The sequence below is a fragment of the Natator depressus genome, chromosome 28, assembly GCF_965152275.1.
Source record: "Natator depressus isolate rNatDep1 chromosome 28, rNatDep2.hap1, whole genome shotgun sequence".
NCBI lineage: Eukaryota > Metazoa > Chordata > Testudines > Cheloniidae > Natator > Natator depressus.
Genome location: NC_134261.1, coordinates 13333841 through 13401955, shown reverse-complemented (window position 1 = coordinate 13401955; position 68115 = coordinate 13333841). Strand labels below are relative to the sequence as shown.

Sequence of the window (68115 nt, the reverse complement as noted above, 5' to 3'; positions counted from 1 at the left end):
AGAAGTAGTTACTTGGTCTGCCGCCCTGCCCCAAGGGGAGTGACCCCCTCAGCCTGCCCCATCGGGGGGGAAAGGAAAGGGTCCAGCCAGCTGTCCGGTTAGCAGCTGGGAGACACTGATCCCCCAAATATGGTGAGGCCTCTGGTTTTGAGGTCTACTAAATATAGGACAAGTCACTCTAATCAGCCACCTTTTAAATGGAGATAAAAGGGGACATAAACGAGAGGGCAAAGCCGATCACTGGGGAATCCAGCCCCCTGCCACCTCCCCTGTGGAGAATGACTCAGGGGGGCAGATTTCCTCCCGAAAGGGGAAAGTGTGGTCATTAAAGGACAGGGGGGGGGGAACAACTCCAAACCTGGGCGGATTTTATCTGACCTTTGATCATTACACCGAAAATAGCAAAACCTGCGGTTTGGGATCAGTGGTTACTAACGAAAGGAAAAGGTGGAAACTAAGGAATTTTGCATCAATTTTCACTAATGAGAGAGGAAACTGGGACAGTGTCAGGGATTTTATATCAATAATTGACAATCAGTGGAGGTAAAATGTGAGCTAATGGATTATCAATCTTTTACCAAGAGAAAGAGAGGGGAACGTTACCAAGGACTCTGTGTGAATATTCAATAATCTGAGGAAAGGGGCCAAATGCAAAAGGTTTCATATTAACGTTTTATAATTAGAAAGAAAACGGGGCGGGGGGGGAGATCCATGTGTATTTTATAGCCCTATGCGACAGAGAGAAATGGGGGAAGACGTGGGGAGAATTTTATCAATATTGGAGAGAGAAACAGCAAAACCATTCCCCTCCTTGTCAAATTCAGAGGTGATTTCATCACCACCCCCCTTCCTGCTGCTTTGGGAACCCTTCTCTTCTCCTCTCCTTGCAATTTCCTGACTCCGTGGAGACGGTTTCACTCTGTCTCTTCCCTCCCTTTCTCCTTGCACCCCCCCTTCCCTCCCGGACACCGTCAGACCCCCCAGAGGGGAAACCCCAGCAGGGACGGGTCTGCCCACCAGCCCCCCACACACACACGCCCCTATGTTGCCTCTGGAGCAGATCCGGGCACCAGCATGAAACCCAGCTCCCATTCCCCCTGCAGACGCAGGCAGGCGCCGGGAGCAGATTCCCAGGGGCTGTCAGCTCTGCGGCCCCCGAGTAACACTTCTGGCTGGGATGATTTAGCTGGGGATCGGTCCTGCTTTGAGCAGGGGTCTTGGACTAGATGCCTCCCGTCCAACCCTGATCTTCTAGGCGTCGATGAGAGCCACCAATTCCCGCACTTTCCCCGAGGTCTCTCCATCAGCTGGGGGGCTCGTCCTAGCCAGAGAAATTCCCCTCCCCGGCTGGGCCCAGGGGAAGTCTCTCCCCAGCTCGGACGGGGTGGGGAAGCAGCAGGGGCTTGGACATTACTCCAGGACGTGCCCAGGGTCCGATCTCTGGTCTCCGGATCCCTGCCTCCCCCTCCCCGCAGCCCCCCGCTCTCAGCTGCGCCAGCCCCCCACCCCATCTTGTGGGCCCCCCCCTCCCCAATACCTACGCCGAGGGCAGGGGCTTTCTCCGCTGGGTCTCAGCAGCCAGGCCCAGGCCGGTCTGCGAAGGGTGAGCTCCCGGGGGGGGAAATGAGTCACTTCCTCGCACAAGCGCATGTCCTGGTTGCTGACTCCCCCCTTGCCCAGAGAGCACAAGATCCCCTCTCCCCCCAGCCCCCCATAGTCACACACCCCGTCTCAGGCCCCTGCCCCCCCCCCCATCAGATTTCAGATTTGGGAGGGGGCTAACTTTAATTGTGATTCCAGGGGCTCCTTAAGCTTAAACACTTCGTTTTTTCTTCCAGATAATAGGGGAGGGGGTCAACCAAAAATTATAACTCAAAGGAGGGGGCTCAGCTCAAAAACATGCAAAACCACTCGGGGGCAGGGAGGGGGGTAGCTGGGGGCTGGGTGCGGGTTGGGGGGGCGGCTCAGGGGGCAGGGAGGGGGGTAGCTGGGGGCTGGGTGCGGGTGGGGGGTTAGCTCAGGGGGCAGGGAGGGGGTAGCTCAGGGGGCTGGGTGCGGGTGGGGGGCTGGCTCAGGGGGCAGGGAGGGGGGTAGCTGGGGGCTGGGTGTGGGTGGGGGTGGCTCAGGGGGCAGGGAGGGGGCTGGGTGCAGGGGGGTGGCAGCTCAGGGGGCAGGGTGCGGGTGGGGGGCTGGCTCAGGGGGCAGGGAGGGGTAGCTCAGGGGGCAGGGTGGGGTGGGGGGCTGGCTCAGGGGGCAGGGAGGGGGTAGCTCAGGGGGCTGGGTGCGGGGGGGGGTGGCTCAGGGGGCAGGGAGGGGGTAGCTCAGGGGGCTGGTGCGGGTGGGGGGCTGGCTCAGGGGGCAGGGAGGGGGGTAGCTCAGGGGGCTGGGTGCGGGGGGGGTGGCTCAGGGGGCAGGGAGGGGGTAGCTCAGGGGGCTGGGTGCGGGGGGGCTGGCTCAGGGGGCAGGGAGGGGGGTAGCTCAGGGGGCGGGGTGCGGGTGGGGGGGGTGGCTCAGGGGGCAGGGAGGGGGTAGCTCAGGGGGCTGGGTGCGGGGGGGGGGCTGGCTCAGGGTGCGGGTGGGGAGGTAGCTCAGGGGGCTGGGTGCGGGGGGGGGTGGCTCAGGGGGTAGGGAGGGGGTAGCTCAGGGGGCTGGGTGCGGGGGGGCTGGCTCAGGGGGCAGGGAGGGGGGTAGCTCAGGGGGCTGGGTGCGGGGGGGGTGGCTCAGGGGGCAGGGAGGGGGTAGCTCAGGGGGCTGGGTGCGGGGGGGCTGGCTCAGGGGGCAGGGAGGGGGTAGCTCAGGGGGCTGGGTGCGGGGGGGGGGTGGCTCAGGGGGCAGGGAGGGGGGTAGCTCAGGGGGCTGGGTGCGGGGGGGGTGGCTCAGGGGGCAGGGAGGGGGTAGCTCAGGGGGCTGGGTGCGGGGGGGGGTGGCTCAGGGGGCAGGGAGGGGGGTAGCTGGGGGCTGGGTGCGGGGGGGTGGCTCAGGGGGCAGGGAGGGGGTAGCTCAGGGGCTGGGTGCGGGGGGGCTGGCTCAGGGTGCAGGGAGGGGGTAGCTCAGGGGGCTGGGTGCAGGTGGGGGGTGGCTCAGGGGGCAGGGGAGGGGGCTGGGTGCGGGTGGGTAGCTCAGGGGGCTGGGTGCGGGGGGGTGGCTCAGGGGGCAGGGAGGGGGTAGCTCAGGGGGCAGGGAGGGGGTAGCTCAGGGGGCTGGGTGCGGGGGGTGGCTCAGGGGGTAGGGAGGGGGTAGCTCAGGGGCGGGTGGCGTGCGGGGGGGTGGCTCAGGGTGCAGGGAGGGGGGTAGCTCAGGGGGCTGGGTGCGGGGGGGGGTGGCTCAGGGGGCAGGGAGGGGGTAGCTCAGGGGGCTGGTGCAGGGGGGGTGGCTCAGGGGGCAGGGAGGGGGTAGCTCAGGGGGCTGGGTGCGGGGGGGGGTGGCTCAGGGGGCAGGGAGGGGGTAGCTCAGGGGGCAGGGAGGGGGTAGCTCAGGGGGCAGGGTGCGGGTGGGGGGCTGGCTCAGGGGGCAGGGAGGGGGGTAGCTCAGGGGGCTGGGTGCGGGGGGGGTGGCTCAGGGGGCAGGAGGGGGGTAGCTCAGGGGGCTGGGTGCGGGGGGGTGGCTCAGGGGGCAGGGAGGGGGTAGCCTCAGGGGGCTGGGTGCGGGGGGGGGGGTGGCTCAGGGGGCAGGGAGGGGGTAGCTCAGGGGGCTGGGTGCGGGGGGGGTGGCTCAGGGGGCAGGGAGGGGGTAGCTCAGGGGGCTGGGTGCGGGGGGGGCTGGCTCAGGGGGCAGGGAGGGGGTAGCTCAGGGGGCTGGGTGCGGGGGGGCTGGCTCAGGGGGCAGGGAGGGGGTAGCTCAGGGGGCTGGGTGCGGGGGGGGCTGGCTCAGGGGGCAGGGAGGGGGTAGCTCAGGGGGCTGGGTGCGGGGGGGTGGCTCAGGGGGCAGGGAGGGGGTAGCTCAGGGGGCTGGGTGCGGGGGGGGGGTGGCTCAGGGGGCAGGGAGGGGGTAGCTCAGGGGGCTGGGTGCGGGGGGGTGGCTCAGGGGGCAGGGAGGGGGTAGCTCAGGGGGCTGGGTGCGGGGGGGGTGGCTCAGGGGGCAGGGAGGGGGGTAGCTCAGGGGGCTGGGTGCGGGGGGGGCTGGCTCAGGGTGCAGGGAGGGGGGTAGCTGGGGGCTGGGTGCAGGTGGGGGGGTGGCTCAGGGGGCAGGGAGGGGGTAGCTCAGGGGGCTGGGTGCGGGGGGGGGCTGGCTCAGGGTGCGGGGGGGTAGCTCAGGGGGCTGGGTGCGGGGGGGGGTGGCTCAGGGGGCAGGGAGGGGGCTGGGTGCGGGTGGGGAGGTAGCTCAGGGGGCTGGGTGCGGGGGGGGTGGCTCAGGGGGCAGGGAGGGGGTAGCTCAGGGGGCTGGGTGCGGGGGGGGTGGCTCAGGGGGCAGGAGGGGGTAGCTCAGGGGGCAGGGAGGGGGTAGCTCAGGGGGCTGGGTGCGGGGGGGGTGGCTCAGGGGGCAGGGAGGGGGTAGCTCAGGGGGCTGGGTGCGGGGGGGGGGTGGCTCAGGGGGCAGGGAGGGGGTAGCTCAGGGGGCTGGGTGCGGGGGGGGGTGGCTCAGGGGGCAGGGAGGGGGTAGCTCAGGGGGCTGGGTGCGGGGGGGGGTGGCTCAGGGGGCAGGGAGGGGGTAGCTCAGGGGCTGGGGTGCGGGGGGGGCTGGCTCAGGGGGCAGGGAGGGGGTAGCTCAGGGGGCTGGGTGCGGGGGGGGTGGCTCAGGGGGCAGGGAGGGGGGGTAGCTCAGGGGCTGGGTGCGGGGGGGGGTGGCTCAGGGGGCAGGGAGGGGGTAGCTCAGGGGGCTGGGTGCGGGGGGGGGGCTGGCTCAGGGTGCGGGGGGGTAGCTCAGGGGCTGGGTGCGGGTGGGGAGGTAGCTCAGGGGGCTGGGTGCGGGGGGGGGTGGCTCAGGGGGCAGGGAGGGGGTAGCTCAGGGGGCTGGGTGCGGGGGGGTGGCTCAGGGGGCAGGGAGGGGGTAGCTCAGGGGCTGGGTGCGGGGGGGGTGGCTCAGGGGGCAGGGAGGGGGGTAGCTCAGGGGGCTGGGTGCGGGGGGGGGTGGCTCAGGGGGCAGGGAGGGGGGTAGCTCAGGGGGCAGGGAGGGGGGTAGCTCAGGGGGCTGGGTGCGGGGGGGGGGGCTGGCTCAGGGTGCGGGGGGGTAGCTCAGGGGGCTGGGTGCGGGGGGGGTGGCTCAGGGGGCAGGGAGGGGGTAGCTCAGGGGGCTGGGTGCGGGGGGGGGTGGCTCAGGGGGCAGGGAGGGGGTAGCCTCAGGGGGCTGGGTGCGGGGGGGGGGGTGGCTCAGGGGGCTGGGTGGCGGGGGGGCTGGCTCAGGGTGCGGGGGGGTAGCTCAGGGGCTGGGTGCGGGGGGGGTGGCTCAGGGGGCAGGGAGGGGGTAGCTCAGGGGGCTGGGTGCGGGGGGGCTGGCTCAGGGTGCGGGGGGGGTAGCTCAGGGGGCTGGGTGCGGGGGGGGGGTGGCTCAGGGGGCAGGGAGGGGGGTAGCTCAGGGGGCAGGGAGGGGGTAGCTCAGGGGGCTGGGTGCGGGGGGGGGTGGCTCAGGGGGCAGGGAGGGGGTAGCTCAGGGGGCTGGGTGCGGGGGGGCTGGCTCAGGGGGCTGGGTGCGGGGGGGGGGGTGGCTCAGGGGGCAGGGAGGGGGTAGCTCAGGGGCTGGGTGCGGGGGGGGTGGCTCAGGGGGCAGGGAGGGGGTAGCTCAGGGGGCTGGGTGCGGGGGGGTAGCTCAGGGTGCGGGGGGGTAGCTCAGGGGGCTGGGTGCGGGGGGGGTGGCTCAGGGTGCAGGGAGGGGGTAGCTCAGGGGGCTGGGTGCGGGGGGGGGGTGGCTCAGGGGGCAGGGAGGGGGTAGCTCAGGGGGCTGGGTGCGGGGGGGCTGGCTCAGGGTGCGGGGGGGTAGCTCAGGGGGCTGGGTGCGGGGGGGTGGCTCAGGGGGCAGGGAGGGGGTAGCTCAGGGGGCTGGGTGCGGGGGGGGTGGCTCAGGGGGCAGGGAGGGGGTAGCTCAGGGGGCTGGGTGCGGGGGGGGTGGCTCAGGGGGCAGGGTGCGGGGGGGGGTGGCTCAGGGGGCTGGGTGCGGGGGGGGGTGGCTCAGGGGGCAGGGAGGGGGTAGCTCAGGGGGCTGGGTGCGGGGGGGGGGTGGCTCAGGTGCAGGGAGGGGGTAGCTCAGGGGGCTGGGTGCGGGGGGGCTGGCTCAGGGGGCTGGGTGCGGGGGGGGGTGGCTCAGGGGGCAGGGAGGGGGGTGGCTCAGGGGGCTGGGTGCGGGGGGGGTAGCTCAGGGTGCGGGGGGGTAGCTCAGGGGGCTGGGTGCGGGGGGGGGGGGTGGCTCAGGGTGCGGGGGGGTAGCTCAGGGGGCTGGGTGCGGGGGGGGTGGCTCAGGGGGCAGGGAGGGGGGTAGCTCAGGGGGCTGGGTGCGGGGGGGGGGCTGGCTCAGGGTGCGGGGGGGGTAGCTCAGGGGGCTGGGTGCGGGGGGGGGGGTGGCTCAGGGGGTGTGACGATGTGACGCAGCAGGGAGGGGGGAGTGTTGACCTGGGAATGTGCCCTGGGGACGGGAGACCTGAGAGCCTGTCACCTGAGCCAGGAGGGGGAGGGGGAGGTGACACCTCTGCCCGGGGAATGTGGACGGAGGCTGCAGCAGGGAACCTGCTGGGGGGGTTTAGTTTCAGGTGGGGGCTGGGTGGAGGAACACAGGGAACCCCAGGGCTGGGGTCTAAGCTCCCTGCTCCCCCAGAAGGACTTCACTGAGGGGTCCTGGGTGTACCCACAAGCTCTGTTTTGGACTGTGTTCCTGTTGTCCAATAAACCTTCTGTTTTACTGGCTGGCTGAGAGTCTCAGTGAATCCCAGGAAGAGGGGTGCAGGCCTGGACTCCCCCACACTCCGTGACAACTGGTGGCAGCGGTGGGATCTACTGCACCCCGTGAACGGCGCTTCCTGCAGTAAGTGACTGGGGAACAGTAAAACGAAGGGGGATTGACGGGACCAGGCGTGCTGAAGATTCAGAGAGAGAGACGGTTTCAGGGGGCGGTTGTGTGTGACCAGAGAGAAGGACTTTTGCAGTAACAGGGTCCCCCGGGGGATTGCAGCGAGCGGTCCCAGGGGCGGAGGAGTCTGCAACTCGACCCTGGCAAAGAGGTGGTGACCTCAAGAAGGACTGGCACACTAGGGGCTTTTCCTGGAAACCGTGGACAGCTGCCCGGCCTGCGAGTGGCCAGCCGGGAGATGTACGCTAAACGCCTTAAGAGCGACCTGGTGGAGCTGTGCAGGCAGAGGGGGCTGCGCGTCGGGAGGTCCACCAAGGAACAGCTGATTGCCCAGCTGGAGGAGAGGGATCGCTTGGATGACCCGATCCCTGTCCCTGAGGGAAGCCGCCCGGCGGACGCAGCGTGGGCCCTGGGGCCTGACCAGGCTGGGAGGGGTCAGACTGCTGCCCAGGACACCCCGAGACCCTTCCTACCTATGCCTGGGGGAGGGGTTGTGGGAAGCCCAGCGAATACCGAGGGCCCCCTGACCCCAGCAGCCAGCAGGGATCCTCCCAGCGGAGCTCCCCATCCCTGGAGCGGATGCGGCTGGAATGGGAGAGGGAGAGGAAAATGAGGGAGCTGGAGGATCATGAAAAACAACGTCAACATGAGGAGAAACAACGTCAACATGAGCAGGAGGAGAAGGAGAAACAACGTCAACATGAGCAGGAGGAGAAGGAGAGGGAGCGTCAGGGAGAAGGAGAGGGAGCGTCAGGAGAAGGAGAGGGAGCGTCAACATGAGCAGCAGGAGAAGGAGAAACAAAGACAGCATGAACTGGAGCTGGCCAGGCTGAGGAGCAGTGGGGCCCCGGCTGCGGTGAGTGAGGGGGGACCCAAGACTGCAAGGAGCTTTGATAAGTGCTTCCTGGCCCAGCGGAAGGAGGGGGAGGACATAGATAGCTTCCTGACGGCCTTTGAGAATGCCTGCGAGCTGCACAGGGTTGACCCTGCAGACAGGCTCCAGTTCCTCACCCCCTTACTGGACCCCAAAGCCGTGGAGGTCTACAGCTGGATGACAGGGGCAGAGGCAGGGGACTATGAACTGTTCAAACAGGCTCTGCTCCGTGAGTTTGGGCTGACCCCCGAGATGTACCGGAGAAGGTTCCGGAGTCAGCGTAAAACGCCTGAGGTCACCTACCTACAACTGGTCAACAGGATGCAGGGATATGCCCGCAAGTGGACAGCGGGGGCCCAAACTAAAGAGGACCTGCTTGACCTGTTTGTACTGGAGCACCTGTATGAACAGTGCCCTTCCGACCTGAGGCTGTGGCTGGTGGACAAAAAGCTCGCGAACCCCCAGCATGCAGGGCAGCTGGCCGACGAGTTTGTGAACAGTCGGTCAGGGGGTAGCCGGGAGGAGTCCCAAAAGAACAGGCCCCCCCCGATGCAGAGAGAGAGTCACCATGGGGCCTCCCAGCGGGGAAATAGGGAGAACCCCCTCCAAAGGGGAACGCCTGGTGTCGGGCCCCTCCGACCCGTTCGAGGGGACCAACGTGACCTGAGCTGCTATCACTGTGGCCAGAGAGGCCACGTACGGGCCCAGTGCCCCGGGCTCAGGGACAAACTGAGCAGACCCAACCTACCCAGGGTTAACTGGGTAGGGACTCAGCTGGACGAGGGGCAGGCGACCCAGGAAAGGGGGGCTACCAGTTTGCCACCTGCTCAGGAGGGAAGAGTACCCCCAGCCAGCCCCGCCAGAGGGCTGGAGGCTCTGGACTCAGGGTGCTCGGTTTACAGGGTGGGTGCGGGGCTGTCCCTCCGGAGAGAGTGCCTTGTTCCCCTGGAGGTGGATGGGAGGAAGGTCAATGGATACTGGGATACGGGCGCGGAGGTGACGCTGGCCCGGCCCGAGGTGGTGGCCCCAGATCGGGTGGTGCCCAACACCTACCTGACCCTGACGGGGGTGGGCGGGACCCCATTTAAGGTGCCCGTGGCAAGGGTACACCTGAAATGGGGGGCCAAGGAGGGCCCCAAGGATGTGGGGGTACACCACCATTTGCCCACTGAAGTTTTGATGGGGGGAGACCTAGAGGACTGGCCAAGCGACCCCAGACCGCCCTGGTTGTGACCCGTAGCCAGAGCCGGCGAGGGGCACTGCGACCTGACCCTGGGGAGGGTGCCACACTGGAGGCGCGAGACCCTACTCGGGTGGGGAGGGAGCGCCGAGGGGCATGGCTCAGAGAGGCTGCGGCCTCAGACCTGGCCACGGAGGGGGAACCGGGCCCCATCCCTTCCCCAGCCGCTGAGTTCCAGGCCGAGTTGAGGAAAGATCCCTCCTTGCGGAAGCTCAGGGACCTGGCCGACCTCAGTGAGGGACGGACCATGAGGAGAGGCTGCCAGGAGAGGTTCCTGTGGGAGAAGGGGTTCCTGTACCGAGAATGGGCTCCCCCAGGGGAAGGGGAGTCCTGTGGGATCAGGAGGCAGCTGGTGGTCCCCCAGAAGTACCGCCGCAAGCTCCTGTCCCTGGCCCATGACATCCCCCTCGCAGGGCACCAGGGAATCCGGCGCACCCGGCAGAGGTTGCTACAGAACTTTTACTGGCCCGGGGTCTTTACCACCGTCCGGCAGTATTGCCGATCCTGTGACCCCTGTCAGAGGGTGGGGAAGGCCCGGGACAAGGGAAAGCGGCGTTGAGACCTTTGCCCATCATAGAGGAGCCTTTCCAGAAGGTGGCCATGGACATCGTGGGGCCTCTCAGCAAGACGACCCGGTCGGGGAAGAAATACATTCTGGTGGTGGTAGATTTCGCCACCCGCTACCCCGAGGCAGTGCCCTTAGCTTCCATTGAAGCAGACACCGTGGCAGATGCGCTCCTGACCATTTTCAGCCGAGTGGGGTTCCCCAGGGAAGTCTTGACAGACCAAGGCTCCAACTTCATGTCGGCCCTGCTCCGGTGCTTGTGGGAGAAATGTGGGGTCCGGCATGACTGGGCCTCAGCGTATCACCCCCAGTCCAATGGGCTGGTGGAGAGGTTTAACGGGACGCTAAAGATGATGCTGAAAACCTTTATGAACCAGCACCCACAGGATTGGGACAAGTACTTACCTCACCTGCTGTTCGCGTACAGGGAGGTGCCCCAGGAGTCTACCGGATTTTCGCCTTTCAAACTGTTATATGGAAGGAGGGTGAGGGGCCCCCTGGACCTGATGAGAGACGAGTGGGAGGGGAAGGCCACTCCCGATGGAGAGTCAGTGGTGGAGTATGTCCTGACCTTCCGAGAGAGACTGGCTGAACTCATGGGCCTGGCCAGGGAGAATCTGGCCAGAGCCCAGAGGAAGCAGAAGGTCTGGTATGACCGCACGGCGCGGGCCCGTGCCTACGCCACCGGGGATCAGGTGATGGTTCTCATCCCCGTGAGAAAGAACAAACTACAGGCCGCCTGGGAGGGCCCGTTCAAGGTCGTCAAGCAGCTCAATGAGGTAAACTATGTGGTGGAGCTGTCGAACCGGGCCCACCACCGCCGGGTGTACCATGTGAATATGATGAAGCCATATTATGCCAGGGGGAATGTGGTGTTAGCTGTGTGTGGCCAGTGGGAGGAGCAGGGAGATGACCCTTTAGTAGATCTATTCCCTGGGACCAGAGCTGGTTCCCCCCTGGAAACAATCCCCCTCTCGGATCAGCTCACCCCTGCCCAGCAAGCTGAGGTCAGGGGGGTGCTGCATCCGTACCGACAGCTGTTTTCCAACCAGCCTGGACGCACTAATCTGACTGTCCACCGGGTGCAGACAAGGTCGCACCCACCGATAAGATGCTCCCCTTCCGAGGACTGGAAAGAGAGGTCCGGGACATGCTGGCTTTGGGGGTGATCCAGCCATCGGCCAGCCCTTGGGCCTCGCCGGTGGTGCTGGTCCCCAAAAAGGATGGGTCAGTCCGGTTCTGTGTGGACTATCGGAAGCTCAATGCCATCACTGTATCGGATGCCTACCCCATGCCCAGGCCGGACGAGCTCCTAGACAAGCTGGGAGGAGCTCGGTACCTTACCACCATGGACCTTACAAAGGGCTACTGGCAAGTGCCGCTGGATGCAGATGCCCGGCTGAAATCGGCCTTTATCACCCCTCTGGGGCTCTATGAGTTTCTGACCCTGCCTTTCGGCCTCAAGGGAGCGCCGGCCACCTTCCAGCGCCTGGTGGACCAGCTCCTGAGGGGGATGGAGAGTTTTGCCGTGGCGTATATTGACGACATCTGTGTCTTTAGCCAGACCTGGGAGGACCACGTGTCCCAGGTTAGACAAGTGCTGGACCGACTCCAGGGGGCTGGGCTGACTGTCAAAGCGGAGAAGTGCAAGGTGGGGATGGCTGAAGTATCTTACCTGGGCCATCGGGTGGGGAGCGGCCGCCTAAAGCCGGAACCGGCCAAGGTGGAGGTGATCAGAGACTGGCCCGCTCCCCACACCAAAAAGCAGGTCCAAGCCTTTATTGGGATGGCAGGATACTACCGAAGATTTGTGCCCCACTTTAGCGCCATAGCCACCCCCATCACTGAGCTATGCAAGAAGGGGAAGCCAGACAAGGTGGTCTGGACCGAGCAGTGCCAGGAGGCTTTCCGGGCGCTGAAGGAGGCTCTGGTCAGTGGCCCAGTTCTAGCAAACCCAGACTTTGACAAGCCCTTTGTGGTGTTCACCGACGCCTCCGACACGGGACTGGGGGCGGTGCTAATGCAGGAGGATGAAAAGGGGGAGAGACACCCCATCGTGTACCTGAGCAAGAAGTTGCTACCCCGGGAGCAACACTACGCGGCCCTCGAGAAGGAGTGCCTGGCCATGGTGTGGGCCCTCAAGAAACTAGAGCCCTATCTCTTCGGGCGACACTTCACCGTGTACACCGACCACTCTCCCCTGACCTGGCTGCACCAGGTGAAAGGAGCCAACGCCAAGCTCCTGAGGTGGAGCCTGCTCCTGCAGGATTACGACATGGACGTGGTCCACGTGAAGGGAAGTGCCAACCTGATAGCGGATGCGCTGTCCCGGAGAGGGGGCCCCGAACTTCCCCAGGTCACTGGTCACAGTGACCCCGCTCAGTTCAGTCTCGAAGGGGGGAGAGATGTGACGATGTGACGCAGCAGGGAGGGGGGAGTGTTGACCTGGGAATGTGCCCTGGGGACGGGAGACCTGAGAGCCTGTCACCTGAGCCTGGAGGGGGAGGGGGAGGTGACACCTCTGCCCAGGAATGTGGACGGAGGCTGCAGCAGGGAACCTGCTCGGTGGGTTTAGTTTCAGTTTGGGGCTGGGTGGAGGAACACAGGGAACCCCAGGGCTGGGGTCTAAGCTCCCTGCTCCCCCAGAAGGACTTCACTGAGGGGTCCTGGGTGTACCCACAAGCTCTGTTTTGGACTGTGTTCCTGTTGTCCAATAAACCTTCGGTTTTACTGGCTGGCTGAGAGTCTCAGTGAATCCCAGGAAGAGGGGTGCAGGGCCTGGACTCCCCCACACTCCGTGACAACGGGCAGGGAGGGGGTAGCTCAGGGGGCTGGGTGCGGGGGGGGTAGCTCAGGGGGCAGGGAGGGGGGGTGGCTCAGGGGGCTGGGTGCGGGGGGGGGTGGCTCAGGGTGCGGGGGGGTAGCTCAGGGGGCAGGGAGGGGGTAGCTCAGGGGGCTGGGTGCGGGGGGGCTGGCTCAGGGGGCTGGGTGCGGGGGGGCTGGCTCAGGGGGCAGGGAGGGGGTAGCTCAGGGGGCTGGGTGCGGGGGGGGTGGCTCAGGGGGCAGGGAGGGGGTAGCTCAGGGGGCTGGGTGCGGGGGGGGGTGGCTCAGGGGGCAGGGAGGGGGTAGCTCAGGGGGCTGGGTGCAGGGGGGGCTGGCTCAGGGTGCAGGGAGGGGGGTAGCTCAGGGGGCTGGGTGCGGGGGGGGGGGCTGGCTCAGGGTGCGGGGGGGTAGCTCAGGGGGCTGGGTGCGGGGGGGGGGTGGCTCAGGGGGCAGGGAGGGGGTAGCTCAGGGGGCTGGGTGCGGGGGGGGTGGCTCAGGGGGCAGGGAGGGGGTAGCTCAGGGGGCTGGGTGCGGGGGGGGCTGGCTCAGGGTGCAGGGAGGGGGGTAGCTGGGGGCTGGGTGCAGGTGGGGGGGTGGCTCAGGGGGCAGGGAGGGGGCTGGGTGCGGGTGGGGAGGTAGCTCAGGGGGCTGGGTGCAGGGGGGGGGTGGCTCAGGGGGCAGGGAGGGGGTGGCTCAGGGGGCTGGGTGCGGGGGGGGGTGGCTCAGGGGGCAGGGAGGGGGTACCTCAGGGGGCTGGGTGCGGGGGGGGCTGGCTCAGGGTGCAGGGAGGGGGGTAGCTCAGGGGGCTGGGTGCGGGGGGGCTGGCTCAGGGTGCAGGGAGGGGGGTAGCTCAGGGGGCTGGGTGCGGGGGGGGGTGGCTCAGGGGGCAGGGAGGGGGTAGCTCAGGGGGCTGGGTGCGGGGGGGGCTGGCTCAGGGTGCGGGGGGGGTAGCTCAGGGGGCTGGGTGCGGGGGGGGGTGGCTCAGGGGGCAGGGAGGGGGTAGCTCAGGGGGCTGGGTGCGGGTGGGGGGCTGGCTCAGGGGGCAGGGAGGGGGTAGCTCAGGGGGCTGGGTGCGGGGGGGGGTGGCTCAGGGGGCAGGGAGGGGGTAGCTCAGGGGGCTGGGTGCGGGGGGGGCTGGCTCAGGGTGCAGGGAGGGGGGTAGCTCAGGGGGCTGGGTGCGGGGGGGCTGGCTCAGGGTGCAGGGAGGGGGGTAGCTCAGGGGGCTGGGTGCGGGGGGGGGTGGCTCAGGGGGCAGGGAGGGGTAGCTCAGGGGGCTGGGTGCGGGGGGGGCTGGCTCAGGGTGCGGGGGGGGTAGCTCAGGGGGCTGGGTCCGGGGGGGGGTGGCTCAGGGGGCAGGGAGGGGGTAGCTCAGGGGGCTGGGTGCGGGTGGGGGGCTGGCTCAGGGGGCAGGGAGGGGGGTGGCTCAGGGGGCTGGGTGCGGGGGGGGGTGGCTCAGGGTGCAGGGAGGGGTAGCTCAGGGGGCAGGGAGGGGGTAGCTCAGGGGGCAGGGTGCGGGTGGGGGGCTGGCTCAGGGGGCAGGGAGGGGGGTGGCTCAGGGGGCTGGGTGCGGGGGGGGTGGCTCAGGGTGCAGGGAGGGGGTAGCTCAGGGGGCAGGGAGGGGGTAGCTCAGGGGGCAGGGTGCGGGTGGGGGGCTGGCTCAGGGGGCAGGGAGGGGGGTGGCTCAGGGGGCTGGGTGCGGGGGGGGTGGCTCAGGGGGCAGGAGGGGGTAGCTCAGGGGGCAGGGTGCGGGTGGGGGGCTGGCTCAGGGGGCAGGGAGGGGGGTAGCTCAGGGGGCTGGGTGCGGGGGGGGTGGCTCAGGGGGCAGGGAGGGGGTAGCTCAGGGGGCAGGGTGCGGGTGGGGGGCTGGCTCAGGGGGCAGGGAGGGGGGTAGCTCAGGGGGCTGGGTGCGGGGGGGGGTGGCTCAGGGGGCAGGGAGGGGGTAGCTCAGGGGGCTGGGTGCGGGGGGGGGTGGCTCAGGGTGCAGGGAGGGGGTAGCTCAGGGGCTGGGTGCGGGGGGGGGTGGCTCAGGGGGCAGGGAGGGGGTAGCTCAGGGGGCAGGGAGGGGGTAGCTCAGGGGGCTGGGTGCGGGGGGGTGGCTCAGGGGGCAGGGAGGGGGTAGCTCAGGGGGCAGGGTGCGGGTGGGGGGCTGGCTCAGGGGGCAGGGAGGGGGGTAGCTCAGGGGGCTGGGTGCGGGGGGATGGCTCAGGGGGCAGGGAGGGGGTAGCTCAGGGGGCTGGGTGCGGGGGGGGTGGCTCAGGGGGCAGGGAGGGGGTAGCTCAGGGGGCTGGGTGCGGGGGGGGGTGGCTCAGGGGGCAGGGAGGGGGTAGCTCAGGGGGCTGGGTGCGGGGGGGGTGGCTCAGGGGGCTGGGTGCGGGGGGGGCTGGCTCAGGGTGCAGGGAGGGGGGTAGCTCAGGGGGCTGGGTGCGGGGGGGGTAGCTCAGGGGGCAGGGAGGGGGTAGCTCAGGGGGCTGGGTGCGGGGGGCTGGCTCAGGGTGCAGGGAGGGGGGTAGCTCAGGGGGCAGGGAGGGGGGTGGCTCAGGGGGCTGGGTGCGGGGGGGGGTGGCTCAGGGGGCAGGGAGGGGGGTAGCTCAGGGGGCTGGGTGCGGGGGGGGTGGCTCAGGGGGCAGGGAGGGGGTAGCTCAGGGGGCTGGGTGCGGGGGGGGGGTGGCTCAGGGGCAGGGAGGGGGTGGCTCAGGGGGCTGGGTGCGGGGGGGGGTGGCTCAGGGGGCAGGGAGGGGGTAGCTCAGGGGGCTGGGTGCGGGGGGGGCTGGCTCAGGGTGCAGGGAGGGGGGTAGCTCAGGGGGCTGGGTGCGGGGGGGGGGGGGCTGGCTCAGGGTGCGGGGGGGTAGCTCAGGGGGCTGGGTGCGGGGGGGGTGGCTCAGGGGGCAGGGAGGGGGTAGCTCAGGGGGCAGGGAGGGGGTGGCTCAGGGGGCTGGGTGCGGGGGGGGGCTGGCTCAGGGTGCAGGGAGGGGGTAGCTCAGGGGGCTGGGTGCGGGGGGGGGTAGCTCAGGGTGCGGGGGGGTAGCTCAGGGGGCTGGGTGCGGGGGGGGGGGCTGGCTCAGGGTGCGGGGGGGTAGCTCAGGGGGCTGGGTGCGGGGGGGGGCTGGCTCAGGGTGCAGGGAGGGGGGTAGCTCAGGGGGCTGGGTGCGGGGGGGGGGGCTGGCTCAGGGTGCGGGGGGGTAGCTCAGGGGGCTGGGTGCGGGGGGGGGTGGCTCAGGGGGCAGGGAGGGGGTGGCTCAGGGGGCTGGGTGCGGGGGGGGGGTGGCTCAGGGGGCAGGGAGGGGGTAGCTCAGGGGGCTGGGTGCGGGGGGGGGCTGGCTCAGGGTGCAGGGAGGGGGGTAGCTCAGGGGGCTGGGTGCGGGGGGGGGGGGGCTGGCTCAGGGTGCGGGGGGGTAGCTCAGGGGGCTGGGTGCGGGGGGGGTGGCTCAGGGGGCAGGGAGGGGGGTAGCTCAGGGGGCAGGGAGGGGGTAGCTCAGAGGGGGCTGGGTGCGGGGGGGGTGGCTCAGGGGGCAGGGAGGGGGTAGCTCAGGGGGCTGGGTGCGGGGGGGCTGGCTCAGGGTGCAGGGAGGGGGTAGCTCAGGGGGCTGGGTGCGGGGGGGGGTAGCTCAGGGTGCGGGGGGGTAGCTCAGGGGGCTGGGTGCGGGGGGGGGGCTGGCTCAGGGTGCGGGGGGGTAGCTCAGGGGGCTGGGTGCGGGGGGGGGCTGGCTCAGGGTGCAGGGAGGGGGGTAGCTCAGGGGGCTGGGTGCGGGGGGGGGGCTGGCTCAGGGTGCGGGGGGGTAGCTCAGGGGGCTGGGTGCGGGGGGGGGTGGCTCAGGGGGGCAGGGAGGGGGTAGCTCAGGGGGCTGGGTGGGATGCAGCAGGGGTGGGGTGGGAGGGGCAGCATCTTTCCTCCTGCTCCACAAATCACTGGGGGAAGGGCCCCCTGCCTTCCCTAAATGAATGGGGGTGGCCCATTTCCAGCAGTTGACAAGAAGGTGTGAGGAACAGTGTAGGGGGAAAATTAGCTGGGGGGGGGAATAGTTTTACTTTGCATAATGCCCCACCCTCCCGTTACTCACGCCTTCCTGTCAACTGTTGGAAATGGGCCGTCCTGATTACCCTGATCATAGCCCCCTCACCTGATCACTCTGGTAGTCACAGCCTGTGTGGTAACCCCCATTGTTTCATGGTCTCTGTGTGAATATAAATCTCCCCCTGTATTTGCCGCTCCACGCATCCGATGAAGCTTATACTCCCGAAAGCTCACGCTCAAATAAATTGGTCAGTCTCTAAGGTGCCACAAGGACTCCTCGCTCCTTCTCCCAGAGCTGTCAATGGCCCCTTGCATGTGGGGAGCAGATGCCGTGGGTATCCCGCAGCCCCACATCTGACCTGCCCAGTACGGACCAGCTGGGAACAGAGAAATTGCAGAAGGTGGCAAGCGGTGTCCAAGTGTTCACCTTTTCCCACGGCCCCTCTGCCGTTCTTTGCTCTCTCCTGGGTTAAGGGGCCTGGGCTGGGGCTGTGGGGGGTTCGAGGCTGGATTTGCGGGAGATACATTTCGGAGGCATTTCCTAACAGGACAAGAGGGGAGATGCCGTACAAGGAGAAGCCTCCCAAGAGCTGCCCAGGGACCGGAGTCCATTTCTGGTGAGCCTGACCGTGAACCTCTCCCAGCCATGGGGATATAACCTCCTGTTCTGTGAGGGGAGTGGGGTCTAGTGGTTGGAGCTGGGGGGAAATGGAAATCGGGACTCCGGGGTTGTATCTTGTCTTGTGGGAGGAAAGGGGCATGTAGTGGCTAGAACATGGCGGGGTGGAGGAAGGGCTGGGAGCCAGGACTCCTGGGTCTCTCCTGGCTCCGGGAGGGGAGTGGGGTCTACGGGGTTACAGGAGGTTCACACTGGGAATCAGATGGACACCACGGTTCCCTAAGGCCCCATATCACATCCCCCGGGGAGCAGGGCTGAGCTGCTCACAGGGTCTGGAGGCCGAGCTGAGTTCCCTTCTCCACCCTCAGGATGTTGCGAAAGAGAAACAGAAGAAGGTGGGAGCTTTGCCAGGCCCCATGGTTTGGCTGGGGTGTGACAAAGCCCAGCCACCCCCACCCCCCCCACTGCAGAAAGGCAGGGGGGCTGCATGGGAGGGCAGGGGGGTCTGAGCTGCTGTTCTACACCAGGAAGTGGGGTGGATCCGGGGGCCTGGGGGTCAGGACTCCTGGGTTCTGTCCCTGGCTGCGGGAGGGATGCGGAGTCAGAACAGGGGGAAATGGGCGTCAAAGAGACAATAAATCACTTTTCAGAGGACACGTGCCCTGAAGAATCATGGTCTCGGTCACCCCTAGGTTCTGGTGTTGTAGAAAGAGCCTGGAGCCGTGAGTCTGGGGCAAGGTCTGAGGCTGTGAACCAAAATCAGGCCATGTATAAAAGCAGATGTCTACAGGTTCACCGTCCAGTACGTGAACTTGGCAAAGTTGTGACTAGAGTCCTAGGCACTAGAGAGGTATGTAAATATATTCCAGCCGGGAGAGATACATCCCAGCTGACTACAACATAAGACGGTTTGACCAAACAGGGCCTCGGGATGTTTTGTCAACGATATTAGGAACACGGCGAGGTGACAAATGGATGTCGTGAAACAGGTAAGGAGGGACGTACGTTGTATGTTCCAGTTACTTGTCTCAGCCTATAAATGTCTGGGTACCTCGCCTTTGCCCTTTCTCCAGCCTACGGGACCGCGGAAAATCCCACCGCTGACTGAGCCGAGGCCATTGCCACGAGCAGCCACGTGTTAGTGTCACGGCAGACATCGATCCAGGGGGCTAACACGGACAATCAGCCTGGCCACGCGTAACACGGAGGTCTGCTGAATGAACCTGCTGCGCGATCGGCTAAGAACATCGGCGCTCCCAGGACAGAAGCGCCGAGCGGCGCTCCCGAGGTACCGACATACTGAGCCCTTAACCCCACTGGGTCACGCTCCCGCCGTCTGCTGAGCTGCAGGCTCTAAAAACACACACACGCCAACTGACCACACCGATTCCCCGACCACGGGCCCGGTAAGTGGCGAGCTGCCCTGTGCGGGAATCGCGATCTAACACGACAGAAAACGCTGAGCTAGGGAACCCCCTTTTCCCCTCCCTTCAAATCCCCACAGAGTTTGGGTAACAAGTAAAAGTGCCCCACAGGAGTGGTAAAAAACACAGTGGGGAAACACGGACGGGAATTTGCCAGGGCGCGTAACAGACACAAAGAAAAAGTTAGAAAATAACAATCCAGGCAACGCAAAAGCAACAGAGACTGGGGGAACAAATTCAGGGCTAGCCAGAACACTCCTCTCAGAGCCAGGACAAAAACGGGGGATACAGGTTCCCAACGGCTTTAACCCAGGGACCCTCACTCAGAGCCAATAAGATAACCGGTATTTAAAAATATTTGAGACAGGAGGTTCAGTTTTCCTGTACATCTTCTTTGAGTTGCTAAGTTCACAGCCGTTGCCTGTACTTTTAAGATAACTTGACAAAGTTAATTCATTTCTCTTGGCTCAGGTCTCCCTCCCGTCCTGGGCTGGTCCCCCCCCCCACTTCTGCTTTCTCTTTGTTTTAAGGGTTGTAGAGATGACAGAGACCTTCACTGCTGAAAAAGAGGAAGCAACTGAAACCAAAACAAAGCGAAAACCAGTGGACCCCGTAAGTCCAGTGAATCCATTACGTGACCCCCTGCTTCAGGGATGCAGCAGCTGGAAATACTCACAGGGACTCCTCACTGAATGGCCTCCCTTGTTTCCCGGCTGATCAATTAGGGAACAGGCTCGTTTAAAGTTGTGCAAGGCCCCCTTCTCATGTCGTTTGGGGGCCGCCCGCTTCGTCCCCGGCTTGCAGGAAGAGCAGCCCGTCGCAGCGGGCTGGGGGGGGCTTGGAAGCAGGGTGGGCCGGCAGCCCCCTCTCAGCTCCCCTAAGCTCCCGGTGCAAAATTAATTAGGCTACCAATTGCCAGCAGTTCAGCTGTCCCCCCCCTCCCCGGCCTGCGTGCTGCTCCTGCCCGGGAGCTGCTCCCCGGAGCCTCCTGCTTGCTGGGGGGAGAGGGGTGCTGCGGTCAGGGTGCCCCCCTCCCCTGGGGGCTCAGGACGGAGGGAGCTTGCTGGCAGCAGCTGGGTCTGCACTGGCTGATCTCCTTAAAAAGGCAATGTACTTGGAGTGGGGGTCATCGTACTTAAAGGGGCAATGCGCGTCTCTCTCACACACTGGGTGTGTGTCTCTGTCTCTCCGTGCCATGCTGTCTCTCCCCCCCCCCCCGCCCCAATTCGGGCTGCCTTGTGGAGTGTGAGGCTAGTTAACAACAAACATGTTAACCCTCGAGGGCTCAGCCGAGTGCAAATTCATCATTTAGCAGCAAGGCATTCCCTGGGAAACATCCCACCCTCTGACTCCTCCACCTCAACCAAGCTTCACAATCAGCATTGCCGTGCACCAGTATTACACTGAAACAAGGAGGCGTCCGGGGGCACCTTAAAGACGAACACATTTGTTTGGGCGTAAGCTTTTGTGGGTAAAAGCCCCACTTCTTCAGATGCATTAAAGAGTATTAAATGGTTTAAAACTTTTACTGCGTGTATCTGAAATAGAGCCTTCTGTCTGGCGCAAAAAATTTCCCTGGCACCTAATCTCCCCTATTTACATTCATTCTTATGGGGAAATTGGACTCGCTTAACATCGTTTCGCTTAAAGTCGCATTTTTCAGGGACAGAACGAGAACGTTAAGTGAGGCGTTCCTGGGCTTTCTTGAAGACGTGGTTGCCAAGCAAAAGAAACGTGAACGTTGCTTCTAATCCTAACCGCTGACTAGTGTTTGAAAATTGGGCTTTTCTTACTTCCATTGAACGGCGTCCTTTATATAACTGTACGTTTGCTTCGTACGCCATTTTGTGTTGTCGGCTGTGTGTGTCACGTGACTCCTTTCTTTGTTTTTTAGTTTGTTGCGACAAAAGCCAATTTTTAACACACACGTGGTATCGCACTATTTTACTATTGCGGTGTAACCACCATACTACCAATTCATGCTTCGTTTGGAAAATTCCCAAAGGCCTCATTTATAAACACGTGTGCGTGTAGTTTTGTCTCGACAAATAATGCGATTGCAAACACAAATAATTGCCTTTTATTAATCACAGGTGGGTTTTTTAGTCACAGGGGAAACCGTAACATTAGTGCCTGGGTAAAATTAGTAAAATGTCAGTTTCTTTATAAATGTGATTGCTCCTTTATTAAAGATTAACATACAGTTATAAAAACGTTTGTTAAAACACGTAACAATATACACGATGTCTGGTTATGTGGCAAAGTATGAATGCTAACCAAGCGATTTCAGCAGGTTTCCTCCTTTGCCTCTCAAACACAACCCCGTGTCATGAAAGTTTAATACAGTCCCAGGGTTTGCCTAGACCCGTATTTAAAATTCACTTTGCTTCAATTTAATACTTTTTTCTTTCATGTTATGCTAAGGGGACACAGTGGTTGTTAAAGTTTGTGCTTTCAAAAAATGGAATTTGGTATTACCAGCAAATTAATTCTTAAAAAACTGGGGCAAAAATTCTGCTACTAACTCTTTTGTGAAGGGTGTCAGAGGAGCAGCCGTGTTAGTCGGTATCCGCAAGAAGAACAGGAGGACTTGTGGCACCTTAGAGACTAACCAATTTATCTGAGCATCAGCTTTCGTGGGCCACAGCTCGCTTCATCGGATGCACAGAATGGAACGTGGAGTAAGAAGAGATATATACATGCAGAGAACATGAAAGGGTGGAAGTAGCCATACCTTAATTAATTAAGATGAGCTATTATCAGCAGGAGAAAACAACTTTTGCAGTGATGATCACGAAGGCCACTCACTCTGCATCACTTAGTTTTCTTAACTCTGAGGGGCCTCCACGCTCCTCTGTCCCAAGGGCTCCTCCACCCCACTCCTAACCTGGCTCAGACTTGTGCACGAGGGTCTTTCCACAGGGGAGGTTTCAGAGTGGCAGCCGTGTTAGTCTGTATCCACAAAAAGAAAAGGAGGACTTGTGGCACCTTAGAGACGAACCAATTTATTTGAGCATAAGCTTTCGTGGGCTACAGCGCACTTCATCGGATGCATGCAGTGGAAAATACAGGGGGGAGATTTCATGTAAACCTTAGAGACTAACAAATTTATTCGAGCATAAGCTTTCACGGGCTACAGTGCACTTCATCGGATGCATGCAGTGGAAAATACAGGGGGGAGATTTCATGTTCGCTGTGTATATAAAATCTCCCCCCTGTATTTTCCACCGCAGGCACCGGATGAAGTGAGCTGTCGCTCCCGAAAGCTGATCCACAGGGGAGGGTCATCGCAGGGGGGATGGGGAAGCGGGTCCCGATAGCGGGACAAGGGGCAGCCCGACCCATGTAAGGTCGGGACGCGGGACAAGTCCCCTAAAATCGGGACGTGGGGTCACCCTGCCAGCCTGCAGCGGTGCCTGGGGTTCTCCCATCCCAAAAGCAGGACTCTGCACTTGTCCTCGTTGAACCTCATCCCATTTCTTTTGGCCCAACCCTCCAGCTTATCCAGGGCCCTTCTGTATCCCCTCCAGCCTGTCTACCCAGGAGTGAGGCCGGGGCAAAGGGAGCTGGGCAATTCTTTGCCCCCTAATTCCTCCTTCTGCTCCTGTCAACCTCCCCCTCTCCACGGCCGGAGACCTGGGGTCGCTTGCCTCCTCCCGGCCCAGGAGGGGGGCCCGTGCAGCGGCCCCGGGGCCGGCGGAGTCCCGGGGAGCCGCCGGAGCAAGGCGCTGCCGCCCGGGATGCTTTTTGCAGACACAGGAAGGGGCTGGAGCCGCTGGGGGCTGGAGGAAGGAGCCGGGAGAACAAAGCCCAGAGCCCGGGCCAGAGCCTGCTGCTGCTCCCCGGGGTCTGTGCTGGGGGGGGACCCCTCATTAACCCCTCCCGGCCCGGCCGCGGGGGGCTCGCTCCAGCTGGGACCAGCCCCTGGCCGCAGGTAATGGGCAGAGACCGTGGGAAAGTGCAGGGGAGGGGCGGGGAAGTGACGCTCGGCCTGTCTGGGGGGGCAGGGGACAGACCGTGTGAACGGGGGGACCTGGCTCGGGGCAGGCCGGAGATGGGGGGTTTCCGCTCTGCTTTTGGTTAGTCTCTAGGTGGACTCCTTTTCTCTCGGCTTTTGTCACTTCAGTCTCAATAATTTCCCCCGAATTCTTCCCCTTGGTCTCCAGTTATCAAATACGGGGATAAAATCCATGTAGATCCCGCCCCCCCCCCTTTTTCCTTCTGTCTCTGTCGGCCTCAGATTTTACCCCATTTCCTCTCCCAGTTCTCAAAGGTCAGTTTAAAATCTCTTTAAGCTTCGGGATATTCCCCCCCCCCCCCCGTTTTACCTGCAGCCAGTTGTCCTTTTGTAAAGTTGTGTGCCCCCCTAGAGGGGTAGGCGGCTGTAGGGGGCACAGCCTGGGAGAGCCCTGAGAGGCGGCTGGCTCTGGGGTGGGGACGGGGCGGCCGCTCTCTGCCAGCAACAGGGCCTGGCAGGGGCAGAGCAGTGAAAGGCAGGGGCAAGTGTCACCGGGGGAGTGACCAGTCCCAGCTCTTGCCTTCCCAGCGCAAGACCCACAAGCCGCCAGCTGCCAATGCCCCCTCCCCGGCAGCCTTCCCGAGCCGTAGGGCGCCCCTGCTCTCTTAAAGCAGGCTCCCAAAGGACTCCCTGCTGCCCGCATGGTGATGGTGGAGGGGGAGAACCATCCCTGTCTGGGTGGTTGTTGGTTTCAGAGCAGCAGCCGTGTTAGTCGGTATCCGCAAAAAGGACAGGAGGACTTGTGGCCCCGCAGAGACGAGCCACTTCATTTGAGCGCGAGCTTTCGTGGGCTACCGCTCGCTTCCTCGGCTGGGTGTTCATTGAACGTTCACGTGCAGACTGGCTCCCTTTCCCCCTCCCCCTGTTGAATCTCCCTCTGCTCTGGGTGGTTTTCTCTTGTCTTTTCAAATACTTCGGTTTTGACCCATTTTCTTTCCCATTCTTAAACATTGATATAGCCCCCCCAAAAAAATTTGCCCCGTTTTCTCTCTAGTTATCGATGACTAATTGAATAGGCCCAGAGATTCTTCTCTTTCTCTCTAATTATAAAATGTTAACATAAAATATCCTCCAATTTTGTTTGTCTCAGATTCTTGACGGTTGATCTAAAATCCTTCCACGTGTTGCCCCTTTTTTCGAAATATAAAGTATTCATAAGAATTTCGCTCACATTTTACCCCTGCCTATTATCAGTTAGTGATCTAAAATCCCTCACGTTTTCTTCTCTGCTTTGTGAAAATGGGTGGCAAAATCCTAAAATTTCCCCCTTCTCTCGTTAATTTGTGAACACTGGTATCAAATCTCAGGTTTTGCCATTTTCTATGCAGTTACCAAATATCGGCTGACAATCCTCCCCATGGAGGGGTTCCCCACGTGTTGCAATCCCAGCAACTTCCCCTGTCTGGAGGGAACCTGTCATTCTCCAGATTGGAAGTTGCAGGGGGGTTAGATTCCCCAGTGATCAACTTTCCCCTCTGATTTGAGAATCGTTTGTCTCATCCTTTATAGCAGGGGGTCTCAAACACGCGGCCCGCGGGGTTATTTTCTGTGGCCCGCCAGCTCCCCGCACACACACCCCCCCCAGCATTTACCTAGAACGGCTCCGGCCCGGCGCGCACCGGGGGCAGGGCAGGCTCCCTCCCTGCGTGCCTGCCCTGCCCCCGTCCTGCTCCGGGAAGCAGCCGGGACCTGGGGGGCAGGGAGGGGGGGGGCACAGGGGTCTGTGTGTTGCCCTGGCCGCTCCTCCAGGTACCTCCCCCGAAGCTCCCGTTGGCCGGGAACAGGGAACCACGGCCAATGGGAGTTTCGGGGAAGGTACCTGGAGGCACCTGCCCCCAGTGCGCACTGGGCCGGACCCGCCCCCCCAAACCCCTCCTGCAGCCGAACCCCCTGCCCTGAGCCCCCTCCCGCACCCCACACCCCTCCTGCACCCCGACCCCCTGCCCTGAGCCCCCTAAGTCGAAAATGGTTACTTTTCCCATTTTCTGAAATCCAGAGTTGTCCCCAGTAGATTCCAAAGGCTTACAGGACATTGTGCGTTTGGCCACGTGCTGGGTCGCTAACGTCACTCCCTGGCTACCCGGTCTTGTGTTCTGGATATTTCGGTGATGTGCGGAGCAGAGTCTGGAACATCTGTCAGCAGGGGAAGAGCCTGGGGGCGGGGGCGGGGCGGGGCGCTGAAATCTCCCCAAATGCCCTTCGTCCTCCCAGGGGACAGGGAAGGCAAGGGGCTGCAGTGAAGCCAGTTGAGGTATGGGATGGTCAGGGAGTTGCTGGAGGGAGAGGAGCGGGAAATACCCTGGAGTTGGGTGCTTTTGAGGGTTTGGTCTGGAGATGGGCAGGTGGCGGGAAATACACAGGCTGGAGAAAGCGAGGGGGCCACGGGGTTACTAAGCTGCTGGGACTGGTTTACCCTGGGGCTAGAGTCTCAGAACGGACCCATGCGGCCTGGGGGTGTGTGTGTGTGTGTAAATTCCCTAATTTGTGGAAAGGAAACCAACTCTTGGACAGGGGGCTGGGAAAACGCCCCAGACTCCCAGTGCTGGAGCCTGACCTCACTAACCAGCGGCTGCTGTGAGATACGAAGGGGGAACCCAGCAATGAGGCTTAGGGGAGATGCCCCATCCCGTCACAGGAAGCTGCTAGCAAAGGGAAAGTTGTTGAGATTCCTACCGGGGGCGATTCTCGTGGACCATGCCAGAGGCTCCATCTCCTGCGTCACCTTTTGGCTACTAGGTATGTGATGAATGTGAAGACCCTGTCCTCTGGCTCTCCCCTCACCTGAGGCCTTCTGGCTGCTCTGAGCAGGGTGTAGATGGGAGCCTCCCAGAGTTTCCATGTGATTGGCTTCTTTCCCCCAGGAAGAGTGGGGCAGCAGATACTGAGTGGGGCTGTGGGGAGGGGGATTCCCTGGAGCAGGGGCTCTAGGACGGTGGTTTGCTGTGCAGGGCTGAGAGCCATGGGAGGGCCTGGGTCAGGCCAGGTTGGTGGTGGGAGTAAAGGGAGGTGGGTGCTGGGTAGCGGGTGCTCCAGGAAGTGGGGGTGCTAGCCATGGGCCGGAGGGAAGGGGACACTTTTTGGCTGGAGCTGCTGGGAGTCAGGAACAAGGAACAGTGGGGACAGTGGGAGTGGGGGGTTGAACATGATTGGGGAACCGGAAATCTGGGGCAAGGGGTAGCAAGACCGGCTGCAGGCAATGGGAGGGAGGGGGAGAAAACACAAGGCTCGGGTGTGATCCTAGCCCTCCTGTATTCACATACACACTACTGCGGTCATGTTTGTACAAAATATGCCCGTGAGGTATCATGTGGAAGCTAACTACACGCTGGTTATTAATGTCACTGTAAAATGCCCGTGTTAACCTTAGACGTATATTAATATGATATATATAATATTCGTATTCTCACTCCTCCCTTTCCGGCACTGCTCAGTACCTCCGTCCCCTCCCCTCCCACCCCCCACCCCATACACACACATCTTCCCTATCCATATGGATCCCAGCTTATCATTCCTAAGTCCTTACATTCTTCCCAGTCACAAAGCGATCCCTTCCCTGGCAGAAATGTGCACTTTCTTGGAGATGTCGTAGGGCGGGTAGTGAAATGTCTGTTGATTCGTAGGGTCTTGCTTCCCCATCCCCTTCTGCAGCAGCCACAATCTCTCTTCCCGGCAGGCTCCTGGGATCTTTGAGTCAGCCCCCCACCAAGATCGCATGGCAGAAGGTGTGTTTTTCACATTCTCCGGTTCCAGAAGAGCTAGCCTTTTTGCTCGTGAATTACAGCATCTAAATCCCCAGCCTTCTCCACATCTGGGCACCTGCAGAGCTGGCCTCGGGAGGTGACTGCTTTAAAATGGGCTCGGGTTAAAATACTGGAACGTTCCTTGTGAGAAATGTCATAGGACCACAGGGTTAGAAGGGACCACCAGGGTCCCCTAGTCTGACCCCCTGCCACGAGGCAGGATGTGTTGTGTCTAAACCACCCAAGACAGAGGCTCGCCAGCCTCCTTTTGAAAAGCTCCCGTGGAAGAACTTCCCCGACCTCCCGAGGCGTCTGTTCCATGGTCCTGCTGTTCTCGCAGCTAGGAAGCCTTTCCTGAGATTTAACCTAAAATCTGCTAGGCTGCCATTTGAACCCGTTGCCTCTGGTCCTGCCCTCTGGGGCCAGAGGGAACTTTTCTCCATCTTTGTTATGGCAGCTTTTCAGGTATCTGAAGACCGCTATCACGTCCCCCTTTAATCTCCTCTTTTCCAAACTAAACATACCCAGTTCCTTCAGCCTCTGCTCACCTGGCTTGCGATCCATCCCTCTGATCATCTTTGTCGCTTGCCTCTGGATCCTTTCCAGTGTCTCTTCATCCGTTCTCTACACTGGTGACCAAAATTAGACCTCAGCTGGAGTCATGTGTCTAACCAGAGGTACGATCACCTCCCGTGACCGGCAGGCTATGCCTCTGTTAGTGCAACCTAAAATTGCACTTGCTTTTTTTGCAACAGCATCGCATTGCTGGCTCATGTGGAGGTTGTGATCCACCACAACTCCCAGATCCTTCGCAGCCGTGGTGCTTCCAAGCCAGTTATCCCCCCATTCTGCGTCTGTGCGTTTTCTTCCCTAAGTGTAGCACTTTACGTTTGTCTTTGTTGAATTTTATTTTGTCATCTGTAGCCCAGGTCTCCAGTTTACCAAGATCCAACTGAATTTTAGCTCCATCCTCCAAAGTGTTGGCAACCCCCTCTAGCTTTGTGTCGTCTGAAAATTTGATCGGTACGCTCTCTATTCCGACATCCAGGTCATTGATAAAGATGTTAAACTACACTGAACCCAGAAGAGATCCCTGTGGAACCCCACTTGAGACCTCCCTCCAATCTGACATCATTCCATTAATAGCTACTCTTTGTTTGTGGTTGTTTAACCAATTCTGCATCCACTTAATGGTAGTTCCACCGAACCCCCATTTCGCCAGCTTACTTATCAGAATGTCATGTGGGATGTGTCAAAAGCCTTGCTGAGGTCCAGGTATATTATATCCACCGCATTCCCCCTGTGCACCAAACCAGTTACCCTGTCAAAGAAGGAAATCAAGCTGGTTTGGCATGATTTGTTCTTAGTAAATCCATGCTGGCTGCTAGCGATCACCCCTTCGTCCTCCAGGTATTCGCAAATTGAATGTTTTATACATGGCTCTCGTAGCTTTCCAGCTGTCGAAGGGTGGCTGGCTGGTTTCTAATTCCCCCGCTCCTCCTTTCCCCCCCTTTTTAAAGATAGGCACCACGTGAGCCCTTCTCCAGTCTTCCCCTCTCCCGTCACCCACGAGTTTGCAAATATTATTGCCAGTGGCTCAGAGATTTCTTCAGCTAATTCCTTCAACCCCCCTAGGATGAATTCTTTCAAACTGGTCGGAAAATCTCTGACATGTTCTTTGCTTATCCCTTCCCCTTTATTGTCTATGGTAACTTCGCCAGTCGACCGGTCACAGGTTATTTTTTGTGAGAAGACTGAAGCCAAGTTGGCACTGAGCAGCTCTGCCTTCCTCTCATCTTCCGTTACCAGCTCACCCTCTCCGTTGAGCAGCGGACCCACCCCGTCCCTGATCGATCTTTTTTGTCTGATATATTTGAAGAAGCCGTTGTCTCTAACGTTGCTTGCCAGCCGTAACGCATTCTTTGGCTTGGCTTTCCTGATTTCTGTCCCTACACGCTCGTGCTATTCCCATGTAGACTTCCCTGGTGACATGTCCCTCCTTCCCTGTCCTGGATGTGTCCCTTTTGGGTTCTAGAGAGCTAAAAATCTCCTTGTGCAGCCATTTTGACCTCCTGTGGCTCTTCTTATCTTTCCTCTGCGTCGGAATAGCTTGATGTTGAGCCTCTAATATTACGTCTTTTAGGAACTGTCAGCGTCCTTCAACTCCTTTTCCTCCTAACTGGTCTTTCCATGGGACCTGGCCTGCCATTTCTCTGAGCCAGTTGAAATCTGCCTCTCTGAAGTCCAGTGTCCTTGTTTTGCTGGTCTTGTGTCCTCCTGTCCATAGGATCTTGAATTCGATCAGATCATGACCCCTTCCTCCCAAGTTCCCAACCACCTTCACACTTGTAACTAATTCATCCCTGTGGGTCAAAACCAGATCCAAAGTGGTTAATCCATTAGTGGCCTCAACTTTCTGAATCAGAAAGGTGTCCACCACACACACACTAAAAATTTGCAGGACGTATTATGAATTCACCTGTTTTCTTTCCCTTGAGCATAAGAACATAAGAACGGCCAGACTGGGTCAGACCAAAGGTCCATCAAGCCCAGTGTCCTGTCCTCTGACAGTGGCCAATGCCAGGTGCCCCAGAGGGAACGAACAGAACAGGGAATCATCAAGTGATCCATCCCCTGTCACCCATTCCCAGCTTCTGGCAAACTGAGGCTAGGGACACCATCCCTGCCCATCCTGGCTAATAGCCATTGATGGACCTATCCTCCATGAATTTATCTAGCTCCCTTTTGAACCCCAGGGTTTCCGGTTTCCAAAACCGATGTGATCACCCCAGCTAGAATGAGAGGAGGAGCCGTGGGTCCCACGTCTCCGAATCCAGAAGAAAGAGAGATCATGAAAGTTGACTGCGTGGGTAAGGAATCAATTATTCATCCAAGTCAGAAACTGTCAGTGTCTGAAGGAAACTGTAGGGATTCCCTACAAAGACCTTGTGAGCTCTCAACATTCAGGATTGTTCCCAGCAGGTGATGGATCCTCAGGGCAGATGTTGCTCCTACTCACCCTGACTGACACCTGGCAATGGCTCCCTCCTGACCTCTCTTCCCATTGAGTATTTTGATGGGTTTAGGAGGCAGAACTGATCCCTCCTCTCTCCCCTACGAGGAAGTGTTGGGGGAATTCAGTTCCTGATTTCCTTCCCATGTCTCCGGATATTACTTGGGTTTGTTCCCCCCTTTTCCATTCCTGTTTCTGAGGTTTCTGTCTCTTTCCTCCACTAGGTGTTGGGATGGAGAATGAGAACGAGAAGCAGAATCCTCAGGAGGAAGATGCTGAGCAAGTGGAAGCCCAGCAGAGAATCCTCATGGAAGAGAGAAAAAACACATGTACTGAGTGTGGGAAAAACTTCAGTAACCGCTCGGGCCTTATTAACCACGAGAGAATCCACACAGGGGAGAGACCGTATGAATGCAGTGAGTGCGGGAAAACCTTCCCTCGGAGCTCACACCTTATAATACATCAGCGAATGCACACAGGCGAGCGCCCCTATGAATGCTGTGAGTGCGGGAAAACCTTCAGTAACCACTCAGACCTTATTCGACATCAGAGAACTCACACAGGTGAGCGGCCCTATGAATGCCGTGAGTGTCGGAAAACCTTCAGTTACCGCTTAGCCCTGATTGAACACCAGCGAATCCACACGGGGGAAAGACCTTATGAATGCAGTGAGTGCGGGAAAACCTTCGGTTACCACTCCGATCTTATTAGACATCAGAAAGCCCACGCAGGAGAGAGACCTTACGAATGCTGTGAGTGCGGGAAAAGCTTTGCTGATAGATCAGCCCTTATTAATCATCAGAGAATTCATGTGGGAGAGAGACCCTATGAATGCCGTGAGTGTGGGAAAAGCTTCAGTTACCGATCAGACCTTACTACGCATCGGCGAACCCACACCGGGGAGCGGCCCTATAAATGCAGCGAGTGCGGGAAAGGCTTCAGGCAGAGCTCACACCGCATTCGACATCAGAAAATCCACACAGGAGAGAGGCCCTATAAATGCTGTGAGTGCGGGAAAGCCTTTGCTGACAGTTCAGTCCTTATTACGCATCAGAGAATCCACACGGGTGAGAGGCCCTATAAATGCTGTGAGTGCGGGAAAGCCTTTGCTGACAGCTCCGCCCTCATTAGACATCAGAGGATCCACACAGAAGAGAGACCCTATAGATGCACTGACTGCGGGAAAGGCTTCCATCAGAGCTCAACTCTAACTAGCCATCACAGAATCTGCAAGGGCTATAAACACTCTGAAAACCTTCTCTAGGGCTGACAAAATATATTTTTTGCCTAATTCCCATTTAGTGGCCATTGGCACCATTTGATTCACTGTGTTCCCTGAGCTATCCCAGACGATTTACCTGCTTTTACCTTTTGCCGCTCAACCTTTAGGGTTAATCCCATGGTCCTTTCTTTCAGCCCCTTTTCCGAAGAGTAAGCCCCTTCGTTTTCAGTTTAAACCAGTTTTTACTGAAAAAATCTTGGGTTCAACAAAAAGAATTATTCGGTTTTTTTCTTCCGATTTTCACCCTACTTTTGTATCATTCAAATGTATCAAAAATAACTTGTTTTATTAGGGAAATACAAGGCATGGTGTGAGCTGATGTATTACGATAATACATGAGCCTGTGTGTCTGTGCAAAGCTGCCTGGCGAAGTAAGGCTCTGTATTCGTCTAGAAGATACACACAACAAACAAACAGGGGCGCGCACACAAACGCTGACGTGCGGGCGCATCTGAACGTACTGATGAATCTCACGGCAATCACGGACACATTTCAAGCTGTTAGCAGATGACGGTGTAAAGATCTGACACACTAAAATTGGAAGAAAATGAAAATCGGCATCAGAATATGTTTCAGGACCCAAGTACGTATTCAAATGTTTTAAAAAAACAGAAACAGGGAGGAAAGGATGACGTTGAGCGTATGTGCTCCAAATGGTGGGGCCCAGTTATTACATGGAAATATTTATTGGCTGATCGTTCTTCGTCTACAACAATAAGCTGTTTATTCAAATGACAAGCTTTATTTGGGGACTAGAGACATTATTGTTTTAAACTCAGAGGTGGCGTTGTGTTTTGAGCTCTGATTCAGATGTGCCACAAACCACCTTGAATTCCATTCATCAAAGCATTAATCTGCTGAATACTTCCCCCCCACCCCCGTCCTTCTGTCCACCAAAATAAACCCCAGTATTTACCCAGAAAAATTAATAGGTTTTTCCACTGATTTTTCACCTGTTTTTGTTGTTGTAGAAATAAACTCCAATAAATTCCCGGGAAAAATTAAATAAAATAACAACCGAAAACAAGTGTCAGAGGAGCAGCCGTGTTAGTCTGTATTCGCAAAAAGAAAAGGAGGACTTGTGGCACCTCAGAGACTAACCGAAAACAAAGGGCCCTACCTATGCGTCATGGGAGTGTGTGTCCCTGCTACCATCAATCCCAGGTGGGAGAGAGAGGGGTAATCTTGACTAGCTACATCGAGTTAAAATCTCTCTGGGCCTCATCTCCGCTCCGCTTTTCCACGGAGTTAGCTTGCTTGAGTTAGCTGTCCTGATGTAAAAACACAACTATTCTTGCAGTGAAGACACAGCCCATGTGTACTGGCCAGGGTTGTGTAGCACGTTTCCTCATGACTTGACCTAACCTCTCTCACTTCGACTAGTCTAACAGAACAGACCTAGAGCACGTATTTCTACTCTTCCTCCCACTGCGAAGAAGTCACTAGAGTCCCCAAGTTCCCCCTTTAGGGATAAATTGTCTCATTCCCCGTTGTTCTCACGTTGCCCTGTTGGTTACTGGACAGCAGATATTTATAGTACCGTTTTTCTCATTTAAAATAGATTTAAGCAGGGGCAGAGGCATGTAAAAATGTCATTTCTGCCCCTCTAACACCAGAGGGAAATGGGATGAATCAAAGGAATTCCCTCCTTCCTTACCATCCCAGCAGTGTTAAACTCTGCCCGGCTCATACAGAAGGTATCTTCTTCACATGCTGCTTGCCCACCTCCCAGCGTGTGAGGTGATGCAGTGTTCCCAGGCCTCTGTGCTTTGATTTCTTTGATCCCAAATCCGACTCTTAGGTCTGGAGATGAAAGCGTCACAGACTTTAAAGGGCCATTTGAATTGACCTCAAACAAAGTGTGATCATGCAAAGTTTATATCCCAGTTTTCCACTTCTGGGCTTTTCCCCTCCTGAACTGGGATTGTTTGCAGGTGGGAACATTTGTATGATGATGCTGAAACTCTTGTAAAGAAGTTGACTCAATAATAATGAGACAGCACTGAGTGAAGTAAGTTTGAACGGACCAGAGGAGAATGTGATGAGAGAATCTGTTGTCCTGATTCTGAGTCATCAGATGTAACCTGCTCTGGAATTTTACTTAATATGTAGGGTGACCTGATAGCAACTCTGAAAAAACAGGACAGGGGGTGGGGGTAATAGGTGCCTATATAAGAAAAAGTCCCAAAATACGGGATTGTCCCTTTCAAAACGGGACATCTGGTCACCCTATTAATATGAAACTGAAAATGTTGTATTCCTCTCTGTGATGTGGGTTTTTCTTCTCTTTACCAAAGGCTATTTGTACTAATTATGTTTGGCAGAGTATAGCTCAGAATTCTTGGGGCTTAGAGACATATGACCATTTGCTAAAAGTCATTTCTTACTTAATTTGTTGCTTTTTCCACTCCCCTTCCTGATCACCTGGAGAAAGTTCCGACAAGAGGAGAGGATACTCTAAGCTATTGGACATGCTGCCAAGGAAACAGTAATGTTTTTACATCTCACTTTCAAATGGTGAACAGCGGCAGAACCCAGATTGTGTAACTAACTGAAGTAAACAGACACGATCATGCTTTGTTCAGTTGTTTAGGGCAGTATTTTCTCAGATGATCTGGAGAGAGAATTCCATAGTAAGTGACCTAGAACTAGGCAAAATGAACCTGTATTTCCCAGATAGTTGTGATCCGGGCCCTGCAGGAAATTATTCCTGAAGATACCTCTGATCTAATCCTATGATTTGGAAAATGCTCTCCTTAACTATGCAGATAAGGAGGCAAAAGAAGTGGTATTTTCAATGAACTCATGCTCTGTAGTTGCTGAAAATGTGCACAAAGTGAAGTCACAGTTGAATGTTAGCTGACCGAGATTCTGATCCCAGGCCTGTATCGAGTTTTCTAACTTAGACCTGTGCCACCAGACTAAAGAAATGAACTGGGCATGTTTGGGGAAGCCGTTCCTCACCAGCGCGGCTGAGATTCTGGGTGGCTTGGTAGACAGTTCTACTCCAGTGAAGTGTGAATTTACCCTGACAAAGGTCAAAGATTTGGGAAGAATTCAGGTAGAAGTAGCAGGCACCCACTGGCTGGCTCTCACCCCGGCCAAGGAAGCTGTGAAGAACTATGTCCAACTCAAACTATTTTTTAGAACAACATTCTCTAGTTCAGTGGCCCTGATTACAATCCCATGGTTAGGTTGGGAACAATTGTCCTTTACCATTTGGATCCAGAGTTTCATGAAGCAAAGAAAGAAACAGCTGATGCCTTTAGAGGACAGCCCTTCCCCCTGGATCCCAGTCTGGCTGCCTGCTTGACACGTTCCAGATTCAGACTGCAGGATACTCAAATGTTGAGTCCTGATTCCGTGCTTTTTTCTCGTAGGTTTGCTCTTGTGTATTGTGTAGTTACATCATTTTCCCTCCACCTCCAGCTTCTCTGAAAGATTTTAAAAAGGTGAAAATCGAAGAGAGGTGCTTTTTCTCATGGCCTTCCCACCGAGTGTGAGACCCCCTTCCACCAACACTTGTGGGAGAAGACAGACAGACAGATAGATAGATATAGATATACATGAACTCACTGAAGTGGAAAGCATCTAAACCACAACCCTATAGAAGTGTTCCCTAAGTGGAATTGGAGATGAACAGAAAGCGAACATGTATGATAAGATTTTGAATATGTGACTGTTACCAGTGCGAATGAAAGTAAACCGGAAATTAATGATTCGTTGAAGAACAAAAGTCTGAGGTTAAAACACAAGTTACCTCAGAAAACTGAGAGTTATACTGTATGACGTGACAGTCTTGGGTACTTTCACTCGCCTACTGGCGCCAAGGGAGTTCTGTTTATGTTTTATTTTAAGTTTAGATTAATTGTATTAGAACAGGCTGATTACACTCAATAAAGAAAATACTTTGTGGTGGAAAGTGCTGCCAGGGTGTCAGTCCTTGGATCTGTTCGGAGAAGTTTCCTGAAGGCCATAGGGAGATCTTTGGTAAGCCCTGGCCATCCTAAGGTGGGCCCCTTCCTTTCACCCGGCAGGAACAGATTAGTAGGTCCACAGCTTGGGAAGCCAGAAGTCAGCAATAGGAGGGTTACTCTGGGATCCCTGAGTCTGTGCTTGGGGTAACACACACACACACACACAGAGACACACACAAAAGCACGCAACAAAAAAACACAAAAGAAAATAACAAAGCCACACCATGCAAAAATAATGCACACACAAAAACCATACAGTGCCTCCACCAGAGTCACACAGGACCCATATGCACCTCAAGCAAGACACAACCACACATCAGCATACAGAAACCAAGGCAGCGTTTGGGGGCGTCAGCCATGGGGAGTGCAAGAGGGTGGTTTGGGGAAGCTCCAACGGAGGGGAAGCCAGAGGTGTCAAGGCTCACGTGACTCTGTGCGAGGAATCAGGGCAGCTAGGATTGTAGACCTGTGGATTCTGACCTTCCCTCTGTAGGGGAGGTAACGCGGGAGGGACGCAGGTCTTGACTCCTCGGGGTCTCTTGGGTATGTAATTCTGTGTTCTGCAGGGCAAAGTGAGTGGGGGAAGCGACTTGGTCACCGGCGCTCTGGATGAGGCTTGAACTTCTGTGCGGCCAACTAATGGGGCCACTGGAAAAAACACTGCTACGTTCCCCCTCCAATCCCCGTGGATGGCTCTGGGCTGTGCATGAGCCAAAATAAATAAATGTTCGAGTCCCCGGGGCAAAGGCATTGGTATTGGGTGGCCCTCTGTGTCTGTGATACCCTTGCATAGGGCAGTTAGCTGGTTATGGGACGGTGGGTGGGTTGGTTGGTGGTTCAAATCCACACAGGGGTGGAGCTTTCCTCTTTTTCTTAAAATTCACCTTAATCTCCTCCATGGAAAGTCTCGTCCATTCCTGGCTAGCTCCATGTATCTCCTTTGAGCCTTCAGCCTCTCCCCTTCCCAGCTGGGCAGATGCAGAGACGAACCCCACTCTGACTCGCAGAGCATCTGTAACCGAGAGAGAAAGAGTGTGTGTGCGCCCAGAGAGATTCCCCACCAATTATGGAGATTCCCGGTTGCCCCAATATCACCAATTGCAGGGAAGAACAGATTGGAATTACCGTTAGGAAGCTGCCTTTAATCACTCAGGGATAAAATCATTATTCCTTTGGAGATGCAGTTAAAGTGACCTCAAACCCAGTGTCAAAATCATTGGAATTGCTTTGTATTTTATTGGCCATAGAAATGAGATCGCTGCTGATGGCCCTCAGGGGGTGAAGCCAGTTCTCTCTGCACTGCCTAGTTTCCACAGCTCTGAGGAACGTCAGCACCCCTCCATCCTGTGGGACCCTCCACCCCACTCCCAACCCAGTTCCTACTTGTCCCTGGGGGTCTTTTCCAGGAGAGCAACATTGCAGGGTGCTGGGTCCTGTTTGCCTTTTCTTTCTCTCTCTATATAGGACACTCCAGGGTGTCTGAGACCATGGCCCTGTGTGGAGCAAACTCAAATTCCCCTTCTCCGCATTTGGGCTCATCTTTTACTGACCCCGAGCATTTTTTTCTATCCATCATCAACATCATCCCAAACACGCTGCACTTGCCTCCGGTTCCCTCCAGGAGACAGGGTCCCGGTGGTGTGTTAATGACAGACCACTCTGTTCGCTAAGCATGGGTGGTCCCTTCGTTTCCTCGCCATCCAGTCTGTGCTGATGGGACCTTTCCCGCCACTACTCAAGGATGTCCCCTTCTCATTCATCATCAGCCATCACCCCGGGACGGAAGCACAGCGGGACGGATTCACAAAAGCGTAGGCCTTGCTGGAGCCCTAGGCATAACGACGAGTGTGAACCAAAGGCTGTGAACCAGGGTAGGCCTGGCCTTGGCAACGTAACCCATTAGGCGTTGGCTAACCAAGTCAGCACCTTCCTGACTAGAGAGGGTGGTACAAGAACATCCAGAGTTCAGAGAATCATAGAAGATCAGGGTTGGAAGGGACCTCAGGAGGTATCTAGTCCAACCCCCTGCTCAAAGCAGGACCAACACCAACTAAATCATCCCAGCCAGGGCTTTGTCAAGCCGGGCCTTAAAAATCTCAAAGGAAGGAGATTCCACCACCTCCCTAGGGAACCCATTCCAGTGCTTCACCCCCCTCCTAGTGAAATAGTGTTTGCTAATATCCAACCTAAACCTCCCCCACTGCAACTTGAGACCATTACTCCTTGTCCTGTCCTCTTCTACCACTGAGAACAGTCTAGATCCAGCCTCTTTGAACCCCCTTTCAGGTAGTTGAAAGCAGCTATCAAATCCCCCCTCATTCTTCTCTTCCGCAGACTAAACGTCCCCAGTTCCCTCGGCCTCTCCTCATAAGTCATGTGTTCCAGACCCCTCATCATTTTTGTTGCCCTCCGCTGGATGTTTTCCAATTTTTCCACATCCTTCTTGTCGTGTGGGGCCCAAAACTGGACACAGTACTCCAGATGAGGCCTCACCAGTGTCGAATAGAGGGGAACGATCACATCCCTCGATCTGCTGGCTATGCCCCTACTTATACATCCCAAAATGCCATTGGCCTTCTTGGCAACAAGGGCACACTGTTGACTCATATCCAGCTTCTCATCCACTGTCACCCCTAGGTCCTTTTCTGCAGAACGGCTGCCGAGCCATTCGGTCCCTAGTCTGTAGCGGTGCCTGGGATTCTTCCTTCCGTGGGACTGGCGCTTGCCTGTCCCTGTGAACACGATGGACCCTGAGCGGTGTCCCCACAGATACAGAAATTGCCGTGCGTTACACCCACAGCCCCTCCCATGCCCAGAGCATCCTGTCACCTGAAAGCAGATTTCCCCTCCCCTTCCCTGAAGCCGGTCATTCTATCCGGGAGGTTTCTGGTTTGTAAGCGACACTTTGGAGCAGGGCCAGGTCCTGAAGAGTCTCCGTGCCCGATGCTGGTGGCAACAGTGGTCTGGCGCTCCAAGAGTTTCCACCTTATCCTGGGGTGACCCCCATCCCGGTCCTGGGAAATGATCCAGAAGAATCCCCTGGCGATGAAACGGATTGAACCCACAGCCGCTTACATACAAAGCATGTTCTCCGCCACAGAGAGCCTGGTGGGGGATTTCCGACACCACTGATGCATTGACTGTCTGTGGCGATTTTCAAATCGCAGACACCAGCTTTTCAGCTCACTTTGCAGACCCCGCATTACTGACCATTTTCAAGATTAATTTACGGAAGATGCTGTGGGAATATTGGGCAAAAAAGGGCTTAAAAGAAAATGAATCACACGCCCCCTTATCTTGTTCTCCCGTGTCTCTGAAAATGAATCTCCAGTTCCCACAGAACGGATTGGGCTATAAACGCCTTCGATCTTTAGACACGCCACGTCTTGACATAAATGTCAGGGAGCCCTGACCTGCCCGAAGATACTGGCAGTCTTTCATCTGTTTCAGTACTGAGCAAAACTGACTTTGGCAATTACGTTTCACATGTGCAATGCTCACGTAGTCTGTTACGGGGAAAGGTATTGAAAGGCACGCATATGGACGAGGCCAGAAACTAGTCTTCTTAGGACAGGCTTGGTTTTCTAGTTTAGGCTTAGAAAGCAGAGACACAAGGTGGGTGAGGTAACCAACTTCTGTTGGTGAGTGAGACACTCTTTCAAGCTTACACAGCGCACGTCTTCGGGTCTGAGATACTAATTCAGGGCACTTGACAGAGCTGCAACTGTCCCGCGAAAAACAGCCCCCTGAGTCCAGCAAGTTTCAGCGCCGAGGAAGGTTTCTCCATCCCTGCGTTCCATGGGCATCCTACCAGATTTCCAGCTGCTTTTCAACGGAGGGGCTGGGGGGGAGCGTGAGAGAGACAGCGGGCACACCTTTCCTAGCAGCGTTAAAGCGCTGTAATCTGGCTTGTGTAGTCACGGTACCGGGGCTGGGAGGCCACCCCCTTGCGCGGGGAGCCAGGTTGGCTGCTCAGTCTGAATTTCACAGATGTCCAGGATCGGGAATCGCCAACAAGAGTATTTCTACTGGGAAGGTGGCTGCCGAGCCGTTAAACGGCAGATGCCCAGCCGCCCTGCGGGAGGGAGGCTTGGAAATTAATAATAGTTTGCGGACCATTTGGGAAATTGGCCTTTTGGGACAAGGTTTGTCTCTGTTCTTATTTCATGGTATGGTGCTGTTTAGAGGCACCAGTAACTGATTTTAATGTAAATAACGAATCTCTAAACTTTATTTGGAATCAGAGCGTTAAAAAGGGACCTTCTTGTCGACCCACCTGCCAAGAGGCAAAATCGCACTGCCTTTAGACTCCCGCCCACCACAAAAATGCAAGGAATTTTGAGGCTTTCGGGGAAGGGCAGCGAGAATTAAATTGGGGGAATTCGGTCTCTGTATTTGGGAGTCCATGTTTTACCCTCACAGCTCCGTGCGCACGTTGAAATACTAGGCGGGCGCTAAGGGCTGGTCCCCACCGGGAACTTACCTTGGCATAGCGGGGGGTGGGCAACGTAGTTAACCTGACCTGCGCCCTGGTGTAGACAGGGCTAGGTGGACGGAAGAGCTCCTCTGTTAACCTCACTACCCCATCGGGGGGAGGTGGGCTGGCTACGGTGACAGGATCACCCCTCCTCTTGCTGCGGTCAGTGTCTACCCTCACGTGCGAGGACACCGTAGCATGTTAAGTGTAGACGGCCCTGGCTCTGGTTGGCACCACGGGTGCTCAGGCAGTAAAAACCACCGCAGCCCGAACGCTAGCCTTCCCGCAGTCGGCAGGATTCGAACCTGCGCGGGGAGACCCCAATGGATTTCTAGTCCATCGCCTTAACCACTCGGCCACGACTACGTGAGCTCGCGGCTTGGCTCGCTGCACTGGGGCTCTAGGGTGACCAGACGGCAAGTGTGAAAAATCGGGACGGGAGGTGGGGGGTAAGCGGTGCCTATATAAGAAAAAGCCCCAAATATCGGGACGGCCCCTGTAAAACTGGGACATCCAGTCACCCTGCAGCTGCCTGGGACAGGGGTGAGCAAGCCAGAAACATTACGGGGGAGCGAGGGGGTACCTGGGCGGAGAGGGTGGGTCTGTGCAAACACGGTCTGTTCCTGACGTCTTTCCCCCCAGCTCCTCGCTCATTCAGACCCTGCTTCCACTAACAGATTTAAAAACTCCTTATTGTCCCGACCTCCCCTGGAGTTTCTGTCCACTACCAAGGGGCTCAGATGGGGTGGCCGAGTGGTTAAGGTGATGGACTGCTAATCCATTGCGCTCTGCGTGCGTGGGTTCGAATCCCACCCTCATCGGATGCATTTCGCCTTCTCTCTTCCTTTACAAACACCCATCTATCTCCCCCTTTGGCGCGGTGACAGACCGACCCATGTTGCTCCCTGCACACCAAACCCGTCCCAAGGTGTCAGACTCACCTGCTTGAAATAAAACCTATCAAAATCTGAGATTTCTAAAAGAATTCTCTAGTTCTGTCATTTTTCATCTCAAAACGTAACATACTCAGAACCTCCCCCAAAGATCCAATTGTTAAAATGCCCCAGTTCTCAGCAAGCCCCTGACAGTGGAAACACAGCCAGAGTGTCTCGGCCAAGCTATTCTGAAGCAGGCAAGTGAAACGTTTGTCTCTGCACTTCCCCTGGGAGAGGTTTGTGAGCCTGGGAAAACAAAATCCCCCAAATGGAAAATGTTCTCTGCTGAAAACCCAGTCCTGCTCTGTTCTGGCACTTTGATTTGAACGTATCATTGTTCTTCTCTTCTGGTTTCTGAATCAGTTCAGGTTTTGGCTAGCCAAAAAAAATAACCAGTTTTCAATTTCTAAGCACACAGTGAAAAAATTCTGTTGAACTACGAAAGTGCCCGGGGAATTAAGAAATGAAATGCTCCCCGCTCTGGTTATGAAGAGAAAACAGAAGGAGAGGGGGAAGGTGAGTAGAGCTTCCTATTTAATATGGAAATTTCCAACATGCTGTAAAATCCACAAGGCGATTCACACACAAAAACCTTGCAAGAAAAGCTCCCCGAAGGAGTCAGACGCACCTGCTGCTGGGGGGAAGGTGGGGGCTGTGGGTTGGGATTGAGGGGCATTGGGAATAGGGGGGCCCTGGACTGGGGCTGACAAGCGTGCTGGTTTGGGGATCCGGGGGGGGCGAGGAGTTGAAGAAATAAGCACGGATTATAAAGCAGGAGCAGCTGTGTACAGGGGAGCAGCTGGTGCCCTGCGTGGGGCCACCCCAGGAGCTGCGAGTACCTGTGCCTGGCTGAGGTGCAGATTCAGTCCCTGCTGTCCGCAGGAGATTTTCTTTGTTTCACTTCCAAACACGACTTTTGCCTCCAGGATCAGGCCTGGGGCTCCTCACACCTCCCCCTCCCCAATGAACTCCCCCTGGCAGGGGGCCGCCCACCATGAAGGGTGGGGTCGATTGGGCCTCAAGTCCAGGGCACAAGCTGCCCCTCTTCTGCATGGGAGGAAACCTCCGGAGGGACTGCGGGGCCCGCAGGGAGGAGCGTCTGGTCCACGGGGCTTGGAGGCCACAGGATGCTCTGGCCAAAGCCGGGCTCTGGGTGTAACACAGGGTGGGGGCGCCTGGATGGGCCTGTACCTCAGGGATAGATGTGCACTTTGACGATAAAGCCCAGGGGGGTCAATGCTCCTCTTCTCCAATGCAGGGGTGGCACTGTGGGGAGGGGCTTGCGGGGCTAGAGTCACCCCCAAATTTGCCTGAGACCCCCTGCAGCCATCCTTCCAAGCGTGATCCCTGGACCCGAATAAGCCGCCCCCTGAGCGACGTAAGTTACAGCAACTGACGTAAACCCCGCGATGTCAGTGGGGGACATAACATCCCCCACCAGAGCACTTCTAGTGTAGACAAGCCCCAGGAGCGGCAGTGATCACTGGTTCCTCTGCCTCGGGGGGGGTCCTTGGTGCCAGCAGCTTCCCCAGTTCTCTCAAGTCCCTTCTGGTCTCCCTCTACTGAATACTTGGTCCGGAAATTGTAAACTCCCCTCCCCCCATGACTTCTGCCAGTTGTCTCTCTGAAAGCCAGGTTTTGCCAGGAACAACCTGCTTCTACTTTGGTGACTAACCCTAACCGGTGACTATTTCTGAGGAATCGCCAAATGTTCCTTTTAATTAGGGTAGGTCTACACTACAGGATGAAGTTGACCTAAGTTACGCCACTCCAGACACGTGACTAATGCAGCCGGAGTCGACGTAGCTTAGGTCGCCTTACTGCGGTGTCTACCCTGCGCTGGGTCGACGGGAGACACTCGCTCATCGCCTTACCTTACTCTCCTTGTTCGGGGTGCAGTACCGGGGTCAAGCAGAGGTTGATCTGTGGTCGATTTGGTGGGTCTTCGTTAGACCCGCTAAATGCATCCCCCCGTGCATCGCTGGAGCACCGATCCAGCTATGGTGTAGACATATTCGCCTTAAAAGGTATTAGTAAATAACGGAGATGTGATAGACATTAGCCCCCTTTCCTCATGGCAGCAGAACTGGTCATGGCAATAAAGTTGACCAAGAGGACTGGGGAAAATACTGTTTAAATCAAATAGATTTTCAGGTGACCCTAGTGCCTAATTGACCCATTAGCCGTAGTTTGTTCAAGCCTAAATCTGTATTAAAATCTATATCTGATCCAAAGCCAATTGACTTCAATAGAAAGCCTCCCATTGCCCATGTTAATTTCATATGCAGTATAGAAAGCAATGGGGCACACACAGGACCGTCACTACCAGACGCTAATCCAGCTTCTTGAGAGAATAAATGAAACAGCCTATAATTTCTTTGACAACTTAAACTGAAGGGAAAAAATTCTTCTGTCTGATCTACCCTGTGGATCTTTAATTGTATATTCTGTACCCTGGAAGGCCAAATTATACCGTCAGTTACAACCATGAAATAATTAAAGTTAATGGCGTTGCTCAAGTCGGAGAGAAGAGTTGATTCCAGCATATGCAATGTTCTCAAAATGGGGGAGTAGCTAGTACCTGTCCCAGTTTGTGCCAGTTTTATTTAATCACATTCAGCGGGACGACTTGTTCTTAAAGTCAAGCATAATTTTAGCCACTTTCCTGGATCACCGCCAGAGTGCTCAGCAGCTTAAAAATGGTTTGAATTTTCAGACTGTGCGCACTTCATAAGAACGGCCAGACTGGGTCAGACCAAAGGTCCATCTAGCCCAGTATCCTGTCTTCCGACAGTGGCCAGTGCCAGGTGCTTCAGAGGGAATGAACAGAACAGGGAATCATCCAGTGATCCATCCCCTTTCGCTCATTCCCAGCTTCTGGCAAACAGAGGTGAGGGACATCATCCCTGCCCATCCTGGCTAATAGCCATTGATGTACCTATCCTCCATGAACTTATCTAGCTCTTTCTTGAACTCTGTTATAGCCTTGGCCTTCACAACATCCTCTGGCGAGGAGTTCCACAGGTTGACTGTGCATTGTGTGAAAAAATACTTATTTACATTTGTTTTAAACCGGCTGCCTATTAATTTCATTGGGTGACCCCTAGTTCTTTTGTTATGAGAAGTAGTAAACAACACTTCCCTATCTACTTTCTCTACACCAGTCATGATTTTATAGACCTCTATCATATCCCCCCCTTAGTCATCTCTTTTCCAAGCTGAAAAGTCACAGTCTTATTAATCTCTCCTCAGGTTATATCTGATGACTCAGAATCAGGGCAAGAGAGTCTCCCATTGCATTCTCCTCTACTCTGTTCAAATCTGCTTCACGCAGTGAAGCCTTGTTATTACCATTACTTGTGTTATTTACTAAAAGTTTAGAATCATCATAATGGAAACAACAGACCATGTTTCTACCTGCAAACACTGTTAGGATATAGATATTCAGGCCTGTCTGTAAAGGCCTAGACTCTAAGAATTTAGGTGTATTCTTATCACTTAGCGAGTTATAGAGGTATAAAAGAAAGAATCAAAATCACTGTCTGCCGGTGTAAGGGCCTTCTCTCACTGTGACAGTCTGAGGCCCTGTTCCTAGGCTAAGGCCTTTGGCTAAGCAGCAGGGGCAGCCGTAAGCTGGGAAGCGACCGGTCACCTCCTCACATTCCAACCCAGTCACATTGAAAGAAGGTGCTATTGGGCTGTTAGGATACAATCCTGTCCTGATAATGCCCATCGCCTCCAGAGAAAGGGAAGTGCCTAGAAAATGTAAAAGGAAACTTAGTTTGATAGCATCCTGTCTGGCAAGAACTCACTTCTCAATAGGTGGGATGTGAAATCCTCACTTCTGTATTGTTTTGTCATTATAGTTCCCACTTTGCTATTGTTTGTCTGTATAATCTCTGTCTGTTCTGTGATTGTTCCTGTCTGCTGTATAATTAAATTTGCTGGGTGTAAACTAATTCAGGTGGTGGGATATAATTGGTTAGCTAATCATGTTACAATATGTTAGGATTGGTTGGTTAAATTTCAGGAAAATGACTGATTAAGGTATAGCTAAGCAGAACTCAAGTTTTACTATATAGTCTGCAGTCAATCAGGAAGTGGGTGGGTGTGGGGGGGAATGGGAGTGGGGAATTTGGAATCGTGTTTTGCTAAGGGGGGGAAATGGGACCAGGGACACAGGTAAGGCTCTGTGGTGTCAGAGCTGGGAAGGGGGACACTAAGGAAGGAAACTGGAATCATGCTTGCTGGAGGTTCACCCCAATAAACATCAAATTGTTTGCACCTTTGGACTTCAGGGATTGTTGCTCTCTGGTCATGCGAGAAGGACCAGGGAAGTGAGTGGGTGAAGGAATAAGCCCCCTAACAAACAGTCCCACCTCTGCAGGGGAAAAGCTCAGAAACATGTCTGTCAAAAGACGGAAACTGGGATTTAAACTCTGAATGATCACACTGTGTTTGGGATCCATTCAAATTCCCCTTCCAGCTCTGTGTCATTTCATCTCTAGCCCTAAGGAGTCTGATTTAGGACAAAGAAATCAAAACACAAGGGCTACTAGGATGATCAGAGGAATGGAGACCCTACCTGATGAGAGGAAACTGAAGGAGATACTGAAACTAACAAAACAAAGGCTGAGGGGAGATATATTGCTCTCTGTAAATACAGCAGAGGCATAAACACCAGGGAGGGAATTACTTAAGTTAGGGCCCAGTGTGGGAACAAGAGCAAATGGATATAAACTGGCTATGACACCCCCCAGTGTATAACATGGACCGTGGGACCACCGTATCCACTATCACAGCCACTCATGAATGATATTCAGGGTGATCCCATGCACCGCTACAGACGAGGGACCGAATGGCTCGGCAGCAGTTCTGCAGAAAAGGACCTAGGGGTGACAGTGGACGAGAAGCTGGATATGAGTCAGCAGTGTGCCCTTGTTGCCAAGAAGGCCAATGGCATTTTGGGATGTATAAGTAGGGGCATAGCCAGCAGATCGAGGGACGTGATCGTTCCCCTCTATTCGACATTGGTGAGGCCTCATCTGGAGTACTGTGTCCAGTTTTGGGCCCCACACGACAAGAAGGATGTGGATAAATTGGAAAGAGTCCAGCGAAGGGCAACAAAAATGATTAGGGGACTGGAACACATGAGTTATGAGGAGAGGCTGAGGGAACTGGGATTGTTTAGTCTGCAGAAGAGACAAATGAGGGGGGATTTGATAGCTGCTTTCAACTACCTGAGAGGTGGTTCCAGAGAGGATGGTTCTAGACTGTTCTCAATGGTAGCTGATGACAGAACAAGGAGTAATGGTCTCAAGTTGCAGTGGGGGAGGTTTAGGTTGGATATTTGGAAAAGCTTTTTCACTAGGAGGGTGGTGAAACACTGGAATGCGTTACCTAGGGAGGTGGTGGAATCTCCTCCCTTCGAAGTTTTTAAAGTCAATTTTGACAAAGCCCTGGCTGGGATGATTTAGTTGGGGATTGGTCCTGCTTTGAGCGGGGGTGGGACTAGATGACCTCCTGAGGTCCCTTCTAACCCTTATCTTCTATGATTCCATGACACCAGCAAATCCCCCCAGCTCCAGCCTTGCTCCCTAGAAATGTACTAGGTGTAAACTCAGTAATCAGTTCACCACTCCATCAGAGGACACACACAGCCTTTGTAATGTGAGCAGATTCCCCCACACTTTAGACAAATTCACTGGTAAAGATAAAACATTAAAATATGTTTATTGGCTATAGAAAGTTAGATTTTTAAGGCCCAGAAAGATTTTACGTTGATAGGGGTGACTTCAACTAGCTATAGACGGACATTCCTGGTAGGAGGGACACACATTCCCATGACTCATAGGGAGTTTACCGAAAGGACCATGGGATTCACCCCAAAGAAGGGCGAGCTGCAAAAAGACAGAAATGGGCAGCTCCATGGGCAGGTACGTGAGCGGAGGGCTCACGGCGAAGCAAATGGTGCAACAGCCTTAAGGGCTTGATGGCGGAATTAGGAAAAGTATTAAAGAAAAAAAAAACCATGCTGTCAGCCCAAGCTAAGGATTTTCTGGTTGATCGTTTCCCTTGTGGATTTTCTGATGCGTATTAAGGTTTGAGCTGTGATTGAAGCTTTTCCCGCACTCACCGCATTCATAGGGCCTCTCCCCGGTGTGAATTCTCTGATGGACAATAAGGTTTGAGTTCTGAGTGAAGGATTTCCCGCACTCACCGCATGTGTAGGGTTTTTCCCCTGTATGAATTCTCTGATGTCTGATAAGGTGTGGGTGCCTTGCAAAGGTTTTCCCGCACGCACGGCATTCATGGGGCTTCTCTCCCACGTGGGTTCTCTGATGAATAATAAGGTGTGATTGCCGGGAAAACGTTTTCCCGCACTCATAGCATGTGTAGGGTCGCTCTCCTGTGTGGATTTTCTGGTGTCTAATAAGGTTTGAGATCTGACTGAAATTTTTCCCACACTCGCTGCATTGATAAGGCCTCTCCCCGGTGTGGATTTTCTGATGTTGAGTAAGGCGTGAGTGAGAAATGAAGGTTTTCCCGCACTCACGGCATTCGTAGGGCCTCTCTCCTGTGTGGATTCGCTGATGAGTGACAAGTTCTGAGTGATACGTAAACCTTTTCCCGCACTCACTGCATTCATATGATCTCTTTGGCCTGTGGATTTTCTGATGTCTAATAAGGGTTGAACGTCTACGGAAGCTTTTCCCACACTCAGTGCATGTGTTTGCTCTCACTCCGGTGAGGATTCTGTGCTGGCCTGTGGTTCCCTTGAGGTCTTTGTGAGTTGCCCGACAATTAATGGATTTATCCACCTTCTCCGCTGGCTGCTCTGTCTGCTGCCTCTCTGGCCTGTGCTGACTCTCACAAGAGTTTCCTTGCTCAAGACTTATGGACACATTCCCTTCGGACCTTCGCAATAACATCCTGTCTGGTTCCACTTGCTCAGCATCTGTCTGCTGAAGACTCCACTCCCCGTTCTCACTCACCATCCCACCACCTGCTGGGATAGAGAGAGAAACCTCAGCAACAGGAATGGAAAAGGGGAGAGGAAAACAGAGTAAGTGCTGGGGAGATTGGGAAATTTAGTTCCTATTTTTTTCCCAAACTTTCCCCCATAGGGAAGAGAAAACGGATCAATTCTGCTCCCATGTCCTATCCAAACACTCAGGATGAGAGGAGGGAGCTACTGCCAGGTGTCAGTCAGGATGGGCAGGAAGTCATGAGCTCTGCCTTGAGGGTATCACACAAGCTGGGGACAATCCTGAACTGAGAGAGTTCACAAGGTCTTTCTAGGGAATCCCAGCTCCTTCCTTCAGGCACTGACAGTTTTTGAGTTGATTTAATTGTTCCTCACCTGGGCAGGCACCTCTCAGGATCCCTGGTTCTTCTGAGTCCTGGATTCCTGAGACCCACGGCTCTTCCCCTTTCTCCAGCTGGGAGATCACATCAGGTTTGGAAACTGGAAACCCTGCTCAGGGGAAAGAAAACAAGGGACATCTTGAGAATTCATGGGACACGTGTCAGAAAACAAGGTTCTATTATTTTAACCCCAGGCCATTTTAAGGCAGTAAAACACCAGGGCCAGCTCCCAAGTTGCTCAAAGGTGCTGGACACTCTGCCTTTGGGGGATTTAACAGTCCCCATCCCTCCTGTGAGCACACAGAGCCAGACACTCATCAAACGGCCTCCTAAAACACAGCAACGGTACTTCCATGTCCCAGACAGTGAAGACTCCAGACAGTGGGTAAGTCCCCCTAGAGATGCTTCTTTCTGGCAGAGAAAGGACCAGAGACTATGAGCCATAGGAGAGCTGGAACAGGGGAGTATTCGCTGGTGGGGTTCAACACAGTAAGGAGTAAGAGGGAGCGCAGAAGCCCCAGAATGCCGTATGTCAGAGATATTGTATGTCAGGAAAGCACATTTTGAGGAAATAGGGACTCTAGTGAGTCGGGGGTAACGGAAGGGAGTACGAATATCCCTCAGCGTGTGGATAGCTCCAGTGAATTAGATTCTATCATTGACACCTTTAATTCCTTTGGGAAAGGAGAAAGAAGCATTGTGTGGCCCATAATGATTAACAGGTTGAGAACCACGGGGCTAGGAGATGCAGAGAGGTGCCTGGACGCTTGCTGGCCCTCGTCTGCCTCGTGTCACTGCTGAGCATTGCAGGTTGTGCCCGTGGAGGAGCACAGGGGTGTGGTCTCACCAGGGGGACGGTCAGCCGTTGGGTGGCAGACATGCTCGGGGGCTCCAGGGCTCAGCGAGGGGGAGTGAAGGAATGACTCAGAAGGAATCCTTAGGGAGCGGGTGAAGGGCTGGTAACCGTTGTCCGCTGGCGTGTGCGTGTGTCTCTCTCTCCATACGCTGCACCAGCCCCGCACAGATCGCTGGCCCAGCAGAGCCCAGTAGCACTACCCAGAAAGACCACAGGCTCCGTTCAGAGACGAAGGCGCTCGGAGAGGTTCACTGCCATCTGTCCCCACACCCTTGTCTTACTCGGGGTCGGTGTGTTCCTGACCCATCTCCCAGGAACGTGTTCACATGAATATCTAGCACCTCGCAGTGCCTGTGTTTTATGCCTTGGCCAAGTTCCTGCATCAGACTGTAAACTCGTAAGCAAGCACCTGCTTCGTGACGGGGCCTGACTTTGGTTCATAGGACGGGCTTTTGCTGAACTTTGGTTCCGGCTTCCGGTCTTGCACCAGGCCCCGTGCTCCAGGCACTTTCCACTACAGGAGCACGAACACTTTGCACGTCCGTGACCGAGTGTGTCAGTGTTTGTGCGAAGGCAGCTTCCGCTCCCCACGTCAGACGCGAGCCCAGGTTTTACCTCGGCAACGAGAAGGCGTGAGACTTTGTGCTATTCCGCTCCTGGGCTCTGTTCCCAGTGGTCTGGGGCAGGGCACAGGGCTGGGGTGTGCATCACTGGCATGTTGGGGTGTTGCTGAGACAGGGCAGAGTTAAGGTTACACTGTGGGGGTGACGTGAACCTGAACTCCTCATTTCCGCCTTCCAAGAACCACGGGGACAGGAATCCTTACCCAGCGAGGCCACAGTCTCATAGGTCTCCTGCATGATGTCTCTGTAGAGGGCTCTCTGAGCGGGGTCCAGCAGAGCCCACTCCCCCTCGGTGAAATACACCGCCACCGCCTCGAAGGACACCGGCCCCTGAAAGAGCAAGAGCCCCCCACTCAGGACCTGCTGCCCCAGTGACAACCCCACTAGTCACCGGGGAGCAGGGCCAACTCAATGCAAACTCTGGGAGGCTCACAGTCAGCAGAGTCCCACCCCCAGCCTGCTCAAAGTAGCCAGGAGGCATCGGGGTGAGGGGAGAAAGAGAGAGAAAGGGAAAGAGGGGTCTTCACATTTGCCACACTCCTACTAGCCAGAGGCCAATACAGGAGATGGAGCCCCCAGCAACGTCCAAGGACGTTCTCCCCGTAGGAATCCCCGTGGCCAGCAGCTGGAAGGGAGGGAAGGGGGCAGCTCCCTTATCCTCACTGGTGGGTGCCCCCTTCATAGCAGTCTCTCTGTGATGGGGTGTCCACCCCACACATGCCCTGTGGGGGTTACTGTGGGCCAGAAGGGGCCAACTCACCATATGGGCTGCACCTGGAGGCAAGCCAGGGATGATAAAGCCTAACCGCAGCTGGGAGAGGGGCTGGCAGGGAGTCTAAGCCAGGAAGAGGTCTGCAGTCCCTCCCTGGAGGGAGAAGGAGTTGGCCAGGGACAAGTAAGAGAGCCAGGGGAAGGGTGAAGCCTGGGGTCCTGGCCGGCACTGGGGAGTCCAACAGGAGACTGCGAAGGGTGAAGGAGCTGGGGGGGAAGAGAGGAAGCTCTGGAGGGAAACCAGGGCTAGACAAGGAGACAGAGAGGTAGGGTAGGAAGGAGCCCAGGGACACAGCACCAGGGTCCGACGCTGAGCAGACCTGGATTGCTGGTCAGAGGGCCCCTGGGCTAGAAGCCAGACCAGCAGGATAAGTGGGGTCCCCTAGAAGCCACGGGGACAACCCTGGCCCCCTCCTTTTATCCAGCCTGGCTGTTTCCTGCCCTCTCCCACCTCCAGACCAAACTCCCCACAAGTTTCTCCCTCCTGGGGAGTTACTGCTCCTCTCCCTCAACCAGGATCCTTACCTGAGCGGGCTCCGTGGCCCCTGTTTCCGCTCCCTGTCCCCGGGGAGGCTGGGACCAGCCGGAGCAAGCCATGGCCAGGGCTCGGCAGCCTGGGAGGGGGAAAGGGGGGCAGTCAGAGTGGGGTTGAGTTCATGTCACAGCACAGTTCCCCCCCCAGGGGCTTTTCCCTGCAGACAAACCTTGTAGCTGGGGCCAGGCTGAGAAAACGCTTGGTCCCGTTTTTATTACCCGGCCCCAGCCCCCTCCCAGCAGCACGAAACTGAGGGAGATTTTGAAACTCTCCAGTGACACAGACTCCGACCCAAAGGGCAGAAGAGAGCAGAACCGCAGGAGTCCTTTGGGGGGATTCCCCAGGGCCGCCCACACCCCAGCGGGGGGAATAGGGAGAGGAGGGAACTGGCTTCTCCTCTTTCTGCCCCTCACCTTGTTCACCGGGAAGGGAATCTGCCCAGAGATGCTGCAACCAATGTCTCTGGGCAGGTTCGAGTCCTGGGAGTCTCTCTCCCCCTTTCCCCACCTCTCCCCTTCCCCCCGTCCCTTCTCCCTCCCGCTCTGGCTGGGAGAGTCTGATCTGTTGGCTCCCTCCGGGCTGGACCAGCTCCTGCCATTGTTAAGAGGAGGGGAAATGGGGGGGCCGGAGGGGCTGCATGTGACTGTGCCTGTCCCCAGCCCTTTCCCTGAGGCCTCTCTGAATTATCTGGAGTCTGGCTCAGGAATTGATGTTGGCAGAGCCTGGGGCTGCCCTAGGGGTCTAGTACCAACGGGCAGGGGTGGCAGCAGATTCCTCCCGGTGGGGGGAAATGGGGTGCAAAGGTGGGCTAGACAGAAAATTGGGGGTGGGGGGTCCTGCACTACACATCTTGTGGGCCCACCTTTATTTTCTTAACCATAAGCACTTAAACGTGTGTTTTCTCGATGTTCTGCTCCAAAGGTGAATAAAAAGATATACAGACAGATGAGTTTTAAACGTAGACTAGCAGGGTTGGCAGGGACCTCAGGAGGTGTCTAGTCCAACCCCCTGCTCAAAGCAGGGCTAATCCCCAACTCCCCCGATCCCTAAATGGCCCCCTCCAGCATTGAACTCACAACCCTGGGTTTAAGCAGGCCAATGCTCAAAGCACTGAGCTCTCCCTCCCCCAGCTTCAGCTCTGGCAGCTCACTGTTGTGACCCTGATTCCCAGAAAATCAACAGGAAAAAACCTAAGGCAATAAATAAATGAACAAACGAATGCGAACTTAGGGGAAACCTACTGGTTAAATCATAGTAATAGCTAATTACTTAAAATCAGAGAATGTCCCTGGATGCTATTTTAAAATTAGTCGTTTACACATGATCACACCTCCCCATTCTCCGATCGGTGTGCAAGGGAACGCCCACCTCCCCGTTGCTCTTGAGCCGTTCAGGTCGGAGCCGTTTCGGCCGGGGGAGGGCGTCTGAAGGGGCCTGCCCTGGTCGCTGGCTGGCCCGTCTCAAAAGCAACTGGGGCTGTGACTGGAGGCCGGACCAGACGCTCTCCGGCCTTTGTTCGGCTGCGCCATTGCATGAAAGTCCTGGATCCTTCGCCATATCTCCAGGTCCCCCCCCCCAGAGTGCGGGTGGGGGGCCGGGGGGGGTCCAGTAGGTTGTACGTACCAGCCCCTATCGCTGCCGGCAGCAGCAGACAATTAAGGGTGCCAGCCCCATACCGGGCCACCCTCACTTCTGCGTCATGTCTGACCTTTGCATTGGGAGTGGTGGCTATGGGGGGGGGGGGGTGAGGCGAATTTTGGGGAGGGGCTATCCCCCCCCAGCCACCCCAGTGCCCTTCCAGTCAGCTGGAGAAGGCCCGCACCTTGGCCAGCGCAGAGGAAGCTTTAGTTAAGGTCACTCCCCAGCACAGACCCTGCTCAGCGCCGGCTCCCCGATCGGCAGCGTCTGAACCGGGAAGCTGAACCCCAATATCCTGAGCGGAGAGAGAGAGAAGCTTTCCCTGCTTTAGCAACACCCAGAGTTAATGACACACCCACCCACACGCCTCCAGGGGCAGCTGCTGATCTCATTCACTCCCATGGTAATCCGGAGTCACTCCTTGTCCTTCCTCGCGGTGACTCTGGATTAACACGCGTCTCACTGAGACAAGAAACGTGGCTCGGGAGGGATGAGGCCAGAATCCTTTTCAACAGCTGATTGCAGAGGTGTGTGTGTGTGTGGGGGGGTGTTGAATCCTCTTCCACCTCCCTTCATCTGGGATAAGAACTCAGGGAAACAGTTTCCCCCCCACAGACCAAACTTCCTGCAGCCGTGAAGGGGGGAGAGAAGCAAAACCTGGGGGGATTTCCTATCACCGTTTGACAAATAGATAGAAAGTTACCGCCAGCCCCTGCCAGCCACCCACACCGGCAGAGGGAGCCCTGGGGGATGCTTCTTGAACAGTTGAATGTAGGGCACAAAGAAGACCAAATGGTTAAGAAATTTCCAGGCCCTGTCACTGGCAGGCAATGGCCACTGATCCACCCCAGAGGTGGCTGCATCTCAGCGCTGGGGGGAAGGAACCGCTCATGGAGGCCATTCGTCGCAGGGTTTGGGGATAGTTCTGGTCATAATCACTGAGACCAGGGCCAGAAAGGACCAGATCATCTGGTCTGGTTTCCTGTATCTCACAGGACCCTGTAGCTAATAGCTTGAATATGTAGATGTGACTTGGTAAAAGCTAAGCAGGGTGGCACTCCAGGGGTGTGGACGGACAGGTCCGTATCACAGATGAGTGTGAATTTGGAGTATGGGTAAGATAAGGCTGTAAAGCAAGGCCTGCCGGCTTAAGGCCTGTAAGATCCGGAGAAAGAAAAGGAGGACTTGTGGCACCTTAGAGACTAACAAATTTATTTGAGAATAAGCTTTCGTGAGCTACAGCTCACTTCATCGGATGCATTATGCAAGGCACTGAATTTAGCCGTATGGAGTGGAAATCTATCAACTTCATGAAAAAACTCATAGGAATGCATCCGATGAAGTGAGCTGTATCTCACCAAAGCTTATGCTCAAATAAATTGGTTAGTCTCTAAGATGCCACAAGTACTCCTGTTCTTTTTGCAGATACAGACTAACACGGCTGCTCCTCTGAAACCTGTCATTATGCAAGATCCGGAGCTTAGCCAGACAAGGCCTTAGGCCCAAGATATGCTGACATGATCCATTACCCAAGCAATGACCCTGCCCCCCGTACATTGCAGTGTTACAGTAAAAATCTGTTAATTGCTGACGCTTAGGAAAACCTGCCGCAGCGCACCCGTTACCACCGCAATCACAGTCACGAATATTTTGGGGAATCCTAAAATAGCCACAAGTTACCTTAGTAACTGATTGACGTCAATGTTAACGAGGGTAAGAGGAACTAAAGAATTTGCCTATGGCAAATGGGCACCCCACATTCAGTGGGGTGTGGAAATACAGATAAGGAAAAGGGGGTGGTGCCCTTACACATATGTATCAGCCTTCGTGGGCGTAAACACCCAGCTTGTGCGTGGCGGGGGGCGGGGGGGTGGATGACACGTCAGGGAACGTCCAGACGACCACCTGACGATCCCCTTACCCATTCCAGCGTTCCCCAAGGGGATGCGAGTGGGAAGCTATCGATGCTGGACGTTACGTACTTTCCCCCCGTCTTCTGTTACGTTCCTATGCTTTGGCCTTTCTTTATCTGCTCGGGGAAATGACGAACAAACAGACGCGGGGTGACCTGTGATTGTATCCCCCTCTAAGAGTGGTTCCTCGTGTCCCTCCAGCTAGTGATATGCACAGCAGTGGTTTTCACCCTGCCCCAATGGGGAGGCCAAATCCTTATCGCAAATCGCTGCTGTTTGAAATGCCAGTTCGTTATTCCCGTCAATCAAACGAGGCCACACAACCAACACCGCCCAGCACCCGCACATTAAACCCAACAGCCAAAAATTAGACCCAAGGGCAACAGCCCGAGGGAGACGAGACGATTCTCTGCCCCCCAGGCCTGGGGCACCGGCAGGGGCAGGGAAAGAGTTAAGTGAGAGAGATGCAGACAGACAACCCTGGCAAGTGACCCAGACCCCACGCTGCAGACCCAGGGGACCTCCCCCTCCACCAAGGTGCCAATCTCACCTGGGGGGAAATGTCTTCCCGACCCCACAGATGGCAAACCATTTACACCCAGAGCACGTGAGCAAGCACCAGCCAGCCTGAGAGAGAGAAAGCTCGGAGCCACGGCAGGGCACTGGCCCTCCCTGTCCAGCGTCCCGTCTCCAGCCATGGCCGAATCGGACGCTTCAGTGGAAAGAGATGAAAAATAACCCCCCACAGCGTGCGTGTTCCTGACCCCGCAGCTGGCCGATAAAGCTCTGAAAGCGGGAGCTTTTAGGGACACCAGACATGAACTGGAAGGGAGCCGGGGGGCTGCCGAGCCCTGCCCCCACGGTCACAAGCAATTCCAATCATGCGTCACCCTCGGAAATGTGTCCAACTCTCTCTTAAAACAAACTGAGTTGTTTGCCCACGGAGGGGAGTGAACCCTCATCCCATGGCATCTGGGGGAAAGGGTCCCGCCGACTTTCCCGTTACCCGCTAGGAGACACCGTTCCCCTTAACACGGGCCAGCCCCTAGCTTTGGTGTGTAGTAAATATGGGGCCAGCCACTTTCATCAGTAAACATTTTGGCTGAGACAGAGGGGAAACAAATGATTCTCATATGAGGGGAAAGGTGATTACGGGGGAATTTATCCCCCTGGCAATTTCCAATATAGAGGATGACTCAGGGCAACAGGTTCCCCCCAATCAAAGGAGAAGTTATGGCAATTAAACAGGGGGACACACGCCCAGACATGAAGGGGACTTTTAATTCATATTTCATAATTACATAGAAAAAAGCAAAGTATCCATGTTCAGTACGGAAAGAGAGAAGGCTGGAAATCTGAGGAATTTGCAATGAATTGCCACAAATTTAAGAGCAAAGTGGGAAAACGAGGGAGGGACTTTAGATCATTGGTTGATAATAGGTAAAGAGGCAAAATTTGAGTAAATTTCTTATCAATACTTTACAAAACAGAGAGAAAAAGACCAACATTTGGAAGGATTTTATATCAGTATTTAAGAATGTGAAAAAGGGCAAAATTTGAGGAGATCTAATGTTAACATTTTGTAATTAGAGAGATGGAAAAATCTCAGGGCCTATTCAACATAAAAGTGGAGAGAAGGGGGTAGGGGGGAATTGTAGGGTAGATCTCTGTGACGCTGGGAAACCCCCAGCGACCGCTGGCTGAGGGCCCACCACACAGGCCTGACACACTCATTACTCCAACACACCATTGTCATGATCGGTATCTAAAAGGTGCCCCGTAAGGCATCAGCTGTAAACTGACGACACGCTGGTCCCAAATCAGTGTGTGCTGTTTGCATGGGTTGTGTGCAAGGAATTATAGAGATGCGCCGGAATTAGGTTCTTGAAATGTGTTTGGCAAGCGGTGCACGTACCCGGCTTACCCTACACAAGGGAACGTGCATTTACTTGACTGACCAGCTTGGTCACAGGCAGAGGACAAGTACATTGGCAGAGATGATAAACAAAGCGAGCAAGCAGGGGAGAGAAGCAATTTACAGTCCCGAGGGGAGATGGAATTTGCCCCCCTCAGAAGCTTTCTAGGCTCTTGAAACACAGACAAGGAACTTTGGGTAATAGAAAGGGGATGAAAGGACATCTGAATTATCTGTCAGGCAGGGGACAATACGATACAGCACCGTTTGAGACTATGAAAAATGTATCGTCTTGGCCTGGAAGGCGAGAGTAGCTGGAAACTGACTGGAGGTGAGAAACCTGCTTAGACACACTTGTAACTTGCTGAAATTCAGTTTTAGTCTCTAGAAAACTTGTTTTGTCTGTCACCCTACGGGTCTTCTTTTCTTGCCTAATATCACTTAAGGCAAGGTTTGGACTGGCAGAGACCTGAAAAGTTGGCTGGCAAGGCAAAAGTAGTGGGTGTGTCAGGGAGTGGAGACACAACATCACCGTGGCATGAAGGAATGAGCCACCCTCCTACCCCGAGAGAGCCTGCCTCAAAACAGAAAAACACACTGACAGCACCTGTAATGGTCACCTACCCCTCCACACTAGGACCCAGGTGGGGGATCAGCAAACAGTTGCAATGCAGACTCGATGGGGAGCACAGCCTGAAAGAAATCTTTCCCCAGCCCCCTCTGTTGGCCTTCAAACAACCTCCCCAGTCTTGTCAAGCCCATCCTCAGATCAAGATTCCCACAGACCAGCACCCACCAAGCCCTGCCAGGACAACTGACGCAAACCCTGCAGACGTATCCGCACTGCAGAGACGATCAATATTCCCCACACCAAGATCCATGGGTCCCACACAGGCCTATCACAACATGCGGTGGACTCCATCCAGTGCACTAAACGCCCCAACAGAAACTACGTCTGGCTTCACCCACAGTCGTATGCTCTTGCATGAACTCACACAGAAAAATAATGAAAGACAAAAACACCCTATCCTCTGTGGAGCAAAAACTTCTCACAAAATGCTCCCTCAATACCTTGCCTCTCAGTCCTCATCCTCAAAAGAAACCTGCAAAACACCTTCAAAAGACGAGCCTGGGAGCTTAAAGTCATAATTTTGCTAGACATTAAAAAATCACAGTCTCAAAAAAAAAAAAGAGAGAAGACGCTGGTTATAGGTCTCATGAGAACCACCTGTAATCCACGAATTTTCCCATGAGTGCAGAGGTATTAACTGTCCTCTTCAGTTTGAACAGTTTCTGGCAACATGGGTTAATTTCTTATGCTTAACCATCTGTTTCACTCCGAGTATCTTCCCCAGACCTGAAAAAGAGCTCTGTGGAAATCAAAAGTTTGTCTCTTTCACCAGTGGAAATTAGTCCAATGAAAGAGATCACCTCACCCACCTGGCCTCTCAGGGTACTTTATCGCAATCCTTGAGAACAGGAGAGAAAATAGGTCAAAACCTAAAAGTCTGAAAACATAAGATAAAAACACCAAGATCAGAGGGATAATAATAATAGAGGGAAAAGTGGGAAAGTTTGAAAGTTACTTGATTGTACAATAAATAAATGGAAAGGAACAGTTCCCCTCCACCCCTGCCATTCCCAGGGGAAGCAGGGAGCCCTTTGTGAAGGTGTTTTAAGAAGGCCGGGGGGGGAGGGAGCGAGGGTCTGGAGCAGGAAGGCCCCCTGGCAGTGGGGAGGGGGCAGCAGGATGGGAGGGGCAGGGGACAGGCAGCTGGTGGCTGTGGGGAGCTGAACTGGGCAGATGGGGGGCAGCGGCTGGGCCTGGTTACTCCACTGAGAACAGTGGCTTCTCCCTTCCCCTCCTGCGTCCCTCCCAGGCCCTGTTGCTGGCAGAGACCGGCCGCCCCGTCCCACCCCAGAGCCAGCCGCGTCTCCAGGCTCCCCTAAGCTGCTCCCACTAACCCCCTTCCAGTTTGGGGGAATGACTCCGGGCGACGATTTCCCACCTGAACAAGGACAATTGGCTGCAGATCAAATGGGTGGGGAAATAGCTCACAACCGAGACTTTAAACTGACCTTTGGGAATTAGAAAATGGGGCAAAATCTGAGGACGATAGAGACAGGGACAATCATTGGAGAAAAAAGGGGGGGGGCGGGATCGACATGGATTTTATCCCCATATTTTATAATTGGAGGGGAAAGGGGAAGAATTCAGGGGAAATGAATCAGTCTTTGAGACTGAAGTGACAAAACCAGAGAGAAACCCACCTCCCCCCCCCATCTCCGGCCTGTCCAGAGCCAGGTCCAAACCCCCGCCCCCCCCCCGTTCACACGGTCTGTCCCCTCCCTCCATCTCTGGCTCATTTCTCATCCCTCCCTTCCCGCCCCTGCACCCCCAGACACACGAAGGGGAACCCCACTGGGGCCCGGTCTCTTGCCCCATCTGACCCCCACCCTCAAGGCAGCCCCTGGCTGGAGCCGGGGGCGGGGTGGGGGGGCAGCGGGATCACTGGTGTGAACGCAGCTCGGGGCCCGCCCCAGGTGCGGGAACAACCTGGGGGCCGGTTCCCAGGGGTGGGGGGACCTGGGCCCCCTCGTGCAGAGGCGTCTCCCCCCCCAGCCCTTGGTTAATTACCTGCAGGCTCCGGCCCGGGGCTACCCAGGGGGCTGGTCCCCGCTGGGGAATGTCCCCCCCGGCCGGGCAGGGAGGGGTTAATGAGCCCCCCCCAGCACAGACCCCATGGGGGGAGCAGCGCCTTGTATTGCCCAGCCCGGAGCTGCCGCAGGATTTTCCTGCCTCCGCCCCCAGCTGCTCCAGCCCCTTCCCGGGTCTCCTGCAGACACCCGCCCGGGCGGCCGTGTTTGCAAACAGCCGGGGGGGCTGGGGGGGGTTATTTCCCCTCTCAGAGGACGGGGCATCTTAGCACCCGCTTCCCAGGGCTGGGTCCTGAAAGGCCCCAGGGCACCCCAATGCCCGGACACTGGCTGCCCCTCCCTGTCCGCCGGATCACCCCAAACCCCCGGGTCACACGCCGGGGTGGCCCCTTTTGTGGGGTGAGGTGTCTGCATGAAGTCTCCCAGCCGGTCACACACCTGCCCCCCCCAGCCCGCTGCTGGGGTTCCCTGCCCCCCCCCGGGCACTAAGATACTTTGACTCCCTCTGTTCACTTCGTAAAATGTCGTTTGCAGGACTCTCGGCACCTCACCCTTGAGCCTTGGCCAGCGCCCTGCCGCGGGGTGTCGCTGGGCTGTCTACACTTGTATTGGACTAGCAAAGACTCGTGAGAAAATAGCGGCTCGAAGTTTTGGCCGTGACCTCTGTGTTTCTAATATAGCACGTCCTGGGTTCTCATTGTGATTTTTGAATTCGGAATTTTTCATTCTACATTTTAATTCTTATTTTTATGGCACACGTCGAGTCTGGTGGATCATGTCACTTCCCCTCTGACTCATTTCCTGGCCTGGTGTCAAAATTTCATTTGCATTTGATGCACCAATGCGGGTTGCCTCTCCCGGCTGTTACTTTGCCTTTCAATCCAGCCCTTCCTGCTTTTCCACGTCACTGCTTGTGTGTGGGACTTGGTTCCCAAACATTCACCAAGGCCCGTGTACGATCTCCTATTAAATCCTTCTCAAAGGCAAAAATACACTGTGATTTCTACTGAGCAGAAGATCGGCCGTACTGCGTCAGACCAAGGGTCCAGCTAGCCCAGTGTCCTGGCTTCCAAGAGTGGCCCATGCCAAGTGCCCCAGAGGGAATGAACAGACCAAGGCAATTATCAAATGATCCACCCCATCGTCCACTCTCAGCTTCTGGCAGTCAGAGGCTTAGGGACATCCAGAGAATGAGGATACATCCCTGGCCATCCTGGCTAATAGCTATTGAGGGGCCTAGCCTCCAGTAACTTCTCATTCTTTTTTGAACCCAGTTATAATTTTGGCCTTCACAACCTAATAAACACACATCTACAACCTAGGGTGACCAGATGTCCCGATTTTATAGGGACAGTCCCGATTTTTGGGTCTTTTTCTTATATAGGCTCTTATTACCCCCTGTCCCGATTTTTCACACTTGCTGTCTGGTCATCCTACTACAACCCCAAGATTGCTTGATAACCACAAGAGTTCAAAATGTCATGATTTCTACACCCTCAAGTCATGAATTTATATAAAAAAAAAAAAAGAGAAATAAATGATATCAGTTTCTTTTTATGCGGCTCTTTGCCCAGATCCACAAACGTAGGCCAAGACTCACTCAGGTATTAGGCTCCTAGCCTCGTACTTTCCCTGTTACCTGTCCTGAACAATTCATACACCTCAGGCCATATCTACACGACAGACTTACGTTAACTCAGGTTACGTGTATGTGCCTACTTGACTCCTTGGGAGTGTACTCACCAGGAGCGTTTGTACTGATGCAGAATGTGGTGCATTGTGGGTAGGTATCCCACCATGCAACTCGCCACTGTCCACTGCACTGTATTTTGGAAAATTTTAGCAACGCACTCCAGGGCCCAAACGGGTTGCACAGGAGCGACTGGGAGCATGGGATCAACTTCCCATAATGCAATGTTCACCGTCCCATCATTTTATACATCTCCCATAATTTTCACACCTTTTTTCCTAAGTCCCACAGACCTGCGTGACCCTCCTCGCTGGCTGCCCTCTCTAAGAGCAGCGTGGAGCCCACACAGCTCTGACTTATTGTTATGAGCGTTGCGAGCCCAGGGCGCACGATCCTGCAGTATTTTCAGAGCCGCGAGAATAGATGCGGGAGAGATGATGATTCTGTGCAGAACAGACTGCTGGGGGACACAGCGACAACCAGTTCGAGCTTGTCACCGGTCAGTCAGAGACCTCGACTAAATACAAGTGGAATAGATGTGTTCATCAAAAGTAGTTAATATTCCATGTTATGCGGCCGGCGAGCACCCCTCTCATCGATGGTGAGTTAGTGGGTTACAGATGGTTGTCTCTTACAACTCCGGGTAAAGGGAACTGGAGCGAGGACTCAGATCCTTTTGCTGTCCAGTTCCACCAGGGCAGTGCAAAAGCCAGGAAAGTTCCCCACAATAGCGGGACCATTGGCCCCCCTTCCATAATTGGCATCACGAACAGGATCCTAACCGTAGGATCCGCTCGATTGGTTGCGTTCTGGTGGCACTGTCTGGTTGAGAACCCTACAATGCTGGAATTGAAAAAACTACGGGCCCAGTTTGCTGAACTTCAGTTCAAATTATTGGACAATGCTGAGGCATTATGACAAGCTAGACCTGAGCAGGGAAAAGTTTTATCTTTGGCCAAGGTGGTGACAGACCAGCTGCTGCAGCTAAGAAGCCTCTTACAATTTATGCTCCAGGAGACTGAAAGATATCTGAGCTCAGAGGCTTCCCAGCAAAGCCAGGGGACATCACGAGAGAGGAATGGATTAGAAGTGGATGGAGACAAAGTGCCCCTGGGAACCAGACTCAAGGAATTCAGTGAGTGGACGCAGAATCCAGCTGGGGCCATTTGGATCGCTGCATGCATCCTCCAGGAGAGATTGAGCCAGGACTCAATGCAGATATGGGCCTGAAAGAGCAGTCAGTGCTGGGGCTCCGGGATGACTCCCTCTGCCATGAAGTGAAGAGGAGGTTGAAGGAAAAGCCCATTAAGAAGTTCCATGAACTCATGCAAGCTGCCATGATATGGTCCTCAGAAGAGGAAGTTCCCACGGAAATCCTCGGAAAGCCCTAACAAAACTGTTTATGAATGTTTTGATGTGGATAAATTGGAGAGAGTCCAGTGAAGGGCAACAAAAATGATGAAGGGTCTGGAACACATGACTTATGAGGAGCGGCTGAGGGAACTGGGATTGTTTAGTCTGCGGAAGAGAAGAATGAGGGGGGATTTGATAGCTGCTTTCAACTACCTGAGAGGTGGTTCCAGAGAGGATGGATCTAGACTGTTCTCAGTGGTAGAAGAGGACAGGACAAGGAGTAATGGTCTCAAGTTGCAGTGGGGGAGATTTAGGTTGGATATTAGGAAAAACTTTTTCACCAAGAGGGTGGTGAAACACTGGAATGTGTTACCTAGGGAGGTGGTGGAATCTCCTTCCTTAGAGGTTTTTAAGGTCAGGCTTGACAAAGCCCTGGCTGGGATGATTTAATTGGGGATTGGTCCTGCTTTGAGCAGGGGGTTGGACTGGATGCCCTCCTGAGGTCCCTTCCAGCCCTGATCTTCTATGATTCTATGATTCCCCATGTTTATTCCCCCCTCCCCAGCCCCCCAGCTGTTCCTCAGACATCCTTGTCAACGGCTGGAAATGGCCCACCTTGATTATCACTACAAAAGGTTTTTTTTCTCTCCTGCTGTTAATAGCTCACCTTACCTGATCACGCTGGTTACAGTGTGTATGGTAACCCCCATTGTTTCATGCTCTCTGTGTATATAAATCTCCCCACTGTATTTTCCACTGCATGCATCCGATGAAGTGAGCTGTAGCTCACGAAAGCTTATGCTCAAATAAATTGGTTAGTCTCTAAGGTGCCACAAGTCCTCCCGTTCTTTTTGCGGATACAGACTAGCACGGCTGCTACTCTGAACCCAATAAATAATAAGGCATTCAAAAGTTTAACACGTGGAGGGCGGTAGCCAAAGATGGTTCTCAGGTGGGGCATCATTTGGTCTCGGGACAGCCCTGCCCTGGGTGACAGAAGAGACAGAGAACTTTGGGTGTCCAAGCAGCCATGCAAGGAAAATTGCTTCTGTCTGAAATTGCGGAGGAGGGAAATGAAAGAGCCACACGGTGGCACCATAAATTAAGGAACGAGCGTAAAGGCCTCAGAACGGCTCCCTGGGGAACTGAATTACTCCGTTCCCCTGGGACGAAAGAGACCCTGGGTCCTTCCAAGGAGACACTGGGGTTTTAGCCCACGAGAGCGGATGCCCGAATAAGTTTGTTCGTCTCTAAGGTGCCACAAGTCCTCCCGTTCTTTTTGCGGGTACAGACTAACACGGCTGCCGCTCTGAAACTTGGGAAATCACGATATTACGTCAGACCTGGGGGGGCGTCCGGCTTCTTTCTCTCTCTGCAACAAAGGGACCTTGATTCCCAGGAAGGGAGAAAAGGCCTGGAGCTGCGGTGAGCGGCATGCTGGGGTCCCCTGGGTAGGGTGATCACACCTCAGGGTTTTCTGGACATTGCCTCTCTCTTGAGCCCCTGTCCGGGGGGGGGTTTCAGGGTCTAATTTTTGGGCAGCTCAGCAAGGGCCCCGATTGGTCCCCGTCCCGACCGTTCCCTCCCTGGCATCTGCACTTGATTGGTCCGGTTCCCCGGCAGCCCCAGCTCCCAGAGAGATGCCCTGCTCCCAGCCCTGGGGAGGGCGTGGGACCCCCCAGTCCAGCCACCTCCAGTGAGTACCCAGGCCACCGGTACCGCCTCCAGCTCCCCCAACTCTGCCCCCTCCCCCCCATGTCCTCTTTCGGGGAACCTGGGACCCCGAGCAGAGTGGGCGGGGCCCGGGGGGCAGCGTGGGGCGGACACGATCCTGGGCCTGGAGCCCGGCTCGGCTGCAGAGCTCGGAGCCCGGGCTGGGCCCCGGGAGCGAGGGGATGGGGGCCGCCGGGAGGTGTGACTGGGGGTCAGAGCCGGGCTGTGGGGTGGGGGGGGGGTGGGCTGGTAGTGGGGGTCGTGGGGCTGCTTGGAGCTGGGAGTTTGGGGGTGTCGCCATGGGGGGCAGAGGTGGGAGTTTGGGGGGCATCAGTGTGAGGGGGCAGAGGTGGGGCTAGGTAGCTGTGTTAATTTCAGTGCTGGATCTGAATTGTTAGGGGGTGAGGCTGGGGGGGGCGGTTGGCGGGGTGAAAGGGGGGCATCTGCCAGCTGGGAGGTGGTTTGCAGCCGTTTGTAACCCCCGCCTCCCCCGGGAGCGTCGGACCCCTCGGGGGGCGAGAGAGGAGCCGCCAAAGCGGGGAGCCGCTGTGGCCCCTGGGCCGGTCCCCGCAGGTCTAGAGTCGCGTCTCAGCCCGGGCCCCACAGCGGGGCCGGGGGCACGATCCCTACGGGACAAGGGGGGAAGCAGGGCAGCGCCCTGCCCCGGTCACACAGCGCGTCTGTGGGTCCCTCTCGCTCCTCCCACCCAGGCGCAGAACGGATCTTGTGATGTGCCCCAGGGCAGGGCTGGGGCAGGGTGGGGGTGCAGGGGGTGAGGGCTCCGGCTGCGGGGGGCGGGCTCTGGGGTGGAGCCAGGGATGTGGGGCTCGGGGCTGGGACAGGGTTGGGGTGCAGGGGGTGAGGGCTCCGGCTGGGGGTGCGGGCTCTGGGGTGGGGCCGGGGATGTGGGGCTCGGGGCTGGGACAGGGTTGGGGTGCAGGGGGTGAGGGCTCCGGCTGTGGGTGCGGGGTCTGGGGTGGGGCCGGGGATGTGGGGCTCAGGGCTGGGGCAGGGTGGGGGTGCAGGGGGTGAAGGCTCCAGCTGGGGGTGCGGGCTCTGGGGTGGGGCCGGGGATGTGGGGCTCGGGGCTGGGGCAGGGTGGGGGTGCAGGGGGTGAGGGCTCCAGCTCGGGGTGCGGGCTCTGGGGTGGGGCCGGGGATGTGGGGCTCGGGCAGGGTGGGGGTGCAGGGGGTGAAGGCTCCGGCTGGGGTTGCGGGCTCTGGGGTGGGGCCGGGGATGTGCGGCTCAGGGCTGGGACAGGGTGGGGGTGCAGGGGGTGAAGGCTCCGGCTGGGGGTGCAGGGTCTGGGGTGGGGCCGGGGATGTGGGGCTCGGGGCTGGGGCAGGGTGGGGGTGCAGAGGGTGAGGGCTCCAGCTCGGGGTGCGGGCTCTGGGGTGGAGCCGGGGATGTGGGGCTCAGGGCTGGGGCAGGGTGGGGGTGCAGGGGGTGAGGGCTCCGGCTGGGGGTGCGGGCTCTGGGGTGGGGCCGGGGATGTGGGGCTCGGGGCTGGGGCAGGGTGGGGGTGCAGGGGGTGAAGGCTCCGGCTGGGGTTGCGGGCTCTGGGGTGGGGCCGGGGATGTGGGGCTCAGGGCTGGGGCAGGGTGGGGGTGCAGGGGGTGAGGGCTCCAGCTGGGGGTGCGGGCTCTGGGGTGGGGCCGGGGATGTGGGGCTCGGGGCTGGGACAAGGTTGGGGTGCAGGGGGTGAAGGCTCCGGCTGGGGTTGCGGGCTCTGGGGTGGGGCCGGGGATGTGGGGCTCAGGGCTGGGGCAGGGTGGGGGTGCAGGGGGTGAGGGCTCCGGCTGGGGGTGCGGGCTCTGGGGTGGGGCCGGGGATGAGGGGTTAGGGGTGCAGGATGGGCACCCCTCCCCTGCTCCCCACGGGTCCGGGCGGGGGGAGCTGCAGCTGGGGCCGGCCCACAGGGTGAATTGGGGCTGGGGGAGGGGCAGGTTCCCGGGGGGGGGGGGCGGGGGGGCTCCCGCGGCCCCAAATAGGCTGACGCACGGCCGTGCAGCTCGCAGGGAACTTTGGTCCCGGCTGCTGCAACCCCAAAACCTTCTCTCCCGCCCTGTCAACGTCTCTCTGCATTGCACTTGGAGGGCGAAATCCTCTCCCCCCTGCACAGGCCCCGAGCCAGGCCTAAGGCCCCCAGGTTAACGGGTTTCTGGGGGGCTCTCAGCCCTGGGGGGACTCTCACTCTCAAGGCAGAGAAAGGTTTTCTTCCTGTAAAGTGGCCGGGGAGAAACTTTCCCCCCGTGGCCAGCGCTGGGGAGAGCAACTGGCCCTGCCAGTGGGGACGGGGGGAGACGGCAGCTGGTCTCTGAACCGGGACCCGCGGGTCTGAAATTCCCCTAAATACCAGAGGCTCCCGTGGTGATTCCCTGCCGAGCAGGAGGCTTCCCCAGCCTGGGACACCCCCTCTGACGGCCTCTCCTTTCTCTCCTCTCCAGGGTGCTGGGAGCTCTGGGGGCAGGTAAGTCCTGGGCTCTGTCTCCCACCCCCCATGGCGTGTCAGGTCTGGTAACCGCACTGAATACAGGGCGACCCCCCGCCCCTCCAGCGTGACACGCGGGCTTAGAGCCTGCGATTCTGTGTCCCCTCGCGGCTGCCCGGTACCCTCCGACGGCTGAGACGGTCCCACCAGGGCCGTCAGCCGTACGGGCCAGGGGCCGGACCCGGCCTGCGTCTTTCTGTGGCCCCATCCCCTAGTCACATTGCGCAAGGTCTCCGCTTGCATTGTTTTAAAAGTAAGTTTCTAGCCCTCCTGGTTACAAAGAAACCCTCCCAAGTGGGAAGCCCTCCCTTTTGGGGTCGGCCAACGGCCTGAAACAGCGGCTCAGGGAGGCGTGAATGCCCCTGCCCGCTGCTCATCCCGTCGGGCTGCAGCCAAAGTGAGGACACTTCCCTCGTCCCTGGCTGCTGAGCTGAGCAGACGGATCAGGGAGGGGGCGGGAGGGAAGCCCTTGCGGGGTGGGAATAGGGGATTGCCGTGGTGGGTGCGGGGTGGCAAGAGCAGAGGAGAGACACAAGGACAAGGAAGCAAGAGATAAATGGAGAAAGGAGGGTGGGAAAGGAACGGAAACAAAGGGTGGCAAGAGCTGGGGTGTACGGGAAGAGGCGATCTTCCCACAGCGTGATATTGATTATGATAGTAAAAGACTTAATAAATAACAATCACTAAAATGTTATTTCCTCTCCAAAGGGCAGCGTCTCCCCTTGTTCCTTGGGCCTGGGTGTCCCGCTGAGAGCAGTGGGTGCCTTGCTGTGAAGGGAGGTGGGGCGCAGAGTCCTAAATTGGCACCCCGGCCCGCCGATCGTAACAGACAGTGGAGTATGGCCCGTCGTGGCCGAATGGGTCGGACAGCCCAGGGTTACGGCTTTCACTGAGGGGCTCCGGGTGTTGAAGGCCCCACGTTCATTCTGGCCTTTCCGTGTCCACCCTGAGCACGTGGGACGCACCCACTCTTTGGTCCGGCTCCTCCCTTTGCACGTAATCCCGATGCTGGAGCCCCTTGGTGCTGGAATATCCCAGTGTGGGAGGCGGGTCGGCTCCCCACAGAACCAGAGCGCCCTGGAGAAAGCCCCTGAACCTGTCTCAGTTCCTTGCCCCAAAGTTTCCCCACGTCCCATCTCTCTGGGCCCACGGACGGCCCAGGGCTGAGGGCAGGTGACTCGCTAGAACAGTGCCCATCTCGGGCTGCAAAGCTCAGATCCACGTTTGCTGGAGTTTGGGGGTTGCTGGGCTCAGGGATTGGGGATCCAGGCCCGTTTCCTTCCCCTCCTCCTTTCCCCGGCAGGGAGGACGGGGCGTTTCGGGAGCTGGAGCCGGGGTTTGCGGAGCTGGAGAGGAGACTCGGCGATTTCTCTCTGACAAGGGCCGTCCTGCAGCAGGTCCTGCGGGGATTCAAAGGTGAGATGGAGTCTGGGGGTGGCGTCTCCTCTGGTTAGAGCGACCCTGGCCCTGGGGAGGAGTCGGGGACTCTCGGGATGTCACTGACCCCGGGCTCCATCTCGCAGCCCCAGCTCCGCGAGTCGCCCTTCCCCATGGAGTCGCCCTGTGGGGCTGGCTCTGTCCGCAGCGGCTGCGTTGTGGGCCTCGGTCTGTGTCACCGTCCCGTAGTTAACAGCGGTTCCATTCGTAACCGAGGGGAACCTCCCCAGGATCGCGAGGGCCTGAATCCTCACCTCTCCCGTCCTCTCCTTCCCCTAGAGACGCTGCGACGGGAGCTGGGGAGCGACGCAGGTACGTGTCCGTCTCTGACGGGCCGGGGGGAGATTTCACACCAATAACCATGTTCGCGGCAGGGGGGCGCCGCCTCCAGCCCCCATGTGCCCCTGGAAAGGTGGAACGAGGTGACGCCGGGTGAGCCCCGTGACTGGTTCGCTCCTGCTGTGACGTCCGATGGGGATTCAGAGCGAATCCGGATCTCAGGGGGGTGGTTCCCTTTGGGAAGAGGAACACCCGGCGTGGTGTGAAATGGGATGAGGCAGGAACAAAATAGCCGAACACCGAGGACTCTGACCGCTTCAATGAGTGCGCGGCAGTGGTCAGAGGTGGGCAGCCAAGTCTCAGGAGTGAGGCCGGGTGGAGCCCAGCTGTGCCCTATTTAAACGAACGCTGGCTGAAGCCACACATCCCACACACAGACCGGCTGCGAATGGTCCTTACAAATGAGGAGGGAGCTGCTGTCGCACGTGTTCGTGTTTCCTCACACTTTTCACATTGGTGACCCCCGGCTTTTTTTGCAGTCCCCTTACACTGAATGCGAAACGAGAATAAAACACTGAGCAAGGCTGATCCTCCATAACTTGCATGGGTGCATTGCAAGAGGCTGACCGAGAACAGCTGTTCTTGGGGGCTAAAAGTGCAGGAAGTCAGGGGAAATGAGATTTTCTTTGCTTAAGATGCCAGTAAAGCTAGTAAAGTGCAGAGTCCTGCACTTAGGACGGAAGAATCCCATGCACCGCTACAGACGAGGGACCAAATGGCTCAGCAGCAGTTCTGCAGAAGAGGACCTAGGGGTTACAGTGGACGAGAAGCTGGATAGGAGTCACCAGTGTGCCCTTGTTGCCAAGAAGGCCAATGGCATATT

At 56.9% G+C, this 68115-nt stretch overlaps 3 protein-coding genes and 2 non-coding genes across 10 annotated transcripts in view; 2 read left to right on the top strand and 3 right to left on the bottom strand.

Annotated features, from left to right (window-relative positions):
* LOC141978927 (zinc finger protein 251-like) overlaps positions 1 to 19292 on the bottom strand; it is a 29165-nt gene extending 9873 nt beyond the window's left edge. Inside the window, exon 1 of one of the 2 annotated variants that reach the window (XM_074941321.1) lies at positions 19227 to 19292. The gene's annotated coding sequence lies outside the window, so the exon portion shown is untranslated. Of the gene's footprint in view, positions 1 to 1541; positions 1591 to 19226 lie in introns of those variants that run through there. The other variant, XM_074941320.1, reaches the window with a different exon arrangement.
* A 2926-nt stretch (positions 19293 to 22218) lies between these two features.
* Positions 22219 to 34540, top strand: LOC141978921 (uncharacterized). Of its 5 annotated transcripts, none has more exons than XM_074941310.1 (3): positions 22219 to 22484; positions 29065 to 29178; positions 29546 to 34540. In XM_074941310.1, the coding sequence occupies exons 2-3, from the start codon at positions 29106 to 29108 to the stop codon at positions 30583 to 30585; spliced, it is 1113 nt and encodes a 370-aa protein (XP_074797411.1). In that variant the 5' UTR covers positions 22219 to 22484; positions 29065 to 29105; the 3' UTR covers positions 30586 to 34540. The 5 variants fall into 5 exon arrangements, with proteins under 5 accessions (XP_074797411.1, XP_074797412.1, XP_074797409.1 ...); XM_074941308.1 differs by lacking the exon at positions 22219 to 22484 and adding an exon at positions 25094 to 25304; XM_074941311.1 differs by lacking the exon at positions 29065 to 29178 and having other exon boundaries at positions 22221 to 22484.
* Positions 34541 to 39341: 4801 nt separating this feature from the next.
* On the bottom strand, positions 39342 to 39423 carry TRNAS-AGA (transfer RNA serine (anticodon AGA)). Its single transcript has one exon. It is a non-coding gene; the product is annotated as a tRNA-Ser (tRNA).
* Positions 39424 to 39796: 373 nt separating this feature from the next.
* TRNAS-GCU (transfer RNA serine (anticodon GCU)) lies at positions 39797 to 39878 on the top strand. The gene has a single exon. It is a non-coding gene; the product is annotated as a tRNA-Ser (tRNA).
* Positions 39879 to 46039: 6161 nt separating this feature from the next.
* LOC141978801 (uncharacterized) lies at positions 46040 to 52185 on the bottom strand. Its single transcript, XM_074941115.1, has 4 exons — positions 52143 to 52185; positions 50136 to 50224; positions 49043 to 49169; positions 46040 to 46998 (listed from the first exon to the last, which is right to left on the bottom strand). Exons 1-4 carry the CDS (start codon positions 52183 to 52185, stop codon positions 46040 to 46042), a joined length of 1218 nt encoding a protein of 405 aa, XP_074797216.1.
* Between the last annotated feature and the right edge of the window lie 15930 nt (positions 52186 to 68115).

What these genes read in the sequence shown, in the direction of transcription:
- LOC141978921 (XM_074941308.1), top strand. Translation starts at nt 25,169, where the DNA reads ATGAGGCTTAGGGGAGATGCCCCATCCCGTCACAGGAAGCTGCTAGCA. An exon ending in CGTCACCTTTTGGCTACTAG is followed by an intron (nt 25,305 to 29,064) that starts GTATGTGATGAA and finishes TTTGAACCCCAG; the next exon opens with GGTTTCCGGTTTCCAAAACC. An exon ending in CATGAAAGTTGACTGCGTGG is followed by an intron (nt 29,179 to 29,545) that starts GTAAGGAATCAA and finishes TTCCTCCACTAG; the next exon opens with GTGTTGGGATGGAGAATGAG.
- LOC141978801 (XM_074941115.1), bottom strand. Translation starts at nt 52,185, where the DNA reads ATGGGAGTGAATGAGATCAGCAGCTGCCCCTGGAGGCGTGTGG. An exon ending in GGGCCACGGAGCCCGCTCAG is followed by an intron (nt 49,170 to 50,135) that starts GTAAGGATCCTG and finishes TTGCTCTTTCAG; the next exon opens with GGGCCGGTGTCCTTCGAGGC. An exon ending in TGAGACTGTGGCCTCGCTGG is followed by an intron (nt 46,999 to 49,042) that starts GTAAGGATTCCT and finishes CTATCCCAGCAG; the next exon opens with GTGGTGGGATGGTGAGTGAG.